This window comes from Pyrus communis, chromosome 8 (assembly GCF_963583255.1).
Source record: "Pyrus communis chromosome 8, drPyrComm1.1, whole genome shotgun sequence".
NCBI lineage: Eukaryota > Viridiplantae > Streptophyta > Magnoliopsida > Rosales > Rosaceae > Pyrus > Pyrus communis.
In genome coordinates this window covers 25953923-26026011 of record NC_084810.1, presented here as the reverse complement: position 1 = coordinate 26026011, position 72089 = coordinate 25953923, and the positions used below count along the sequence as shown (strand labels likewise).

General features: G+C 34.3%; 3 protein-coding genes, 1 long non-coding RNA gene and 2 pseudogenes across 5 annotated transcripts; 1 reads left to right on the top strand and 5 right to left on the bottom strand.

Moving 5' to 3' along the window:
- Positions 1–1398: 1398 nt before the first annotated feature.
- Positions 1399–6815, bottom strand: LOC137743524 (beta-glucosidase 13-like). The gene is made up of 12 exons (XM_068483437.1): positions 6624–6815; positions 6263–6332; positions 4940–4998; positions 4724–4799; positions 4418–4495; positions 4230–4317; positions 3890–4145; positions 3483–3816; positions 2761–2792; positions 2484–2580; positions 2067–2175; positions 1399–1567 (listed from the first exon to the last, which is right to left on the bottom strand). Exons 1-12 carry the CDS (start codon positions 6813–6815, stop codon positions 1399–1401), a joined length of 1560 nt encoding a protein of 519 aa, XP_068339538.1.
- A 5859-nt stretch (positions 6816–12674) lies between these two features.
- LOC137741962 (beta-glucosidase 12-like) lies at positions 12675–17014 on the bottom strand (annotated as a pseudogene).
- A 670-nt stretch (positions 17015–17684) lies between these two features.
- Positions 17685–21845, bottom strand: LOC137743236 (beta-glucosidase 12-like). Its single transcript, XM_068483113.1, has 13 exons — positions 21627–21845; positions 21454–21523; positions 20382–20440; positions 20151–20226; positions 19906–19983; positions 19714–19801; positions 19338–19593; positions 19053–19169; positions 18719–18946; positions 18585–18605; positions 18389–18491; positions 18180–18282; positions 17685–17895 (listed from the first exon to the last, which is right to left on the bottom strand). Exons 1-13 carry the CDS (start codon positions 21843–21845, stop codon positions 17685–17687), a joined length of 1629 nt encoding a protein of 542 aa, XP_068339214.1.
- Positions 21846–38813: 16968 nt separating this feature from the next.
- On the bottom strand, positions 38814–48001 carry LOC137742016 (beta-glucosidase 12-like). The gene is made up of 13 exons (XM_068481748.1): positions 47674–48001; positions 44030–44099; positions 42325–42383; positions 42135–42210; positions 41928–42005; positions 41719–41806; positions 41361–41616; positions 41070–41185; positions 40740–40957; positions 40624–40655; positions 40055–40157; positions 39310–39418; positions 38814–39224 (listed from the first exon to the last, which is right to left on the bottom strand). Exons 1-13 carry the CDS (start codon positions 47908–47910, stop codon positions 38984–38986), a joined length of 1683 nt encoding a protein of 560 aa, XP_068337849.1. The 5' UTR covers positions 47911–48001; the 3' UTR covers positions 38814–38983.
- On the top strand, positions 44679–47656 carry LOC137742017 (uncharacterized). Of its 2 annotated transcripts, XR_011069358.1 has the most exons (4): positions 44679–44943; positions 45111–45183; positions 45730–45910; positions 47272–47656. It is a non-coding gene; the product is annotated as an uncharacterized lncRNA (long non-coding RNA). The 2 variants fall into 2 exon arrangements; XR_011069357.1 differs by lacking the exon at positions 47272–47656 and having other exon boundaries at positions 45730–46405.
- Positions 48002–53523: 5522 nt separating the features above from the next.
- Positions 53524–58107, bottom strand: LOC137743235 (beta-glucosidase 12-like; annotated as a pseudogene).
- Positions 58108–72089: the final 13982 nt, after the last annotated feature.

The window sequence follows — 72089 nt, the reverse complement described above, 5'->3', positions numbered from 1 at the left end:
CCATTGCTACAATTGGGGTTCCTCAACTTATCCAAACGTGTAACTATGGTTATTTTCATCAACTTCCACTAGCAGAGGCACATGAGAACTAGGTCACTAGAGTAGTCCTAGGCCTACCCTAACTTTAAAAAACAAGATTAGTATTATACCTATCTGTTGCTTTGCAACCCTTTTCAACACTTAACACAAATTAAAATCCAATCATTTATCTATCTTTTCATTCAAATCTCATCCCAAAATTAAGTATAATATATCAAATGGTCATTATCACAAACCAATGAGATTAAATTAAAACCCATTATTCACTTTTAATTAAAAAAATCGTCTTTCACTCATGCACTGGCAAGCTATTCCCCCTATTCTTCTTGAATTTCATATATTTAGCCATTCCAAATCCCAAATTTATTGAATAAAGAACAATAAGGTTCGTGAAACTCTATTATTCTCTATAAAATATTTGTTTCTATTCTATCCTACCTCTTCCTTGAGTTTTAGGGTTTGCAAAATTTTTAGTAATGTTCTCTATTGAGTTTAATTATACTTCAAGTAGTATAGATGACATCATGCAATGGTTTCAAAATACGAAATTCGTCGAGAATAATTATAATTACTATAAATAGATAAAAATATCTATGCATATGTTAATTTTGACTATTTAATTATTGGGAAAACTAATGAAAATGGCTTGAAAACTTTGAGTTTTAACAAAAAGAATAAAATAAATGGTAAAGTGAATGGTACCAAGATTGACTTTTTAATGTAAAAATGTGGTTTTTCGTTAAAGTGAACAGTACCGGGAACTTTTCGTTAAAGTTCTCATAATTATTTGGAAATATGTTATGATATTTTGCATTTGTAAGTTTATAATCACTATTGGTTTAGTTTTCTTCTATACTTGTGTGAGGCCTCTCCTCACAATAAATCCTGGCTCCGCCACTGTCATCTTCGTCAAAATTTTGTCAAAATGAGTTATGTTAGAAGGACCATTACTACAATTGGGTTAAAGCTGATGGACCATTGCTCCAATTGAGTTAAAGTTAAGAGACCATTTCTCCAGTTGGATTAGGGTTGAGGGACCAATGGTAATGAATTTTTAGTGGAGGGACCATAGTTTCACGTTTTGATGAGTTAAGGTATCAATGGTAATAGATTTTTAGTTGAGGAACCGTTACTCCAATTGAGTTAAAATTAAGGAACCATTGCTACAATTTATTCTTTACAATTTATTCTTAGAAATAAAATATATAAAACATTTAGAACGTTCATCACTCGTTAAATATTTAGATCCCATTATCATGTATAAAACACTCCAACTATTGAAAGAACCTCTAAACATAGTGGAAAGAAATATCTGCTTTTTTTATTGTCGATATTTTGAGCCACTCATAAATTATGTCTTTACTTTTTGAGAAATTTTTTGAACCAATATGCTGAAAGCTTAGGGTATCTTTTCAACCCATCATTATAATCAACAAAGTTGATACCAAATCGAACAGTGTAACCCATAGTCCATTCGAAATTGTCCAATAGTGACCATGCAAAGTACCCTTTCACATTGACACCATCTCTGTAAAAAATAAGATAAAAAAATAAAATAGAAAATAAAGATTAGATATCTAATTTATATATCGATCTATAATGTACATACTATTATTAAGAAAACTGTCTTTTACAACTAAAATGGTAAATGCACTCATGTGCCCTCTTCAAGTTTAAACGTTGAATACTAGTATTGAACTTAGAGGCAATATAGTCATATCACTGCATATGCACTCTCTTATTATTTTCTCACACCTTTTAATTTCTCTTTATGCATAATACTCATTTTAACTCCTTCCACATGCATATTCTTCTCGGTGCGAACCCAACTAAGTATCATATTTTCCACTCAATGTGTAATGTAAGTGAGAAAATATGATAGGTGGGTGGAAATAATAACACCTACTATTGTACTATATACTGATCACCATATTATTAGAACAACTCTCTCACAAAAAGAGAAAGTCGAACAAAATCAGTGAATATGGTACGTAAAAGTTAAAAAGGGAAAAAATAATAATACTCACTTGATTGCTTCTCTAAGGTAATAAAGATGGCGAAAGTGATAGTCAACTCTTTGGTTGTCAAGAAGAGCGTCCTCAAGCGACAGATTAGGATCATTAAACTCATTCACGCCTACAATACAAGGGGGAAACAATTACAAAGCCTTAAACTCTATATATGAACTATTATAGCTTAACTACATCAATAAAAACAATTCCGTCATCTCAAAAAATATAAATGCTTTTAAAATGACTAAAAGTATTTTTGGTGAAATTTCTTTGGTATCAATTTTTAGCAAAAATGCAAGTGAATTGCAAGAAACACTAGGAAGCACTTCAAGTGCTTTTGAAACCCCAAAATATTTTTTCTAAAAACGGTTTCAGTCATTGTAAAAACACTTCCAAATGAGTCAAATATGTAGTCATGTAGAAAATAATTACCATTCTCAGTGATGTAAATAAGCGGATTATGATATTTTTTCTTCGTATAGAGCAAAACATCTCTAATGCCTTTCGGATAAATATAGAGTGAAGCAGCCTGCAAGATCATTTACTTGATGTAAATTGGGAGGTCGTGATAGTAATCATTCACTATATATAGGATTAAATTTCTAAATCCTCTAGCTATCATCCATTGGATCAGATTATTAATCATATTAATTATTACTTGAAGTATGTTTAAAAGGAAATTATAAGACTTTATCCATCTGATACTCACCTTTGGCCCAATGGGAATTCCATTACGCTCATCTGGCAAAACAAACGGTCAGGGTTACTCTAAGCTTAGGCAGCAATCTAACACATAAATATTGGGTACGTTTTATTAAATAAGGTCCAAGTCAGAAAAATAAGTTAGCGAGCTGTGAGGGAACAACTGAGTTTGCTAGGAGGTTAATGAGATAGCTTGAGAGCTAAGCAAGCTCAATTGTTACCAATCGAATATGCCGCAATACGAAAACCTTTTTCTCTCTACAGCTAGCTCTTCTTCCCTTCATTAATTATGTTTAAAGTTACAGGCTGCAGTTTTAATTTTCTTCAAATCCTCTGTTCGTTAAGATATTTTAGATACCAACTGATGTGCATGCATGGTTTCAAACATGCACATCAACTGGAGTACACGTGAAATCCACTTACTTTCATGGAGTGAGTTCGATCTTGAATTATAATGACACACTATTGTTAGCGTGAGTTTAATAGTTTTGTGGCTCATTATTATATAAGAATTAAACTCAAAAGGACCACATATTACACTCAGCAATTAAACTCAAATTTTTAGGCTCACTTTGTGAGTTTGATTCCAGTTTTATAAGAATCGAATTCAAATTTTCAGGTCCACCGAGAAAGGCCTTATACGTTCAAGTTTTTTAACCACCAACAGTAATTGTGTCAGAATACGAATAATATAACTAAATGATAACTTTAAGTTTATATCATTCGTACCTGACATCGAAGCGGGAAAGTCTGTTAAGTAGCTTGCATTGCTAACAGCTAGTTGGGGTGCATCAGATACATATTTGGAAAAATAATAGTTCAATCCGATAAAATCATATGATCCTTTTAGCAATTTAGACTGCTCCTTGCTGAATTTAGGCAATCTGTTTCCAACAATAGATCGCATGCTATAAGGGTAGTCACCATTTGACATTGGGTCCATAAACCATCCCAATGTAAAATCCAGGACTTTAACTGCAGCCTCTTTGTCTTTCTTTGACTCAGAAAATGGCACCACACCTAGGGAAACCAATGTCACCCCTATCAATCCCTTTTGAAATGTCTGCACATGTCACAACATTTTGTTAGTCTCGCGGTAACTATATCGAAAGTGATCTGAAACTCTTAGATATCACCTGATATTTTTCCTTGTATAATTTAACAGCAGCAGCATGAGCAAGAAGCTGGTTGTGTGTGACCAAATATGGCTCAACCCCTGAATCTCCACCTGTGCAGTTGCGTTTTAGCGAATCGGAACATCGTCCAGGTGCCAAATCTCCAGTGGCATAACCAGCCACACTATATGCCAATGGCTCATTCAAGGTGATCCAATGCTTTACTCGATCACCAAATTCTTTATAACAAAGCCCTGCATAGTCCTGAAAATGCTTCCTGCATTCATATGTAGTCATTCATGGATAAATATTGGATGCGAAAAGCAGAAGGTTGTATTGTAACATAACATTATTCACTTACACAATTTGAGGACTTAGGAAACCACCATATTCATCTTGCAAGGTTTGGGGAAGATCCCAATGGAAGAGTGTTACAAAGGGCTTTATATCTGCAGTCATTCGTTAATAGAAAAATAGTATTAAACTACCATTTACTTTTTTTGAGTATTCAACGATACCTGTAGTATTCAGTATTTAATTAAAAATTACCATTGGCAAGGAGTTCATTGATGAGATTGTTGTAGTATTCTATCCCCTTCTTGTTCACACCTCCACTTATTTTCCCATCTGAAAAATACAGAAAATCATCACTAATAGATTTAATTTAAGGGTGGTGTAATTTACATACCCTTTTTATCTTTCACACACTCAGTTAATTTTTATCCTTTAATATTATTCAATTATCGATCTGACAGCTGAAAATAGAAAGTCGAGTGTGGAAGATAAATAAAGATCTATGGTCCTATGGACATATAGCACAAATATAAGGGCCATGAGATATGGCATTAAACTTACGTGGTAGCACTCTGGACCATGAGATAGAAAATCTATAAGCATCCAAACCCATTTCCTTCATAATCCCCACATCTTCCTGAAAAAATATGGAATTAGGAATCAGAGAATGATGTCATACATTTTCCATTAAAATTATTGTCTCACAATTAATTATTGAAATACACCCACATATATCGCATATATATTTTTATTCAATTTAGTTATATGCTCTTGTACCTTGTAGCGATGATATGAATCTACTGCAACATCTCCATTGCTACCATCTTTTACCTTACCTGCAATTCACCATAATAACTTGCATATTCAAATATTATATTAAGAATACGTGCAAAATTATTTATCAGTTAAATTACAAGAATTTCACTCTTTTTAGGTTTACTGCTCATTGTCACTGGGAAAAATCTGTAACTAGAAAAAAAATCCAAATCATATTTTCTGGTCTATGTGTGTGGTGATTCTAATCTCTCTTACAGGTTTTTTTAATTTGTCTCTTATAGTTCAAAACTGAATGCAAGTATAGTTTTAAAATCATGCCGAGTAGAGTAGCCTATTCATAAAATATTTTATTCAATCAGGTTAGCAAAATACACAAACGTCAACGCCTGGTCTAGTAGTGCAAACCTTATAATTAAATAGGAGATTAATGTAATTTACTGCATAATAAAATTCTAAACTTTGAGAAGTTAACTAGAAGGAAAACCCTAACCATTGTTGAGAATTTTGTCACAATACTTACATGTGTTTAATTTAATCATCATCTCGACAGCTAAATAGTGATTGTATTAAATACATATATTCTATGAAACATATCTGGCTGTTAGATGATGATTGAATTAAATATATGTAAGTATTGTAGTTAATCCTCCGTCGTGGATAGGTAGGTTGCAAATCATATTGGAGCATGATCCCTTTTGATTCAAGACAACACTGACAGAAAGCAAGAAAAAATAATTTGGGTTACCTTAATTTGGGAGGGTAGGTTGCAAATCATATTGGAGCATGATCTATTTAGACCTTATGACTTGGGTTACCTTAATTTGTCACAACATATTGACAAAAAGCAAGAAAAAATAATTTGTTTAATGGGAGCTAGCCATTTGGACTACTCTTAAACAGAATACTATATGATTTAATATGCAATTCCAAAGTATTCGTCACTCGTCTATAAAACCGTGTCGGCCGGCAACAATGATAAGTATGGTTTGAGCTCTTCGGGGCATATTATTAAATCAATCATACCACAACAACTATGGATGCTAGCTACCAAACGACCTCTGATAATTTCGCCAATATTTCAAGTGTTATTGCATTTCTCTCATGAAATTTTAAAATTTGATTCCACTAAATTTGGTAAAAAGAATGTAAAAAAAGGATAATGTTAGGAAGACTAACTATTTAGACCAAATTTTGTAAATCATGACCTAATTAATGATGATTGGGTTAGTACTTAAATGTTGATTTTTTTTTTTTATAATTTTCTTTGCATCCCAGGGAGCCATTAAATTTGAGCTAAAAGAAGAACAAGAAATTAAAACTGACCTGGGTATTTATGAACGTATGTATCCCATATACTTGGACCTCTACCATCTTCACTCGCAGCACCTTCATACTGAAATTTACGCAGAGTTACATATACAGGTGGGTAAATGCATCACAAAATAAAAAGACAAAATCATATGTTAAGAATATTTAGTTGCAAGACTTACGTATGTTGCTACAAAAGCTTATATTGTAATATTAATCAAGACCATACATTCATTTAAAAATCATGTTGATCAGTCGTTGTGTGACAATATATCAGCATATTTACGACGACACACAATCTAAAATACATGGAGAACACACTATTTCCTTTAATTTACACGCAAAATTTGAAAATTTATGCAGCAAAGTACTTTACCTGGTAAGCGGCTGAAGCTGTTCCAAATAAGAAACCTGTAGGAAAACTGCTCCGGTTGAGGGAAGTAGTGTCGTACAGATCTGTACTTACTCTAGGTATTGTAACTCTACTACTCTTCACCATTGAGGCAAGGACAATTACCAATAAACCTATAAGCTGTATAAGAATAGAGCCTCTAGATCTGGATGCCATGATTGATTTTGGTTAACAATAAGCTATGCACCTTCAGCTACCAGGAGGCATTTATAGACAGCTCAAGCAAATATATATTGACAAGAATACAACGAAACAAAGACATAGAAAAAGACTGCAGGCTAATATATCAGTAGAAAAAAGAGCAACAGTGAGCAACTAGTGACGAGAATATTGTTAGAGTGGCAGTTGGTTTACTGATACAAAAACGTGACTAGGAATAACTTTTTCACAAGTCACATTTTCGGTGTCACCTAATCGAGATTTTTTTTAGTGTGATCAGTACACGGGTGGTACATCACGTATTACTATACAAATGTGAAGATTTGTGTGTTAAAAAGTTACTAACTTAAAAAATAAAATTTCTCATCATTTACATAAAAACATGTGATGTACCACCTAATCACCCCAGCAATAGCTTGTGACTACTTTTTTTTTTATTTTTATTTTTTAAACTGCTTCTTATGTTTCTCTTGTTTCCACTAGCGGTCTCTTCCATTACACACACACACACACACACATATATATATATATTGTTGATATTGGACTATATGTTGTAAGATATTATTGACATCGTTGATTATGTGAATTTACAACTGTTAACATTTGAATGATATGGTTGTTGATGTGTTGTTAATATTTTGTCCGCATGTACATTTAACTGCAACATATATGGAAGAACATTTCCAATGAAAGACCTTAAAATAAGGCCTCCACCACCACTTTTGATAACTTCTATAGGGTCTCAAAGAAAATATTTGGGTAAAGGAATATTGGTTCCAATTGAGATTCCTATGGTATGGTCCTTAAACTCAGGGACTAAAATGATGGCTAATTACAGAATCGTTGATCAAAACAAGAAGATATCTGATTGATACTTTGAGGTTTGTGGTTAACATTTTTGGGTTGCTTGTGATATTCTCCTTGTGTTCTATGGCGAGCGACCGAGTCACCGGCCGAAACATTGTGATTCCATAACAACGGCATGTGGTTTTCAACTTTCAAACAAATTTATTAATTGAGTGGGGAATCGCGGACGGCGAGCTATGACTAAGTGTGCCGGTTGCCGGCGACAACGGTCTAGCTGTTAGCAGTACCATGCGCATAGGTTTAATGCTCTAGATGATGACAGGTGTCACAATCCTAGGATGATGACACAGCTTTATATTTTGTATAAAGCTCATCTCTCCTCTCCTTTCTGTAGCCATTTTTTCATATCGTTTGATCGAATATAGTTTCTTCTTTATCTCTTTTTAAATATTAATGCCAGCCACTTATAAGCGTTTTTTGAAAAAATATTTTTATCATATGATTATTCATGGAAAATTTAAAACTAGTTTGGTATTATTGTATTTGAAAAACAAAAATTGCTTCTATTGTGCTAAATGAATAAACAGTTATAAAATAAAAATAGTTAATTATTTAGTAAACTCTTTTGTTAAAAGTGCTTTTATTAAATGCCACAATTCCAAACCAACCCTTAAACTTTTAATTAAAATGTAAACATGTTTTTAATTAAAGCTCTCTTTTGAGCAAAAGTACATCTTATGATAGCAAATCCTAAATGAAGCCTTAAAAACTTTGATGCCAAAAGGCAACCACTAAACAACAACGTTTTGCGAACTATTCTATAGGATATCCTTACGCTTGGCTGCTGCTAACATTTAAAAAGTTGATCGAAAGTTTATTTGTATTTAACTATAGTTGTAATCGTCACACAACTTTGTTTTTATTTATTTATTTATTTTTTTCAATTAATGAGAAGGAATTCGAGAGTTAGTTGATGTGTACGTACGTGTATGGCGGGTAGCATGTGTTTGTAGCATTAAGATGGGTGCTGATGAGTCAATTTCACATTATATATTTTACCCTATTCTTAGCATATTTTAGTTAATATTTTAAAAGAATTTTGATACTTTGAATTGTATTTTCAATATAGGATATTCGACTTCTTCTGGAGCAAAACATGGTTAAATGGACGAATTTTGGATCAATTCTAGTTGGAGGATGATCATGAGTCACTTAACTTGATCGTATCAAAATATTAGATTTTTCTACCAAGCGGTTATTTTCTGGCAATAAAATAAAGGAGTGATGCGCGGTGCTAGAATAGTGACGTTTTGGGCTTGACTTGCGTTTTTGGAGCCTAAGATGACCTCGGATTATGGTTCTTGGAGATTTTCTACTTTAAGGTGTTTTCATTCATTTTATTCTTAATAATATTTTCTATGATTTCAATTATGAATATGCATAACTAATTCCTTTTGCTAGGGCGAAGCCTTGAGCCTTAGCATGAATATGTGATTTTTATTTAATTGCTTATGATTGATTGCATGCGTACTTTGAATTATTAATCACCGTGATTAAAACTATCTAATTGTCTTAATGTCTGATCATCATTAGGATATTTAGAAAAGTAATTTGAAGCAGTTTTGGTCAAAAGGTTTCCTAATATCGACGTTGGCTTATTATGATTAATAATTGTAATTTCACTTAAGATGAACACCGCGTCTTAAGTGTTGGGGTTTTCATAAAGCATAATGAGTATTTCATGGTCAGATTTGATTCGAACGTCCGGACGAGTTGCATGTTAGATATACGTTCTATGTTGGAGGTTTCAAGTAGAATATAAAGTAGGAAAATCTAACCTTCAAAGTGGCATGTGTAGATTATAGGTAATTGGTAAAAGTACATAGGATTGCTAGGTGATGGTGGAACCCTAGTGCTTTCATAAATTGGTATTTAAAACTCTTTTCTTTTGTCATATTAGTTTTTAATTAAAAGTCGTTTTTAATATTACCCAGTTTCAGAATCTATTTTCTCAAATTTTAACTCTAAGTATTTAATTAGGAATTATTTCTACATAAATTATCCAAATAGTCTTTGAGGAGAATGACCTTACATGAGCATCTATGCTACAACATCCTTATATTCTTGCAAGTATTTCATGTGTTTTTATTCCTATTTTTGTAGGTGGTAAAATTCCTATCAGGTGCCATTTAAAAAGTTGATCGAAAGTTTATTTGTATATAACTATAGTTGTAATCGTCACACAACTTTTTTTTTTTTTTTTTTTTTTTCAAGTAATGGGAGGGAATTCGAAAGTTAGTTGATGTGTACGTACGTGTATGTCAGGTAGCTTGTGTTTGTAGCATTAAGATGGGTGCAAATGAATATTGCGTATGGTATTCTAGTCCGACAGAATCAAATTAACCTTAAACCATCTCTTGCTCTCAATCGATTTCTAACTAGAAAGTAGACAGACAGCATTTGTCAAGGTGTCCGTAAAACCTAGGCCAAAATCCAAGATTCCAAATATCAATAACTTCTTTCGTGATGTGGAGGTTAATATCAATTAACTTTTTTGAGATTACATGGATGAAGGTAGGGTTCTTTCATGGTTTTTTGATTAATATGACTACTTTCCATATAGCTAATTGATTTTTTAGTGAAACTTTCACTTTCTTCGTAGCAATTGTTCCATGTAGGAAGTCCAAAGGCCACATGTGCTCCACATCACTCGATGCGTGTGGCCATTCGACTTCACACGTGGGACAACCTGCTCTGATACCATGAAGAAAGTTGAGGTTCCACTATAAAATCAATTGACAATATGAGGAGTAGCCCAACCTCTTATAAGCCATGCAAGGTCCCTCCTCCCATCAATGTGGCACTCATTCTCAACAAAACAACTATAGGAAAAAAGATAGAATACTAGGAGAAAAATAAAAATAAACTTGATCCTCAAGATAAGCAGACAAAGTCTTGAGGAAATAACTTAGAAAATAATTCAAATCTAGTAAAGTTAATCAATAATCCTCAATACTCCCCATCATATTGGACCATGTCCTGTTATTGAATGACATCCATGTCAAGATCAAGCGATTGACATAAAGTAGTCACCGCGATCGATATCGAACAATCATAACGGTTGAAATCAAGTATTCACAAGTCACGACCATCGTTATCATCTTACAGGAATTCACAGTGCCAACAAGATGCTAAATAGCAGAATCAGAGTGCTTCATCACTATCTTCCTTGCTATGTAGAAAGGTACGCGCATATTTTTGGTATAATTACAAGTCTTTGCTTTTGTGTTGGGATCAATGCTCTTGCCTATGGATAGGGGCAAATTAGCTGCGAAGGCGAATTCACTGGCTCTTTTGATATAGGAAGTTCCTCAAGCATGCCGGGCAGCCTACAAGAAACGAAATATGATTGCAATAGATCAAAACACTAAAGTTGAGGTATAACAAAGGGCATTGATAGAATAACTCGAAGGAAGATAAACAAGGAGATCAATACAAAACGAAAAATCTTGTGCTACTACAAACTCAAGGCTTCACTCTGTTATCAATAGATTCAAGGAGCAAGTTATAGTATGGGATGCTGTGAATGAAAATTTACTTTTTAATTTCTTTGAACGTACTTGGGCTCAAAAGCGTCGGCCCTTTTTTTATATATAATATGGCCATTAGAGCTGATGGATTAACCACCACGTTCATTAATGAATTTAATACTATTGAGGACAGAAGAGATGGTTTATGTGCACCAGCTAAGTAACTTCAGAAGGTGAGGGAGATACAATTTTCCGGGTAACAGAAATACACGGTTAGGGATTCGGCTTGAGCCCCATTTCAGTATGGCTTCTAACCTTCCTTACATAAGATCTTTTATTGATACTCTTGCTGCTTCAAGATTGCACATTTGGATTACAGAATTAGACGTGCAACCACATGCGTTACATCTTTCCCCGAAAGGGAGTAAGCATTCTTCCATTTTCATATTGTTCATATTGTCAGTCATACATAAAATGACTTGATAATTCGTGCATTTAAAGTATTATACTATATTCATTTGTACAAAAAAAAAAAATAAATAAATAACCAATCTTGCAGCTGTAGTCTTACACAAAATGAACCGATCAATTCTCACATTCTGATTCATAAACTAAACAAATAGAAAAACATCTACGAATACTTTCTAAAAACGGAAACACCCTGCATGAATAAATCCACAAATTAACAATGATTCTAAAATTGCAGATACCATTGATTCTAGAATAACAAATTCCATTTCCAGCTTACCTTATATATTCCATATATTTATACACCCTTCTCCAGTACAACACTGTATATGTTACTCATTTATATGCTGTAACTCTCAATTACACTTCATATACAGATTCCTCATTTGCTTTATATGTTCCATATATGTTGCATTCTTTACAGAATATATAATTCTTTCATATATAGTTCTCTCATGAAATTAATTAAATTCTACAAAAGCAGCTAAGGGTATTGAATCAGTTAATGTAGATGGCGCTTATGGTTGATTCTAGAGGGGAATAGTAGAGGGACATGCTCCATAGAATAGTAATTGGAATGGATACAAGAGGCTTTTTCAGATGATGCGCGAGCTCAAGCTGAAGTGACAGGTCTGTTTGATATAAATATGTTTTTTTTCACTTGTAGAAGATTTTTCCTCTCAGTGCGCATATAAACATCATCTTTCTGGTCATTTTAAAATTTCCATGCATGTTCTTGGTCGCAATTTAACAACGGAATGTAGAAACTTGTCTTTATAAGTTGCTCTTTTAATAGTAGCGGTGCCATGCGTGCTCTTGGTTAAATTAATAGAGTACATCTGTGATTTGGAATGGTTCTTTTCTAAATTGGCAGGAATTTTTTTAGACGAGAAGATTGCCGGATACTTCTGCTAATTGGATCAATGGAAACGATAGCCAATGATTGGGGGTATCATTTGGCAGAATTACGAGGACTTTGTTGAGGATGGGATTCGAACAGAAACTTTCAACTTGAACAAGGAGAGGGAAGAAGGTTATTTTGATGTAGATGGAAATTTTATTGAATATATGTATATACACACTACGCTTTGGCACATATATTTTCAAGCCTTTCTACACCTTCGACAATGTTTCAAACTTCGCAGAAAAGCGCAGGTACATCTCTTATTTATTTCTATATATACATTTGTTATATATATATATATATACATTTATCATTGATTGTTGATTATTACCCAACACATGATGGATATAATCCCCCAGAAATTCACATTTTCACTATGTGCATTTCCTTTTGACTTATGACGTGCTAGGAAGAAAAATAATATACAATTTATCCACTTCAAATGACTTTATTTTTTAAGAAAATTCTTGAACCAGCAGGCTGAGAGTTTGGAATATCTTTTCATTCCATCTTTGAAATCCACATAGTTGATGCCAAACCTTACAGTATAACCCAATTCCCACTCAAAGTTGTCAAACAATGACCATGCAAAAAATCCCTTCACATTAACGCCATCCCTGCTCGAAAATATGAATATGAATCAGATACAACCATATATATCAGCGAAATTATTTAGTCATCAAGTAATAGAATGAAATCTTGTTTTTGTTATAAGCTTACTTGAATATCGCAGTATGAAGATAATCAAAATGACGATCATAATAGTCAATTCTTTGATTATCAACTAGAGCATCCTTAAGTGGTAATTTGGGATCGTTCGACTCATCAATTCCTACAATGATAGGTGGTATTGTTACGTAATTTCTAATATCTAGTAAGTCTAGTATATATTGGACAACATCTGATAACACAAAGTGACTTAATTAAAAGCCACAAATTACCATTTTCAGTGATGTAAATTAGTGGATCCTTATACGTTCTCTTGATGTAAAGCAATAGCTCTCGAATTCCTCTTGGATAAACATGAAGCCAATCTGAAGGAGTCTGCAATATCAGGAGGGTGAAACTTCAGCAATTTCACTATAAATAAATATCAAGAGGGTGAAACTTAGTGAAACTTGATCAACATAATTGCGGAAACTATGTATACTACTATACTAGTTTAAGGTATATATATACACTCAAGGCTCACACAGTACATACCTCTGGACCAATTGGAACCCCATTACGCTCAGCTGCAGCAATATACAAGTTCAAAGCCTTGTGAGTGTATATATAATAAAGAAAGAAAGCCAACATCGTCAGCCAAAGCTGTTAGTTTTCTACATACTTAAGAGATTGGCACGATAGTCCGTCGTGTAGTTTGGGTTTCTGGCATTAGGAGGAGGTGCATTGGCTGCATAATATGCTGTGTAGTAATTTACTCCAAGAAAATCAAATGAACCTTTTAGCATCTTGGATTGTTCTTTGGTGAACTTGGGTAATCGATTTTGGACGAGAGATCGCATACTATGCGGATAGTGACCATGCGTCACGGGATCCATAAACCTATATTTAAAAGAAAAGCTAATGAAAAGAGTTTGAAAATTTTAAGTTTTAACAATAAGAACAAAGTAAAGAGTAAAGTGAATAATACCAGAATTGACTTTTTAGTGTAAAAATGTGGTTTTTCGTTAAAGTGAACAATATCTGAAGTTTTTCGTTAAAGTTCTCTATTTTAAAAGGAAATTTGTAACCTACATTAATTATATAAACGAAAGATCTCAAATTTGAATCTCATTGACGATGAGTTCAAACCAATTTATTCCCCACTTCAGTATAATTTATCGTTGTATTTAAAATATATATTTATCCTTTACATGTACATACCATCCAAACATAAACTCCAATGCTCTTTGTGCGGCATCTTTGTCCTGCTTTGAGTTAGAAAATGGCACAAACCAATGTGATATTAACGTTATTCCTATTATGCCCTTCTGTGATGCCTGTACACGTTACAAATTATTATTTGAGCATTTGCAAATAATAAATATATTTTTGACATAAACATCTATATATATAATTAGATCACAGTAATGCCTTAGAGATTTCTATGAATGACCTGATACTTTTCTCTATACAACTTTACAGCAGCTGCATGAGATAGAAGTAGGTTGTGTGCCAATATGGCTCAGTCCCTGATTTTCTACTTGGTGGAAACTTTCCTTCCACATAACCATGAGTAGTATAGCTCCACGGCTCGTTTAGCGTGATCCAATGCTTAACTTTGTCACCAAATTCCCTAAAGCATAAGTCTGCAAAGTCCCGAAAATGTTCCCTGTATATTGTGTATTAGGAGGAGAATGAAAACAAAAAGAAAAACATAAAATTTGGAGCAAGCTTTTTGTTACATTCTTATACAAAAATTTTCTAGGGATATATTATTCGTATTCTTAACAACACGATCCACACACAGCACAACTTGTGAATCTCTAAGATGTATTATAGCAAGGCTTTATTGTCGAGCGTATATTTGCAAGTCTTATCAAAAAGTGATAATGTTTTGGTTCGATATGCAACGGGAATAGACTAACTTTCACTTACACAATTCGAGGGCTTACAAAACCACCATATTGATCCTGCAGTGCTTGGGGAGCATCCCAGTGAAAAATTGTGACAAAGGGCTTTAGACCTGCATTCACCAATTAATATATTGAAAAAAGAAAATGAACATCAATAGCTGATTTCTTTATTAATTTTTTCATTAAGGACGCATAACAGTAGAGTAATGTTAGGTAAATCAAATTTGCAAATCATATGATGTGTCATCAATAGAAAATAAGCACGTTAATCGATGCTTAAGTAATAATTCAATCATCAATACACATCATACGATTTACAAAATTTAGTTTAAAAAATTAATCTCCCTAACATTATCCTATCTATTAGTCATAGGAGTCGGGTGCATAACCATTGGCTTGAAGCTCTTTGATTAGGTTGTTGTAATATCTGATTCCTTCTTTGTTCACACCGCCACTTAACTTTCCATCTGATCATTGTGATCCAAGTTAAAGTATGGACAAACATGTTAAAGCATCAATTAAACACATGGCATAAAAAAATCATTCAACATGTATGATATGGAAAATCATTAAGCAAGGGATTGTAGTTGGAAAATCATCCAGCAACACGGTTCATATAGCAAGTGCCATAATATAAGTGATTGAACTCTTTTTAAGTATTCAACCATTTGTGTTATAACTCTTGGTGTATCGGTCATGTTCTCGGCACATTGAAAAAATCTCTTATAATACAAATCAATGAAAAATAAGGAAAAATATTAATAACCTATCTATATTATGTATGGGATCAACGATCCCCTCTCCCATAATCAATTTCATTTATAATTTTTCAGGTATTGAAAATTCAAGGCAATGTAGGAATTACAAAGAACTAATCAAAATTAAAAAAAAAAAAAAATATCTCACACATAGTTTTATGAATTGTCTTACTTGGTAACAACCTAGTCCATGAGATTGAGAATCTGTAAGCATCAAATCCCATTTCCTTCATAATCTGAACATCTTCCTATAACAACAAGGAAGTTAGAGAATCCAATAAAAAAAATAAGAAAGTATAGGCATATAAAAAAGAAACCTTCTTGTTCTTTGTACATGATTTCATATATATATGGTGTGGGCTTAATTAATTGTACCTTGTAACGATGATATTGATCAGTAGCCACATCACCATTGCTGCCATCTGCTATCCTACCTATTTTGTTTCCCATTAAAACATATAAGATATTTGAAATAGACCGTCAAAATGTAGAATTAAAAATAAATCAATAAATATATTGCCCTTTTGAAATATTATTGTAGTTTTTCAACTAACACGGTATTTACTGATAATTTTGTTTAAGCTATTTTAGTATGTCTAACGTCAATGTTTAATTTGTTTGTATATCGCATTTCTTTATCCGTGCGAACGTTGTGGATACGAGCTAAGAGCTAGCAACCAAGAACCAAATTAAGCTTATTGACCATCAATTACCTAATCACAAGATTTGGATTTAAAGTCTTCAACAGCGCTAAATGAAATTCAATATCCTTTTGATAATTGAAGAAAGAAGAAAACCTGGATATTTGTGAGTGAATGCATCCCATATACTTGGTCCTCTACCATCTTCATTTGCTGCACCTTCATACTAAATTCAACACACGTGCGCGCACACAAAATATAAATCAAAACCATGCTTGTCATCTGACCATAACCTTAGCGAAAAAGCCAAAGTCAAGTACTACCTGGTAGGCCGCTGAAGCTGCCCCGAAAATGAAACCGGCTGGAAAACTGCTTCGTTTCAGGACACCAGTGTCACATGTAGTACCAAAATGGCTTTGATTGATAGCTCTACTACTTGTCACTGCACAGCCAAGAACTAGTAGCAAGCTGAAGAGGATAGTACTGCATTGGAGTGCCATTGTTAAGTTCGTATTTTTGTTTTGGGCATTTATATAAATCATGTAGAAACCATGAAATAACAAAAGGACTGAGGAATTAGTGATATTAATTTGAAAGCTATGCCATCTGATTCGATTCTTATAAACGCTTCCATGCATATTAACCTAAAATGTTGGACAATAAAGAAGGGGATATACTTGGAAAGCTTTCCCTGGCCCTATATTTCAATAAGAAGCGGTCAATGCGCTATACGTTCTTTAAGTTGTGAATGGATTACATTCAAATCTTAAAATTGAGCCCTTGTGAGCTATATTCGGAGAAATAGGAGCTTTCGTGTACACAACTAGGACGTAGGGTTGTGAGTATGCTACGTGGAGTTTTTTCATACAAACATATGTACATTATAAGTAAGTCGGTGAATGAGCGCATCCCTTAAGGAAGAATCCAAGCATTATTCTATTTATGATCTAAATCTGACTTTCATGCTACTTTTCTTTGGATTTTGAATGTCATAGGTTGAAATAATTATCTCATATTTGTATTATACACAGACTGATAAGTTTACTGCAAGGAAGTTAAAATTTTGATCACCAATAGACATTTATTATTGATCTTTTGGTACAAAACATACATTTATTTTTGTCCGTAGACAAAAATAAAATTCATATTATTGAAGGAATACAAATATTAAAAGGGGGAAATGATGTGCTTAAATGTCTATGTCACGAACAATAATTGCAATCGGACTTCTTTCCACGCTTTCAAGAAATTTTTGAACCATCGTGCTGACAGTTTTGAATACCTTTTTTGCCCGTCATTGAAATCCACAAAGATCAAACCAAACCGTACTGTGTATCCAGCAGACCATTTAAAATTGTCTAGTAACGACCATGAAAAGTATCCTTTCACATTGACACCACCCCCGCAAACAAAAGAGAGGAAAATTAAATACAATGATAACTAGTTTAATGATTAAATAACCAAAATGTAACAAGGCTAGACCATATATATAAATAACCTTAGTAATAACTAGTGAAAAGAATTTTTTTGTTGTCATTTAGTCCTACGGTTTAATGGTATTCTTCTTCATTTGTAAATAAGAGGTCTTAGGTTTAATTCTCGTTAAAGGCGAATTTGAATCACATTATTGCTAACCCAATCCCTCATCCCTTTAGCATAAATAATATCGCTTGTTAAAAAAAAAACTTACTTGCTCTGTTAAGGTAATCGAGATGCTGATAGATGTAATCAATTCTATGGGTGTCATTGAGAGATTTCTCAAGTGATAATGTGGGATCATTCCACTCATCAATGCCTGCAAACATAATTTGTTATCGCGTACGATCTTTAAGTTTAGATCACTTTATAGAACTTAACTGAAACATTGATGATTTAATTAATCAAGGTTTAAAAATAATTACCGTTCTTAGTAATGTAAATGAGAGGATTTTGATAATTTTTCTTTGTGTAAACTAAAAGTTCTTGAAGTCCTTTAGGATAAACATATAGCCAGCTTGAAGCACCCTGCAACTCAATATTTGAAGATAATTGAGCTAATTACATGAAAACAATTATCCTTCGAATACTAATAACATAAGCTAATAATTTGATGCGTACCGGTGGACCAATATAGGGACCCCATTATGCAATGCTGCCACAAAATTAATGAATATTAGAATTTCATTATTCTACGAAACTTGAATTGATCAAAGTAAGTTTTTCAATTAGTGAAATAAGACTTTATTGTTGTTGTTGTACTCATGTGATTGAAAAACACGAGCATCAGTCAAGTAACTTGCATTTAGAGAATTATTGTGAGGTGCATAGCTTGAATAATGAGTAGTATAGTAATTTATTCCAATGAAGTCATATGACCCCTTTATTAACTTGGATTGTTCTGCCGTGAATACAGGTAATCGTTTTCCAACAAGAACTTTCATGGTGTGTGGATAACTACCACTTGTCAATGGCTCCATAAATCTATATAAACAAGAAAAATTAAAGAGTAAAGTCAATATTATACATGTAAAGTATTGGTGGCCACTTAAGGTAGTTGTGTTAAAATATAAATTATTAATATAGTTGCCATCCAAGCATAAAATCCAAAGATCGTAATGCAGCATTTTGATGGCGCGTGCTGTTAGAAACAGGCACAAACCAGTGTACCCCTAGTGCCATCCCTATTACGCCCCTCTGAATTTTCTGCACATTATCACGCAAATTTGGTTTTTTCAGAGCAAGAAAAAGGTACAACCCTTGTCTATTTAACTAAATAAACTATTCAATGTTGTATTAATTATAACTTAATAGCGTGTCACATAGAGTTTTGAATGAGGAACCAATAGTATGACCATAAAAAATAATTAATACCTGATATTTGTATCTGTACAGCTTTACTGCAGCTGCATGAGCAAGGAGGAAGTTGTGTGCCACCAAATATGGTTCAGTACCAGAATCTCCACCAGTACAGTTTCGCTCCATCCAAGCTGAACATCTTCCTGGTGCGAAAGCTCCTTCTGCATAAGCATTAACTGCATAGGTCCATGGCTCGTTCAAGGTCATCCAATGCTTCACTCGGTCACCAAATGCCTTATAACAAATTTCAGCGAAATCTCGAAAATGATTGCTACATATTGGAAGATTTAAAATCAATTATTTTGTGCTGATTTTGAAGCTTATGCATTAATTATAGCAGTACGCATTTAAATAAACGATCATTATGCAGAGGATATAAGCGTTCACTCACACAATTTTTGGGCTTAAGAAACCCCCGTATTCTTCTTCTAATGCTTGGGGAAGATCCCAATGGAAGATTGTCACGAATGGCTTTTGACCTATATATAACATGACCATTAAAAGTAAAAAATTCGGTTATAAGGTATTCTTATTAGATATTTTGTACCGTGGGAGGACATATGATACTGGGCAGCTATATCACCTCTGCTTAGGAGTGCATTGATGAGATTATTGTAGTATTTGATTCCTTCTTGGTTCACACCCCCACTTAACTTTCCATCTAATTGTAATTAGAAGAAACAAATAATCAAATTCCTTCAAAGGGCGTAAAACAGGACAGTCTCATGTAACAAAAAGAAAAGATATTAATTGAAAGAATGTTGTCTGCAATATATTGAGGATTTGTTGGAAACAATACTTGAACGTGGAGTACAACCACCCACTTACTTGGTATTACTCTGGACCATGAGATAGATAACCTATAAGCATCCAACCCCATATTCTTCATAATCCCTACATCTTCCTACATATGATAACACAAAAGATACTATAAGAATAAATCTCATCTGCGAATTAAATCCTGGATTTTCTTATGGTCGCAAACTTTAGTCTCCCGATGTGCTTATTGAATCAAGATTCAAGAAGGTATGGAGAATAAATTTGATGTGCTTTTTGAACCTTATAACGGTGATATTGATCAGCAGCTACATCTCCAGTGGTGCTACCATTGATCCTTTCTGCATTTAACCAAAGCAATTTTTATTTTTTAGAGAAAGATGATCGCAGAAATTAGTATACTTATGTGTGTGTACTGCAACTCACAATTTATTCATCTATAAGGAAAAATCGCTTCTTTTATATGTGTTAGAAGATTTCTGCACCGGACCAGGTTCAGTTAAATATCAACTGAAATAAATAAACATGCAACTTGTAATTGTTGTTAGGTAACAACATAATGAAGTCGCCGTTTTTGTCTATAAAAAATAGATTGAACTACAAATTAATGTATAAAGAGGATATGTTAATTATCACACACACACACATATATATTATGTTTGAACTTTCAGTCGGTTTCTTTTTTCCTCATTTTTTATAGCCGGAAATACAGGTATCCCGTCTGGGCAGAAAAAGAAAACAACCAAAGAAATTTTACTTGATTGCACCCTGGCCATGATGAATGTCCACGAGGCTATTTTATTACACTTATATAAAGCAGAACAAGTCAAGAATAACTAAATTTCATGAAGTCGACACTAGCACTACAATCTGAAGGTAATTTTCTCCACTTTGTAAATGAGAGATTTAAGTTCCACTGTCAAAAAGGGCGAATTCAATAACTAATTACAGTTGGCGCACTATGTGACTTAACCAAAATATCCAATTACAATGCATCGTTGTATAAACAGAATTTCATGAAGTGGTTCCAAATGAAAGATTACGCTTGGTTTTGAAAGATAAAAAAGGCATGCATGCAGCAGGCCGGCGAAGAGATAAATTAAATTTGGCTTAATTGGAGAAACCTATAGAACAAAAGAACGACACCAGAGATTTAGAAAAAGTTATTTAAAAAAGAAACAATGTGGTTTTGGTTGCAGACGTGGGCGTGACCACATTAGCTAGAGCAAAATTTGTGCTCCCCCTCATGCATCCTAGTCCAAATCTCCTTCTTTGGCATTTAAATTGGTTAAAAGTAAAATGTCGCTGGCATAGAAAACATGTAATTTGATTCGGGATGCATCTGTGGAGGTACCTGGATACTGGTGGGTGTAGTTATCCCAAATGCTTGGTTTTCTACCACCTTGATTCCATGCACCTTCATACTGTAGTACAGAATAATGACATCAGTATATATGTTAAAGATGCTAATTGGTGATCTGGCATTACAAGAAAGCATAAAACACAGAAAAAAGGCATATGACTGACTTGGTAAGCTGATGAAGCTGAGCCAAATATGAACCCTTTAGGAAAACTGGTCCTGTTGAGGCTGGTAGTGCTATAACGACTAGGTATAACAGGAGATTTTTTAGCGTTTGTCAATGCAATGCCAATTATAAATAGCACAGCCAACAGCAAAGAATCAAGTTTCATTGCCAAAAATAAGGGTTTCTGGTGATCCAGACTGGTTTTTGCTCTTCTTGGCATGGCGTTTATATAGAGGAAGTACACTTGAGAAAAACAAATGAAGGATGATATTGAACCAGAAAACGTGGGAGGAGACGTATTGTAGAAATTTTCAGGTCGACGGGCCGAGGGCCCACTCCAACAACACCGATACTGTCCCCACTTAACCACCTGCACAATCCTCAGGTGTGGGGTTTTATCACAAAAGGCCTCGGTGTTAATTAGAGAGGGGTATTTCTATTTAAAGCACTCTTCTCTTCTCCCTCTGTCCGATGTGGGACTGGGGGTTCCAACACTCCCTCGCACGTGAGACCCCACTTATGGGTCACACGTGAATTTCCACACATCGGCAACCACGTGGAGCCACGTCGGGACTCACCCAATCACGCGGGGCCAATGGGGACCCACCCAAACACGTGGCATCTTTGGCCTACGTGGACAATCACGCGGGGCCAATGGGGACCCACCCAATCACGTGGCAGTACGGGCCCGTCCCCTGGCTCTGATACCATGTAGAAATTTTCAGGTCGACGGGCCGAGGGCCCACTCCAACAACACCGATACTGTCCCCCACTTAACCACCTGCACAATCCTCAGGTGTGGGGTTTTATCACAAAAGGCCTCGGTGTTAATTAGAGAGGGGTATTTCTATTTAAAGCACTCTTCTCTTCTCCCTCTGTCCGATGTGGGACTGGGGGTTCCAACACGTATAATAATATATGATAACTGCTATTAGTCTTCGCCAATTTAGGTAAGTTTTCAATATAAGACTATGTATTACGGGAAGTTACAAAGTGAAGGCACGCCAACATTCAAAAGTCAATTAATCGTTTATTGACACTAATTAATAACTGTAATCTGATGTGAGAAGAGTATCAATATATCCCACGTCATAATTAATTTTGTGTGATATATATAATATATAATTAATGGCTAGTATGGGATTGTTCGAGTAAGAAACATTTTTGTTCATAAGTGATTTTAATAGAAACATAACAAACTGTCTATTAAAAATATTTATTAACAACTCCTAAAATAACATGATAGTTGCTTTTTAGAAAGCACTTTTGGTTGTTTTTTGCCAAGTAATGTCATCCGTACTTCTAGCTATCGGAAAAGTACCTTGATCATTCGAAAAACACTTCTAAACTGAGCTAATTAGGTAAGAGGGGAAAATGAGAGGTGGGTGTGTATATGTGGGGTGAAAGTCTATTTTTAAGGTTCTGAAACGTGAACGATATACATACAACTTTCTCTTCTTGATTTGAAATAGTCTTCAGCTACTTGAATTTTTTAATAAGGAAAAAAATTGCCATGGGATCATAAGAAGCATGAATTGTAGGGATAATTTTCATATATTGATATCAACAAGACTTACAGCTTTATACAAAGTCTTACATGATTTGTTTCCTATTCTATCTCCTACAAATAAGGCTAATTAATAACCTAACAGGCAAGTAAATATAATGTTGACAAATCAATTTGAGATTCCTTTCTTAACACTCCCCCTCAAGTTGGAGTGTATGTTAATGACACCCAACTTGTTAAGTAATGTTTCAAATTGTGTCGAGCTTAATGGCTTGGTGAATATGTCTGCTAGTTGATCACCTGTTCGTATATATGACGTGCGTATCATTCCCTTTTGAATCTTCTCTCGTACTAGATGACAATCAATCTCTATGTGCTTTGTTCGTTCATGAAAAACGGGATTTGAAGCAATGTGTATAGCTGCTTGATTATCACAAAACAAGGACACTGGTTGATGATGATTCACTTCCAAATCCTTTAGAATATTCCGCAGCCATGTTATCTCACAACATGTAGTGGCCATAGACCGGTATTCGGCTTCGGCACTGGAGCGAGATACGGTAGTTTGCTTCTTAGTCTTCCATGAAATCGGTGCTTGGCCAAGCAACACGCAGTAACCAGTTATCGACCGCCTAGTGTCTCGGCATCTAGCCCAATCAGCATCACAAAATGCTTGTAACCGCAATGAACCTGTGGAAGGAAAGAAAATGCCTTGCCCAGGCGCTTGTTTGATGTATTTAAGTACCTTGTGTGCAGCATCTAAATGTGGCTGCCGAGGCTTCTCCATGAACTGGCTCAACACATGTACCGCATAAGCCAAATCTGGTCTTGTGATGGTCAAATATATCAATCTACCCACAAGTCTTCGATATGAAGAAGGATCATCCAACAGTTTTCCTTCCAATTGCGTGAGAGCCAAATTTTGGTCTAAAGGAAACCTGGAAGGTTTTACTCCTAGAAAACCGACATCATTCAGTATCTCCAGTGCATATTTACGTTGGCATAGAGTGATTCCATGCTTCGATCTTGCAACTTCTATTCCCAAGAAGTACTTGAGCACTCCCAAGTCTTTCAGTTTAAAGCGATAGGAGAGAAATTGTTTGACTTTGTTAATCTCACATAAGTCATTCCCTGCCAGTATGACATCGTCAACATAAACCAATATAACAATGAATGTACCTTGATGCCGTCTAGTGAAGAGCGAGTAATCAGACAAGGATTGTTGAAATCCAGCAGCCTTGAGAGCATTGGATAATTTGATGAACCATTGTCTCGAAGCTTGCTTTAAACCGTAGAGAGATTTATGCAACTTGCACACTCTTGTCTCCCCCTTGCGTCCGAAACCAGGAGGCAAAGACATGTAAACATCCTCTTCCAAGTCACCATGTAAAAAAGCATTGTTCACATCGAGCTGATGAAGGTGCCAGCCTTGCGAGGCTGCAACACTGAGAAGGACACGAACAGTAGTCAATTTAGCGACGGGAGCAAAAGTGTCACGGTAATCAATCCCTTCGACCTGATTGTATCCTTTGGCAACAAGACGGGCTTTGTACCGTTCGATGGCGCCATCGGGTTTGAGCTTCACCTTATAGACCCATTTGCAACCAATGGGGCGTTTGCCCGAAGGAAGATGCACAAGCGTCCAGGTATGATTGGCATGGAGGGCTGCAAGTTCATGTTGCATGGCAGCACGCCAATGAGGATCCTTGACAGCCTGGGAGTAGCTAGTAGGTTCCTTATGGAGGGTGAGAAGAGCAACAAAGGTTTTATAGAGGGGTGAGAGACGAGTATAGGATAAGTGAGAAGAAAGTGGATGAGGGGTACCTGAGGACGCGCGAACCACGTTCGTGGAAGATGAGGTGGGAGCCGGCCGGGAAGGGAGAGACGCTTCGACGTGAAAGTCCTGCAAAAGGGAAGAAGGCTTGGTGGGGCGTGTGCTGCGTCGGGATGGAGGTGGGGGTGGGGTGGGTGTAGGCGTGGAAGCAGATAAGGGTAAAGGTGTATCGGGAGCAGCTAAAGGAAGGGGCCGAGGGGAAGAGGGTGGTGGATTGGAGGGAGAAGGGTCATCAGAGGATGGGTCAGTGGGAGTGTGAGTGGGTGTGAAGGAAGGTTCCATGTCAAAAGAGAGCAAGGGCGCGGAAGGTGTGGTGTGAAGGGAGGAGGTAGGTGAGGTTTCTATCTGGGAGTAAGGAAATTGATCTTCAAAGAAAATCACATCCCGGGAGAGAAAGACCTTTTGAAGTTGAAGATCAAAAAGTTTATATCCTTTTGTGCCATAAGGGTATCCTAAAAAAATGCAACGACGAGCACGGGGATCAAACTTGGAGGGTTTGTGTGCATGAGTGGAGGCAAAACAAAGACACCCAAAGACCCGTAAGTGAGAATATGTGGGGGGTTTGTGAAACAGTTTTTAATATGGAGTTTGCCCATGAAGAAGTGGAGTGGGGGTTCGATTAATAAGATATGCGGAAGCAAGGATGGCATCCCCCCAAAATCTTTTAGGTAAGTGAGCTTGAAAAAGCAATGCACGAGCAACATTAAGTAAATGACGGTGCTTGCGTTCAGCGACACCATTTTGCTGGGGTGTGTGGACACAACTAGTTTGGTGAATAATGCCTTGGGAAGCATAAAATGCATCAAGTTTAAATTCGAGACCATTATCACTTCGAATCATTTTAACTTTAGTGTTAAATTGTGTGGCAACCATATGAATGAATCGAATGAGGAGGTCTTTGGTATCAGATTTATGTTTCATTAAATAGATCCATGTGCACCTAGTGTGATCATCAACAATAGTAAGAAAGTACTTTGCACCAGAAAGAGAAGAAACTTGGTAACCACCCCAAATGTCAACATGAATTAATTCAAAACAAGAAGTAGCAGACATGGAACGTAAAGGAAAAGGCAACCTTGTTTGTTTAGCCAAGGGGCAAATTAAACATGGAGTGGGATCACATGGTTTATTGGAGGAAAAGGGAAATAACATGGTAACTTTAGGCGACGGATGACCAAGGCGTTGGTGCCAAAGGTTGGGAGGAATGATTTGGATGGCATTGCATGTTCCTTTCTTCGGTGTGTCGAGATAGTAGAGTCCCTCCCGTTCAATTCCGTCCCAATCATCTTCCCCGAGCGTAGGTCCTGAAGGACACAAAAATTGTTTAAGAAAAGAGTAATAGCAAGAGAAGTATGAGCCAATTGACTAATGGAAATTAAATTTAACGTGAATATTGGAACACAAAGAACATTGTCAAGGATAAAGTCAGGGGAAAAAATGACTCGGCCAACGTGAGTGACCGTGGCAAGGGATCCATTGGGTAATTCAACAGTGTGATTTTGAACAGGCCTGGAGGATGTAAGGGACTCGGGGCTGCAAAATATGTGATCTGAGGCACCACTATCCAGGATCCAAACATTGTGCTTGCCATGACGCATGAATGAGAAAGCCTTACCTGAGAGGTCTTCGTGACTGGAAGAATTACCAACATGGTTGGCAAAAGAGGATTTGTTTTGATGCAACATCTTGAGGATTTGCTTGCAATCGTCTGGAGAGAATGGGAAGGTGGAAGTCCCCTTGTTGGTCACGGCAACTTGATTGCCTTTGGCAGAATGGCTTGGTTCGCTGTCTATGGCTGCTTTCCTTTTGCGGCAGTACTCGTACGAGTGACCCTTCCAACCACAGAAAGTACATTTAATATGTGCTCGGCAGTTTTTGGTGCTATGATTCGTCTTATTGCACTTGTCGCATCGTAAACCACCATCCTCATTTTTAGGTTCTCGGCTTCCACCCTTGACAGCGAATACAGCAGCTTCGGGTTGGGCGGTGCTCCTTCCACTTGAAACTTCGACTTGCCTTTCATGACGAAGAACAAGTGAGTAAGCCTTGTTTACGGTGGGCAAAGGCTCGAGAAGGAGGGTGTTGCTGCGAACGGTAGAGTAAGATTCGTTCAAACCCATGAGGAACTTCATCGTCTTCTGTGTTTCAATGTAGGAGGTGATCTTCTTCCTTGTGTCACAACCACATGTGGGGATAGAGCATAACGCATCGCGTTCGTCCCAAAGACTTTTAAGTTTGGTGAAGTAGGAGCTCACGGTCATGGTGCCTTGTATGCAGTCGTGAATCTCGTTTTCAATGTGAAACAGTTGGACAATATTCACATGAGAAAATCTTTCGTGCAGATCAAGCCACATATGCCGTGCATCATTGCAGTGAATGACGCTCCCAGAAATTTCCTTGGACATGGAACCGAGCAACCATGTCTTCACCAGATTGTTGCATCGATTCCATTGTTGTAATTCTTCAAATTGGTCTTCACGGGGCTGTTTGATTGTTCCATCAACAAGCCCTAATTTATTCTTGACCGTCACGGCCATGGTCATGGATTGAACCCATGTACCATAGTTATCTTCCGCGAGAGGTTGAGGCACGAGAACCGCACCAGGTTGATCCGAGTGATGAAGAAAGAGTGGGTGATTAGGGTTTTCCCACTTTGGATGTGAAGTCATGCCTGAAGAGGTTGACTTTTCTGATTTGTCACCCATGGCTATGGTGGCTAGGGTTTGTGTTTGTTTCTTTGCTTTTTATTTGCCCAGAAATCGTTTCACTCTGGTACCATCATAAGAAGCATGAATTGTAGGGATAATTTTCATATATTGATATCAACAAGACTTACAGCTTTATACAAAGTCTTACATGATTTGTTTCCTATTCTATCTCCTACAAATAAGGCTAATTAATAACCTAACAGGCAAGTAAATATAATGTTGACAAATCAATCTGAGATTCCTTTCTTAACATGGGACTTGTCTGGATCGCATGTTTATCTTCCTTTTGTTCTGGAAGGCGTATGATTTTTTTCTTACGTTAAATATCTCAGGATAAGCATTCCATGGTAGTATGAGAAAGGTCTAAATCACATTCTTCCTTCCTCCAAACCAATTGAAGAATTCCACTTTGAAATTTTCTTCTTGTTATATCCTAACAATTTTACCTTGAATCTGCGCCTCTAATTTGAATTGCATATGTAGCTTACAAGTTATGAAATTTTGTGTATATACTAACACTAACCATTGTATCGGAACTATATAAACGAAAGTGGCCACCGTGTTGATTAAAATGTGAACATAAAACTCCAAATTAAGTTTGGAGACGAGGGAATATCCTTCTCCACACACCTTCACATGTGATCTCTTTCTACTTAACACTTATTCAACTTGAATTTCGATGTTGTGTGAGGTGGAAACTCGAATAACACATATCTTAGAATTTGAGTGCTCAACCTAAAATCTAAGGCCCGAGATATTTCAAACAATAACAAAAATTTTGATTCAATGTACTATACAACAACATAGACTTATCTTATTAAGTGGGGTTGACTGTATGAATCTTATAACGTTATTGCACTCGGTTTCATTTAGGGTTTGTTATATAGAGATTTGACGTGAAAACGGAATGTCAGCTGTCGACTACCTAACACCCTTTCTCTCCTCCTTTATCTAGATTTGAGACCGCCAACAGAGTATAAAATTACACAGATGAAGTTTTTATTAAATGTAATACATATGGAATACATCACATGATATCTTTTATATTCTTTTAGAATCTCCACAATGCATATAAAATGACACGAGGAGCAAACGTACAACCGCACAAGGAGTATTTTCGCTAATCACCATTTAGTGTGGTCTATACTCACCACCTTATTTATCACTTTTAGATGAGTTTGAATTTCGAAATTCGTGTAGTGGATAGGCACAAATCTCAAAATCTAGACTCGTCTAACAGTGATAAATAAAATAATGAGCATATACCACACTAAATGGTGGTGAACAAAAATGCAGTCTTTAATTAATTCTTTAATTTGTTTTTGTGCCAACTAGTCACTAAATTAAGCCTACTTTGACACTGGCTCCCTGTACGTCAAGACCAATTGCCTGCCAAACGAACTCTCAGTTTCCATGCATGGCTAGAGAGCCGCAGAACAGCACTAGACCAACCTTATATAGAATGCCCCTCAAAAGTTACTCACACAACATAGAAACAAAGAGAGACTAGAGCCTTCTTCGACTGATTTAAATCGAAAAAACTAGCGGAATTAGCCAAGAAAACCAAGGGTTTAGGAGCAAATCCTAGCCGCAAAACACTGTCCTTGTAATAGACGAGAGGCAACTGGTCAATTAAAGCCCACCCAATACAATGATGCTTATCTAAAGTTCATATTTTGAGGACATGTGAGAACCTCTTTTACCTCTTTTTCTGTTTTATCTTGTGATATTGTTACGATGGTTCTATGACTTGCAAGGTTGTTATCTTTTTTATTAGTTAAATATGGGTTTTAGTAGTGGTTGAGAAATTGTATTGTATTCATTATGAGTTTGTAATTAGGAATTTGTGTAGTGTTTTTTTGGCGTGTTTGATTTCTTGGTTACGTTTGATATGTCTGTTCTATGTACGTTTTTGATGGTTTTTCTTAACAAATCTTTTTTACTTTAAAAAGGACACAAGGCTAAGTATTAGTTAACTTGATGAGCACTGGCTTCATTTTTTATTTTTTTTTTCAAGAGCCCTGACTTCATTTATGAACAAAGTGTTATAGTAATTTAATTAGCATGCCGAACTTAGTTAAGTTGGTAACAATGCTGGATGGAACGTTGTATGTGAGACCATTGTACAACATATTCAAAAAACATGCAAACAACATACAAAACACATGAAATAAACGGCAATCCCTTTCAATAAATTTAGCAAAGAAGTCCCAGTGAATATTTGGGAATTCTAAACTCAGTCAGCACAAGGCTAAATATTAGTTAACTTAATTAGCATGTGGCTTCATTTATATACGAAGTGTGAATTACACACTTTCAGAGCTTTATTTTTCTCATATTCTAATTTTTTTTTATAAGTCGTCTTCTAATTTTGTCCAGATCTCATGTGGAGGAATGCTAGCTCCTTCCTTACCATTTTTTTTTTCCAGATCCTACGATATTACTTGATGATGCAACCTATTTATTTTCTAAGTTACTTTGTAAAAGTCATTCTACGAAACACTACACTAAATCCAAATTTATTTAGTCATCAAACTTGTGATCCAACAATAGACGAATTATGACTTCAATTAATGAAATTATGACACTATTAATCGAATAGTCAAACGATTTCTGTTTTTTTTTTTTTTTTTTTTTTTTTTTTTTTTTTTTTCGGGGTAGAGTTCATCTTTGTGGGTAGTCTACAAATTAACTATTTCGATCATCAAGCAACATTGTACTTTAACAAAGGTATAGAAGAAATTAAAAAAAGAATGTAAAAATGAAAAGAGATATAGCATTCCTCATGTAATACTTATAAATTTATTTTTAAGATATAATAAATTAGCTTGGTCTTTTCTTTTGGGTAGGAATCGTTCTAGGTGGCTTATAACATTTTTTTTTTTTTTTTGAAACAACTGGCTTGTAAGCTTAAAACACTGAGAAAAATAAAAGATAGTGTTATTCACACACTTGTTTTTACTTCTCACACACCCTTACTAATTTTAGATCATATTGATCTTTCTTCAAATCATTCGAGGCTGAAAACTAAGAAGAGTGTGAGAAGTAAAATTGACTGTGTGGATAATACTACCCAAAATAAAAATTTGAGCTTACCCAAAATTCAGAAACTTACTCAGCTTGGAGAAAAGAAATTAAAATATGAGCATATCAGCCAGGATAGTACTACGTACTACTATGTGATATGAGCAACCCACTAATAGAAAATGTTATAAGTATTCCCCATGATCTTCCTCAGTTTAATTAATGAAATCTATCTTCTCTTTTTGTTGGAAAACGAAATTTATCTTCGAACGTGTTTATTAGATATTACGTACTATTAAAGACAAAGTCAGCTAGCGCACCGCAGAGTTTTAATTTTTCAATTTTGTAGTATTTATCGTGACTCATGCATGTGTCCAGTTGTTCTTCTTTTTTTCAACCATTGATTCCAATATAGAAATATACACTGTGTAGAATATAAAATCTGAAGAATACCTTGTTGTGAATTAAGAATACCTAGTTGAAAATTGGAAGTTGGATCTATTATACACACACTTACGAAATCCAATCTAGTTAGTTTTCTTAACTCCTATTTGTTTATTGTCATGACTTACTGGAATTGGATACAATGAACGGGATTCGCGTGATTCGTTATGTGAGTGAGGGTGAGAGATATGACTATCTATTGTATTGACCTTGGAAATTTAGAGTAGAGAAAGTTTTGCTTGTGAGTGCTTTAAGACTTGTTTGAAAATGCTTTTATAATGACTAAAACACTTATAGTGAAGATATTTTTGTGTTCTAAAAGCACTTGAAGTGTTTCCTACTAGAGGCGGCAATTATATGCTTCTTGCATGAAGCATTCAAGTTTTTTTTTTTTTTTTATTTATTTATTTTTTTTTTTAGGATTCACTTACATTTTTTTTTTCACTAAGGATTGATTCCAAAAACATTTTCACAAAAACCATTTTCAACCATTTTAAAAACACTTTCAAGTGAGCTCTTAATAAATGAGTATGAGCTGACGAAGTTGCAATTGAGTAACAATCAGAAGGGGAATGCTAGCAAGACTCGCTCAAAATGCTAGTACGGCCAAACTTTCCATTCACGTATATTTTCAGTACTTCCTCAAATAAGAGATTTTTCAATGTTTTCGGAACACGAGTTGATATACTATGCGCCATAATAAGAGTTTTTTTTTTTTTTTTTTTTTTTTCAAGTGTCCATTCACTTATATCACGACACATGATGTATTAGCCTATGTTCTAGGAACATTGAAAATTTTCTCATCAACATTTTAGCTGGGTCCCACATTAATATTATTCAAAATAAAAGTTTTTTTTTTTTTCAATTAATATCTTCCATCAGCCCATATAAAGGTCCTACCCTCACCCTGTCATCAATTTAATGAGGGATTGAACAGTTAGCCAATCAAAAGCATAACTTAATATTACAATTTTAAGTCACATAGTACTACGGTGTAGTGGTATTCCTCTTTACTTTTAAGTAAGAGGTCTTAGGTTCGATTCTCGCGAAATGCGAATTTGAGTCATATTATTGCTAGCTCATTGTGAGGCTAATCTCACTCCCTTAGTATAGATAATATCGTTTGTTAAAAAAAAAAAATATTACAATTTCAAAATTCTACAGTGCAATATGAGAAAATTAAAACTTCATAGTTTATCTTAAAAATCACGCCAAAAAAAGAATTTTTTTTTTCGACGGTATGAGGAGAATTTTATTGATATCAAAAAAAAGAATACACCTAGTCAGGGAGGGATATAAACCTAACCCCATAACGCAAGAAAAAAGGATGAAAACAATACATGAAAAAAAGGGGGACATAAACCTTACCCCTCTAGAAACAAAATCAACAAAGATACAGGGAAAATAGGGGGACATGAAACCTAACCCCTCTAAAGCCAAACCTAAAGGTCTAAACCTACAAAACATAATAACATCACAAGGTTAAGGGGAAAAAAAATCAAGAAAGTAAGACAAACCTATATGTTGAAATGCACATTAATTTGAGAAGTGGAAGCCATGAAATCCAATATAGTCTGAAAACAAAGCAGCATGAATTGTTCGTAAAATTGTTCGCAACCACATTTCCTTCACGATATATGTGAGAGGAATAGAAAGTCATCTTCCAGATGCGGTCTAAACAAATAGACCATTGCGTACAAAGATGCCAAGGAGGATCAAAATTAGTTGATTGGAGAGTAGAAATAACACTAGAAGAGTCACTTTCCAGTCAAAGACAATGCCAACCCCACTAAAATGTGAACTCTGCACCAATTATAACTGCTGATAATTCTACATAAAAAGAGTTGTGATGACCAATCTCTTGGCAGAAACCACTAAAAAAGTGACCATGGGAATCTCGGAAAACTCCTCCACAAGGAGCAGGACCAGGATTTCCTTTAGACAAACCATCTGTATTAAATTTAATCCAAGAGAACCAAGGAGAAAACCAAACAACAATAGTTATCCAACACCAGTTGATGAATGGTATATTAAATATATTTTTTCTTGTTTGATACGACTATATTACACTCAACGCTGAGTCTCAAGTTGTATGTTAAGGGTGTGAATTTAAGGCCTAATTTGAGCTATTCAAGTTGAAGTCGGACATTATGAGTTATCAAAGCTTTGAGTATAGATCTTCCTCCATAGACTTCGGATAAGGTTGTTATATAAGTTTAACCCATGCTCAGCCAATTCAAGTCCTAAAAGATTGTTAGATATTATTGAGGAATAATTTGACCTTTAAAAGCAACGAAGAAAATGAAGTCATAATCACTTTAATAGTAGGCTTCTTCTCTTTTACATAAATAATATGCTCGACTTTAATAGGTAAGCTTAGTTCTCTTATAGAAAAAATATGCTCGACTTACAATAGGCACATCTAAGTCCAATAATGAGCTAGTTTTTCCATGAGAGCAATGACCACTATTTATTAGACAAACAATCCATACGATTCTCCTATTAGAATTCACACAGAATACCAAAATAGTCTCCTAACCAAATTATAAGCAGTAAAAATCAGTTTACATACTAAGTCCAATTTCATGTAAATTAGTAAAAACTAATCCTCTTTTCATAAGACTTTTCTACACCAATTTGAATCAACCAGCTATAAACCACTTTCATACTCATATTCTTAAATTCCCACTTGAATGTGAATCAAGTTTCTAGCACAACTTTCAAATTATAACATAAGTGAACACTAAGGCCATCTCTAATCGAAGGGGCTATGTTTAGCCTTGTTCAGAGTTATAACCCTACAAGAAATTATTTTTAAATGAACAGTGTCAAACCACATTTATATATCCTTTCCAACCGAATGGGCTATTTTTTAGCCCCTTTATTATTTTTAAGTTTGTTCTTTAACTTTATTAGTTAATTGAATTAAGCTACCATATTAAAATAAGGTTATCTAAACATATTTTGAGTGCCACTTGTCGCTAAATAAATAAGCCTCCGGATTTCTTATTTTTATATAATCCCAACAACTTAGACATTAATTCAAAGATCACAATTCAATTGAAATACATCTTAAATATTAAAACTACATCAACTTAATTAATATTAAAACTACAACAATTTAGATATTAAGGATTACAACAAATTAGGAGTTTAAAGAGTATGAAGAATTAAAACAAAATGATGTAAGATAGTATGGAAGGGTGAAATGATGTGAGAAATGACTTAGGTATTTATATATATTTTTTAATTTCGTCATAATTTTTTTTCTTCAAAATATGACGTCAGCTAGCAAGTTGGCTGCTAACAGCTTGGGCCCCTCAAACGAGCTGGCTGGCTAGACTTGCCCAGCCCAATGGCCAAAGGGCTTGAGTTTGGCTTCGGGGGTCCCTTTTTCTTTTGGTCCAGACCTCCATTGAAGATTTTTTTTTTTCTCATTTCAGGCTATAACACAACCCATAGCCCTATGGTCTGATCCATTGGAGATGGCCTAAGTCTTTACATTGAAAGAGTTTATCATCACAAACATTCTGCCAATACATTTCAAAATATAGAATCAAAGAACCACTGTTACAAACATAATACAAAACGGATTCCAAGATTGCTATATCCAATTTGCATAATCAATGTTGTGATCAAACCAATAAAGCAAACTCAATATAATTTGCTTCAACTTATCTGGTCAAACTTAACAACTATAATGTTAAACTTCAGTCAACGGCAAATTTTATAAACTTTCACATTACTTTAACACAATGAGTAATAAAGTAATGATTCAACCAATTGGTTAATCAAACTACAACTTGATTCATAAGCATCAAAAGGAATTATAACTTCACAATATTAAGTGTTAGTTAATAGCAAGTTTGTTAACCAATAGTCATTTTAACACTATGAACAACTTATCCATAATTCAACAAATTGCTTCAATAAAACCACCACCTGGTTTCCAAGCATCCAAATGAATCATGATACCAAAATTAATAGTCGGTCTAAATACCCTTAGATTTATGCTCACATTTGAACATATGATTCTCCCACTTGAGCATAAGTTGAAGTATCATGCTGCCGATAAAGAAATCAGAGCTATGAACCAATTGGTTCTCGATTTCTCACCAAAACAGATAATGCATAATCTCAATTTAATCATATAAACTTAACACCATTATGCAACCAGTTTATGTATCAAATTAAAGATAGTCTCAATCATAGGATTAACTCATCTCACATAAACCCAAAATTACCAGTTTCAACAACGACCAAAATTAGAATAATAATCACAACATTTTTTACATTTAATTTGATTCTAACTGGTTCATTATACATCAAACAAATCAACCAAAACTTTAATAATGTCTAGACATCGTAATAATATATCTTGATTAAAATGAGATTAACAAGATCTCTTATCTTTTGAAGGAACTTAAGATGATCATCCAACAAATATTAGTATACATAATAAATTAAAATCAAATCACTTGCACTAGACAATAGCATATATACTTTTGCCTATTATAACTTTGGTCTAAAACTTTTCTTATGGTGAAGTGACCCAAACTAGTAAGGCAAGTAAATTTGATAGTAGCCAATTGCATGATTACATTATGCCATATAACAATCTTAACGGTGGAAAAATCCACAAACACTTCCCATATATTCCATCCATACAATTACATGAGTTACAACACATACTGAATCCTTTCCCTAAACACTGATTGTGGATGATCCCCGCAGCCATGAAAGCCTTAAAAGCATACTCTACCAAATCATCAAAAAATATAATAGCATTTGGCAAAATTTATTTGAACCCATATAACTTCTTTTTATACCCAATTTAAACTTTAAACTTGAATTGTCTTTCTTACCCTATAACATAATTATCACTAAGTACAAAATAAAATTAACAATAAAACTAAAATTTATTAATAAACCCACACCCAATTTAAGAGCAAGAAGAGCAACCTGGTATGTGCTCAAGTTGGCTTGTGCTGCTACTGAATATATTTTTAAAATAGGTATATGTATATACAAGAGTATTGGACTAGTAGCAACAACGTTGTCAACTAGGGGAAACGAGTTCACCATTGTTGTGTGCTGTGAACCAAGAAATCAGAAGAAATAGGAACTCAAAGGTAGTCTTTAATCTATTGGGCAAATGAATCTTTGGCGGCAATTACATATTGTCAACCTGGTAAGTTTAAAATGTAATGAATTTTACATGGTTTTTAATTGTTTTGAATGAGTGTAAAGATAAATTTACATATTGAATTGAGTTGGGAGGGTAATTTAGCTAGTAAATTTGGGTTTAAAGAGATATCAATAGTTTAATTAAAAATAATATGAGTTTAGAGAGTAAATTGGGTGTAGAAAGAAGTTATATTTGTGCAAATAAAATTCCCCAAAGCCTTTAGATGTTAATCGATTAATGTAAAACATACTATATTTTTACGAGCAATCCTACTTGAAAATCAAAAGGAAAACAAAAGGGACTGGTAGATTCATAATTTCTCATCCAAACAGGTTCAATGATCGAAATAGAGAGAAGCCAAAGAACCCATACAATACTTTAATTTGAATGACATCTAAATTGAGTAAACTAATAGTATACAACCATAAAGTATGGTAGCCAAAAGTACAACAGTTGAGTCCAAAGCCTTCTAAAAATTTAAGTCTTTGCCATGAATCAAACTTCACCAAAAACTCTAAAATTAATAGCACGCAAATTTGGAAAAAAAAAAAAAAAAGAGAGAGAGAGAAATAAAGAACTGACCTGGGACTGGGAGACTTCTATATGGAGGAGGCCCAAAGGAAACCATCAACAATTTAGATCAATGCGGTCCTTTATCTACAGCCCAAACAAATTAAAGATAGAAAAAAATGTTGTGGAAAATAAAAAGGATTAGGTACCTTAAATCTCCTAACTTTTTAATGTCATTCCAAATTAGTTTTAATCTTTTTTAACATTCTAAAAAGTACCTAACCTTTTGGTAATGTCACATCAATTAAGCCCTAGTTAAATTTCTGTTAGATTAACTAGGCGTTACTTTGTCTGCAAAATCAATAGAAGGTCATTGAAGCATAGCCTCCACCAACTAACAGTCACCGCCACCCCCATCAGGCCATCACCTCCAAATCCAACGCACAACCACCAACTTCACACTACAACTCAAGCCACCAACATCGAGAAAAAGATCATGGAGGTTGCTATAATGGTATGGACTCCCATGATGCAACAACCATCATCTTCACCGCCCACAAAGAAGAACTGGAAGCTTTACGAACCGAGAATCATAAAGTGAGGAAATTAAATGAGTAGAAACAAGCTCATCGGTACCCTATCTGAATTATTAACCATCTTCTTTGTTAGGAGATTTCCCTCATAATATAATTTCAATTTGGGTTCATTTTCGATCTAATTCAATGCCCATTTAATCATTGGGTGTCATATTATATAATCTCAATTGAAAATTTATATTTTGAGACAACTAATATTACTGTTGACCATGATATACCCAGTTGGTGATTTCTAAATATAAAAGTTGTGATGAGGTTTCGGTGGCCATAGGTTGAGCTTTGATATTTCCAATTTTCTTTTTCTTTTTTTTCCATTTTATTTGTGAATTTATTTATTTATTTTTTATTTTTTCATCTTCATGTCTTTTATGAGGTTATTTAATTATTATATTAGTGTCCAAGTAAGCTAAAAAGTGAGATCCATTGTTGTCACATGTACATTTAACGGAAAAATAAAATAGACCTTAATGGATGTGGCATTTTCAATAGGTTTGGTACTTATTTGAAATGTTTAAAAATGTTGAGATCAATTTAAAATGACACTGAAAGGTTGGGAAACTTTAGGTACTTAGTCAAAATAAAAATAAAAGTGCTCTTCAAAAAATCAAAGCAAAATTACCTTTTTAAATAGATGAATTGTGCTTATGCAAACTGAATGCTAGTTATATATGTTCCTATAGTTCTAACAGCAGTCCTCCATGGAAGCACCACCTGATGCAAGGAGGAAATCTGATACATTTTCGTTTTCTAAGCTGATTAAACCCAGGATGCAAGGAGGAAATCTGATACATTTCCTTTCTTGCTAAGCTGATTAAACCGAGGACCACTTACCGATCCCATGTGGTTGCAATAAATCAGTGATACACAACTGAGAGAAAGGAAAATACCTTGACTAACCAATTATTTGTTCAGAATTCGATCCCTAATTACTCATGAAAAACAACTCAGCTAATAACTTCACTATTTTCCTCTAATGGTTGAAGCTCAGAGCCATATCATATACAAAATGCATTTTGTTAAACAGAACGAGATTCAAAGTTAACAAATAAACGTAATTACTCTCAAGATTGAGGAGACAACGCTTAAAGATGGAAAATTGTGCTCACATATCCAGTCCATAAAGAGAGAAATTATCGCATGATATATTTATACTAAGAGATGAGAAAAATAAACTGGTTTCAAACTCATCATTCACGATATTCAAACTTAAGATTTATGACCTATAAGTAAAAGAAGAATATCATTATATAATACTGGCATGGTACATGCATTGTTGTATCTTCTACTTCATGTATACATTTATATAGGATTCATCTGTCACATTTATCTAGCATTCATGTACACTTAAGGGCGGCAGAACTTTTGGTTTCTCGATCAATTCTCAAATTTTATTTAGAAATATATGTAAGGCTCTCTCATTAAGAATGCTCTTTTCCACACAAATTCAAGGCATTCTTAGATGAATACAGAGTTATTCTTCAAGTATTTATACTTGAATTATACGTACTAATTATTCTAGTTGCCTTATGTCCTGCGCCATCATGAGATCAACTTTGATACACAAATTCGGTGTTCCCAACACTACCATCCACAAATGATTTGATTTCTTCCGTATTGTTTGAGGACTTCTTGAGGAAACTTTGGAACCAGTACGTTGAGGATTTTGAGGATCTTTGTAGACTTTCGTAATCTACATAAATGATACCAAATCGAACAGTGTATCCATCGCCCCATTCAAAATTATCTAGCACTAACCATGCAAAGTATCCCTTCACATTAGTACCATTTCTGCACACACGCAGAAACATATAAAATGCATTGATGCAAAAATCAAGTTTAAATAACCATACTCAGTTTTTCAACAAAAACTTACTTGATTGCTGCTTGAACGTAACATAGGTGGCGATTGTAATAGTCAATTCTATTGGTATCATTAAGGGCTTCGGGTAGTGGTAATGTAGGATCATTGAACTCATCAACCCCTACAATGTAATGCATTATCATATGTATTTAGTTTTTTTATTAAGCGATATAAAATTATTTTTAAATTTAGACTTTACAACACTTATTGTATTTTAAACCATTACATTATATATAAAAAGGGAGAAGTGCTGATTTAGTATTTAAACTATCATCTCAGTGAAAATTAGGTCATTGAATTATTTTTTTGGCAAAATAAGTCTCCAAATTCATCAAAAATTGCTAATTTCATCCCTAATATTATATTCAAAGCTATTTTATCTAATTTTTCGTTAATTTAAATCACTTGACACACTTTAGAGTGTAATACCATCATTTTCTCGCCTATAAGCCCTTAATATTCATATTGGTTGTGAATCTAACACCTAATTTACTTTCCAAAGTTAACTTCATACACTATTTCTTTTAAAAAATTACTAATCTACCCTCCAATGTGTATCACATGCAAGTAACGTGACTTAAATTGATGGAAAATTGATAGATTTTTATAATTTAAGGACTGATTATCTAGAAAAAAAAAATAGTTGAGGGACCTAATTTTCACTCAAGTGATAATCCAGGAACTAAATTTGCACTTCACCCTATAAAATATGAAATATTAATGATGCAAATAATTTAGGTTTCAAAGTATTAATTACCATTCTCTGTAATGTAAATCAATGGGTCATTATACTTTTCTTTCGTGTAGATTAAAAAATCTTGAATTCCTTTTGGATAAACATATAACCAGTCAGAAGCAGCCTGCACCTCATTAAAAGATGATTGAAATGTTAATTGAGGGGTTAGGTTTGTATGTGGATAACAATAATAAAAAAAAAAAAAATCTTAGGTGCTCTGGAATGCTCTGGAGTACTCTGTACTCCGTGCGTTTTGATCCTTAGATCTTAATTTTTATATAAAGATTAATGGTTAAAACACTTGAAATATCAAATACTCTGGAACACCTAAAAAAATTCTTTTTATTTTATTTTAAACAAACGGTATTATCCACACTAAAGAGATGGGATGGGCTTAGCCTTATAATAAGCTAGCAATAATGTAATTCTAATTCGTCTTTGGCGAGAACCGAACCTAAAACCTATCACTTACAAGTGAAGAAGAATATTATTAGACCATATCACTAAGTGGTAACACCCAATAAAGTCTTGGATCACATTATATTACACATCCATATATTAATAGCTCCGACTAATAATTTGATATGTACCTGTGGACCGATGGGGACTCCATCAAGCTCAGCTGCCACAATATGTATGAATACAATTAATATTTATTCTACATACATCATTAATGGCTCCAAATAAGTTTGTAATTCGTACTTACTTGTAACATTAACGCGAGGATCTGTTACATAGCTTGGATTATCAGAACAATTGTAAGATGCATCGCTTGCATATCTAGCAGAGTAGTAATTTAGTCCAATAAAATCATATGAGCCACTTAGTAACTCGGATTGTTCTTCCGTAAAACTTGGTAATCGCTCTCCAACAATAGCTCGCATGGTTTGAGGATAGTCACCATGTGTTAGTGGGTCCATGAACCTGAAGAAATATGAAAATTCCAAGTTCAAGATAATACTAGCTAGCTAGTCAATATTTCAATTTAGCTAAAAGCATTAAATTTTGTTGATCAATTGATTACAGATATACTTGCCATCCAAACATAAAGTCTAAAGCTCGAAGTGCAGCATCTCTATCCCACTGTGTCTCTGAAGCTGGCTCAAACCAGTATGACACCACTGTTATTCCTATTGTTCCATTTTGACATGCCTGCATAAGAAAACTCAAGAATTCGTTTATTTACAGCAAGACAAAAGAATAATCTTTGTTTATCTCATTAGACAAACTATTCCCTGCAATGTTAATTATAATTAAAACTAGTGACTGATATAAAATTCTCAACTAGAACCCCAAAGATTTTGAAAAAGAAATTAGTTAACTAAACCTGGTATTTATCCTTGTACAACTTTACAGCGGTCGCATGAGCAAGGAGTTGGTTATGTGTCACAATGTATGGTTCAGTACTTGAATCTCCACCGGTGCAGTTTGGGTTATACCAAGCAGAGCATCGTCCCGGTGCATGGATTCCGATTGCATAACCATGATTACTCACGGTACGTGGTTCATTCAACGTGATCCAATGTTTTACTCGATCTCCAAACTGGTCAAAACAAAGGTCTGCAAAGTCTTGAAAATCATTGCTGTAGTACGCATTTCCAAACATGTTTGTTATCAATCAATACATAATCGTATTTCTTTACTTACAGGATCAACAATGTGCAAAGGTAAATTTATTCACTTACACAATTCGAGCACTTAAAAACCCACCATATTCGTCTACTAAAGCTTGGGGAACGTCCCAATGAAAGAGCGTCACAAATGGCTTTATACCTATATGTAGTATAATCAGTAGAAGCAACTTAAAAGTTTGATATAAGTGCTTGCATGTAGATCTTATCGTATATTACAGTAATGGGATGATATATGAGATAAAATAAGCAGCTGTATCAACCCTTGCTTAGGAGTTCATTAGTGAGATTGTTGTAGTACTCGATGCCTTCCTTGTTAATGCCCCCACTTAGCGTTCCACCTAGTAATTGGAAAAAAATTTAAAGTGAATACTTATCTATAAAGAGAAATTAAACTGAGAAAAATATGTTAAACAATAAAGTGATGATTTGTCCCAATCCAATATATGTATCCGGATCATCAACGTTACTTGGTAACAATCTTGACCATGAGATTGAGAACCTATAAGCATCCATCGACATGTTCTTCATAATTTTCACATCATCCTATAATGACACAAAAGATATAAATAATTATAAGAAAGGACCTAAAAGCTATCGCCTTCAATGTCTTCTGTTGTTGTAAGGTTAAAAAAATTAGTCAGTATATGATTTTGTAACCTGATAAAGGTGATACTGATCAATAGCAACATCTCCATTGCTGTGATCACTGATTTTTTCTGCAATTGTCCATATATAGAGAATACATATCGCAAAAACCATATCATGCAAACTATATACAGTAAAACCTTTATAAAGTTATAAAGTTGAGACCGAATCAATTTTATAACTTTAGGAAGGTTATTACTTAATAGAGGTGTAGTTAAAATATTATTATATTAACCTATTTATCCTTAATAAATATTAAAAAGTACTTAATGAATGTTACATTCCAAAATGTTTCCAACTTCTCAAGAAACCGTAAACATGTTTGGGAAGTTAGAAGCATTTTGCCCTCAACCAAGAAGTTGTCAATGTTGACGAAGTATTACATACCTGCAAGTTAAAAAACGTGACATCAACTCTAAAAACTAGAGCATTGTCCCAAGCAACTATAGAGAAATATTTTAGTTCATCTTAAACTTTTATTTGTGACATGACATACTCATTGACAATTACTACTACATGGAGGCATGTTTCCTTAAGATGGGAATAAGAAAAATTAAAACATATTATTACAATGTAGAGTTGATTCCTACACATAACTAGTCCCAAGTTGGGACCAAAATTTTAATGACTTTACAAAGGTTATTCCTTTGTAGAGTATTACTTATATAGGTTTTATCTAATAGAGATGAGACTCACATGTGTTGACGGACTCCATCTATATTAGAGAGATAGTACATATGTGATATGAATAGTAAGTGTAGCATTATTCATTTCCCAATATGCCTCGTCTATAATATTATCTAAGTGAAATACCGGTGCAATGTATACCAAAAGGTCGTATTATAGAATGGAGGATTCCGTTGGCATGAATAGCAAACATTTTCTCTGTGAACTGCGATGGAGAGGGATTCGAATTTGTATATATTCCACATTTGGAAAAGAAAAAAAATCTACCGTATAAGGGATGGCTAACTTCATGAGTTATTGGCTTGTTTAGAATTAAAAGACGTGAATCTAATGACCGTGCTCCCATGAGAAAAGGCCATGAAAGGATTTGGAAATAAACAAATATCAGGGGAAAGAATGACACCTGCAGAGATACAGAGACAGAAAAATTTAATTAAAAAAAAAACAAATTGAATAGAATTCTCTTCCCTTTCTTTTTTCTCTCCCCTTCCCTCCCTTTCTATTTGAATGGTCATGATTAAGCCACGTCAACATTTTATATTAATTTTTTATAGAAAGAAAAAGACAAAATAAAGAATGTGAGATCCCACATCGCCCAGAGGAGAGGAGGTGATGTGCTTTATATATGCCCACCTTCCTATAGTAGGACGCATTTTGAGTGGAAACCCAAGAACAAAACCTTGAGGGCGTGGCCCAAAACAGACAATATCTTATTATGTGGATTAGGATGTGACAATTTGGTATCAGAGCCACTCCCCTGCCAGAAGTGTGCCGACGAGGGCGTCGGCCCCTAAAGGGGGGTGGATTGTGAGATCCCACATCGTCCGGGGGAGAGGAGGTGATGTGCCTTATATGTACATGCGCACCTTCCTACAGTAGGGCGCGTTTTGGGTGGAAACCCAAGAAAAAGACTGTGAAAGCTTGGCTCAAAGCAGACAATATCTTACTATACAGACTGGGATATGATAGAGAATGTGAGCCATTAGCTTAATTTCAATAATTTAACTAACTGTTTATTTGATTAGACAACCTGGATATTGGTGGGTGAAGTTATCCCACACGCTCGGTCCTCTACCACTTTCATTCCAAGCACCTTCTACCTGAAATGTATATACATACATATATAGGTAAGATGTCTATATTATTGCATGGTAAGATGTCTATATTATTGCATGGGTGCTAATTGATCTGACATTATCTATTCTAAAATTGAGGAAGGATTACAGTCAAATTTTTGCCCCTTGATTTTGCTTTATTTACACATTGCTGCCACCAAATCTGTGTTGGGCTGGGGTAATTACTAAAAGTTAGGAGGGTAATATTGTCCGTAGGTTTGGGTGCCCTATGCCTGATTTGGGCCTATTTTGGGTTTGTTGGTTTTGGGCCAGGTGTGGGCTTCAGAAGTGGATTGTCCAATGTGTTGGGCTGGGTTACACAGAAGGAGTCGAAATGACTCTTTTGCCCGCTTCAATCCAGATCCAACGGACAGGATCTGGAGGCACTTTTGTCATTTTGCGTTTAGAGTGTGGTTGCCGTCCGAAAGAAATTTTTAATTGTGATGGGAACACACACCACATATTTTAATAAAAATGATGAAAATTTTTATTTTTTAAGTTATTCTACTATTTATACAATAAAACGTGATGTACCAACTGTGTGTACCGATCACTTTTGAAAAATCTCTGATCATCAGAAGCGTGGTTCGCAGAGGGGTTGATGGGTTGCAGGTAGAGAGAGGGTCGACGGCAGGGGTTCCAGTTGGACAGAGTGGGGTTTGGGTACGGGATTACAGGGAGAGAAGGTGAGAGGGTGTTTGAACCCTTCAATCCCTGCTTTGCAATCTCCGTTGTTCACCCCGCCTTCTCATCTAGAATGGTATTTCCACCAACCAATGAAGTGCCCGGAGTTTGAACATGAAATGCCCAAGAGGCCGCCCAGTGCAAGGTAACTTTTCTTTTTCTACTTTTCTGGGTGAAATGTCAATGTGGGTTTGACCTAATTACTGCAGTTGATAAATTATTGGTTTTGGTTGATGGTTTACCTTGCGCTGGGTTTTAGTTGATGAGTTTTTCTTATGGGTTTTGCTTGCATCTGGTTTTGGTTGATGGCAGGTATATTTGATCTCCGTTGCACACCTCTGCCTTCTCATCGCCGTCGCACACCTTACCAGAACTTGAATCAATGGTAATGTATAAATTGTATGGATTTCGCGCCTATTTTAATCTTCGTTAACGAAATTAGCGTTTAAGTTGAATAATTCATACTCTTTTGATATTGGAAATTAGGCTCTGATTTCTCAGTCCTATGCTTCTTTGCTGTATAAGATGACTTTGGGTTATATTACTCAGAAACGGGAATTTATTTATTTATCTTCAGTAAGAGAGTGAAAATCCTTAGCCTTTAGATTTTCAAGTATTTTGCCGGCAATAATAATTTGTTTTTGCAGCTTTATATGTGTCTGTCTCCAAATATGAGGATCTCTTAATTTGCTTATGTAGCTTTTGTAATATGAGGTTCTCTTAATTTGCTTTTGCATATCTTCTTTGCTTCCTCTGCTAGCTCTATGTGTGATTCTATCTCCAAATAATTATTCCATATCATTGAATACACATGGAAAATTAAAAGGGTTTTAGTTTTTGGATTGGTTTAAATTTTTTTATTGTTATTGGTTGTATTGCTATCAAATATTTGATGGGAAGTTTGAAATGAAGAACTTGTTGATTGGGACAGAGAGAATCCTACAGCTGCAGACTCTAATTTATTGGCTTCGAAATGAAGAAGTTATTTCTCGGTTCACTTCCGCAGTGTAAAACAACTTCTCAGCTCAGTTCTCAGATATGAGGTTTCTCAGCTACCTCTTTTTTGTAATAAAACTTTTGAATAGTACTCGCTGGGACATCCAATTAATCAGGTCAGTTTTTGTTTAATTGAGATTCTTAAATTTGATATTAGGGATTTTAATTTGATTGGGTTTTGAATTGCATTGTACACTGTTTCGGGTATCTGTAGCAAAATAGAATCTTTTTTTAGGGATTCTAGAAGTTTAGTTGAACGCTAATTTTAAATTTCTAACCCCTGTGGTGCCTCTCTCTATTTGAGTTTGAGTTGGGGATGGTGAACAATGAGCAATTCGGAGATTTATCGCAGTGCAATTTGTCATTTCCACGGACCACCATAATACTGGCTTACATTTTTCTTCTTTTTTCTTTGCCTATAGTAATATTATTGTTTATTTCCAAGGGTCCTGAGTTTGTCATTCAGAAGAGATGCTTCATTCAAAAAATTGAAATTTCCCAAATTCTTTGTTAATAGTTGTATCCCTTGAACAAGCATTTAATTTTCTTGGATGTATACTTTTGAGCTTTAAGTTTTCATGTATGTAGCATTACTAGACCAAAAAAAGCAGAGTGTCGTGGAGAAATTAGGACTGTTTCTGTTCTTTTTTTTTTTTTTTTTAATTTTATTTATGTTGAATTGACAAGTGGTTAAAAAAACAAAAACTAATTAAAATGGCTTGAAAATTTTGAGTTTTAACTATAAGGACAAAATAAAGGGTAAAGTGAATAGTATCAAGATTTACTTTTTAGTGTAAAAATGTGATTTTTCGTTAAAGTAAACAGTACCAGGAGCTTTTTGTTAAAGTTTTTTTACTGGGTTTAGTTTATGTGTTTGGTTTGAGAGTAAATTCAGAGAGCTAAAAGGCAGTAAAGTTTGGATTTGGATCATCTTCTGAGCTAATGGAGAGGATCCTCATGACCAATCATCGTGGGCCGTTGGATTTTTATCCAACGGCTACAAACAGGGGGTCTCTTTAAAGTTATAATGATTGTAGCCGTTGGATAAAAATCCAACAGCCCATGATAATTGGTCAGGAGGATCCTCTCTATTAGCTCATGAGAGGATCCAAATCCGTAAAGTTTGACTATTTACGTTTAATGTTGTTTTGGGTTTGGATTAATTTTGTTTGTTTGATATTAGAAATTGAGTGAGAGGGAATTCGCACTTTTCTCCCTTTGAATAGCGTTTAACTCATTTCTCATTTTCTGTTTGGTTTCCGTTTGGTTTCCGAGAAAATCGAGGGAAAAAAGGATAGAAGATTAATGAATTCACTGGATTGAGTGCTTTAAGTCTATTTATGATTGAAGTTTTTCCCTTTGCTTTCATTTCTGTTTTTGTTCTTTTGGGTTTCGAGCACGTTGAGGCGAAGATCATTGATCATACTTTCTTTCCTTATCAATTATTTTGATTTTGGAAGTCTACTTTGTTTTTCAGCTTTAGTGCTTGGGAGAAGCGAAAATGTGATTTCATGGTGGTTGTATTTATCTATCATTTGAAAGGAATTCAAACAGAGAGAGAAAGGAGAAGGTAGGTTTGTTGTCAGTGAGATTGAAGGATGGTCTGATGTAACCTTGCAGGTGAACTATATGCTCACACACCCTCATCCAATGGAACCTGTAATTGATATCTGTATTGTGACTCCGTTCGCACCGTCTTTGTAGTGCATCTTTCTGTGTAAATTATTCATGCATGTTGTGGACAAAGGTTTCAAAACCCGCAGCAAAGCGCGGGCAATTTTTTTAGTTAAAACTAAAGTAAACCTAAGTATAATTACATGAGACAGAAATTAAAACAAATTAGAGGGTAAGTAGTTAAGCCGTAGAAGGAACTAATAACCTGATAAGCAGCTGAAGATGTGCCAAATATGAACCCTGGTACAAGAGAATCAAAGCTGCTTCTGTTAAGAGAGTCACAGATAATGGGTGGATCTGTGTTAGCTGCTTTGCTATTTGGCAGTGCAAAGTCAGTGAGTAGCACAACAAATAAGAACAAAGAGCCCAATTTCATAGCCATAAGTAACTGGAAGGTATTTGGTGATGTAGAGTAGGTCTGCCGGTTCCCTGCATATTGCATGGGGTTTATATAGAGGGGACGTTCGTGCTACACTTGAAAAACTGGATTTATAAATAAACCTATAAAATATGAAGAAAAACAAAAAACATAGTCAAATCACAACAAAATCCTTTAAATCAGGTTTATGGGTTTATAAATAAACCTATAAAATATGAAGAAAAAAAAAAGTGTATTGAAAAAAGGATTGGAATAAAGGATGAGCATAAAAAAAAGGTTATTAGGCATTGAATTCTCAGCCTATGTCAGACTAAATTACCATAAAAGATTTTTTATTTATCACAAAGTCTTGACGTAAGAAATTTGTCTATACATAACAATAAATGCCAATAAGACAAAAATATGCAATATCACAATAAAAATTCAAATATAAAATAAAATATTTTTCTAAAATTGTCTGAGATAATAGTTTCTTCATTAGAATAGTTGTCATGTCTTTAAGCTTGCTAGTACTTAATAACTCATTAAAATGAACACTATGTTTATGAAGTCAAAATGTTTCTAACTTCTCGATCATGTTTACAGCTTCTTGACATGAAACTTTTGATATTTCTTAATATCTACATCTTTGACACACTCCACTATTAATGCAGGAGTTTGTATCGATAGATTTTCATTAAGAATAATTAAGTGAAATAAGTTAAGTAAAAACACAATAACTACACAGCTAATCAATTTAATTGGATTCCAACATTACCATACAAAAATTTAGTACCAAAAAGCTGTGCAAAATTCAAATAGAATTATATTATTTTTTTAATGCTTCAATCCGCCAAACGTTGCTTGCTTTACATTTTATTTCTCTTCTATTAAATAAGAAAGGGAAAGGGATCCTCTCCGGATCCCTTCCTCCTAATCCACATAATCAGGGAATTTGTGCCGTTGAAATTTGATCCAACGGTTGAAATTATTATAACTTTTAAAGTGGGCCCCTGTGTATAGCCGTTGGATCAATTTTCAACGGCACGAATTGCCTGATTTGGTGGATTAGGAGGAAGGGATCCAGAGAGGATCCCTTTTCCATAAGAAAGCATCCAAACCCCAATAGCGACAGCTACACTCGCATCCCATTCCCACCCCTCCATCATTACCCTAAGCCACATACGCCCTAAATAAAAATAGAGAATATAATTCCACCTCCATGACTTCTTTGGTGAGGAATTTCTTTGCCAATAAATTAAAGGAAAAAAAAGAAGATGAAACAGAAAAAAGGAAAAGGAGTGCTGGTTCTGATTCCTTATGCATTTTCCTCCTTTTCATGAGGTTTTTTACGCTGGACCCGGAGAAAATTACTTTATTTATGCTGGACGGACCGGATGCTTTGATACACGTTTTACACGACGTGATATATACTGATCCTGCTTAGAGCTTTTGAAAAATTTCATTGATGGCAAGCACTTCCATTGCTCTTTCCTGACGGGAACTTGTGGCCTTGGGTGAAAAACCTACTTGTTCAATTGTCTAGTAGCTAGCCATACAAGCCAACTTGAAACCAGCGTGAGATTCTAATTAATCAACGTTTTCAGGCCAGTACAAGTAAAGTACGATAACTATAATCCGTCTCTTCAGTATTTTTTGAGGTTCCACCAAAACTAAAAAACAATAGAGGGAGTAATTAAACTCTTTACAACCACATGGAAGATCCCTTAATTCCTTGACGTGAAATTTACACTAACAACAAAGTTAACTTTTGAATTGGAGTGCCGTCACCATGCGCAAGGTATACTTTGTTGGAATTAAACTCTAAAGTCCAACTCTAATTGGATTGTATAATTGTATCCGAGATAAATTAGGGTTAGGGTTGTATTTGGTAGCTATTTCTTGTGCCACAAGTAATAGTGATATCCGGTTTTATAATTACTAAGGCAATAAGGGATTCTTGTAAAAGAAATAATCCTATGGACTTTAGTTTTCTAGTTATAGGCTCATTAGAGTTTCTTGAATCCTAGAAGCATTGATCACTATATAAGGTAGAGGTCTCATGCATAGTTTTTTCACAATCATAAACCCTAGAACTCCCATCATGACTAATTAAAGAGCAGGAGTGCAGAAGAGCCTTCACCTACCCTAGTCCTTGTGTTCGTGTTTTCTCTGCTAAGGTCAATATGTCTTCTTTTTAAGTAATTATGGTGTTTTGATAAGCATGAAACATATTAGAGCTTACATACTTCACACGACTCTTATGTCTGTGAACCATTCGTTGATTGTTCACATACACCCTTCTGCAGCGTTACATTCCTCCTTTGAGGAAATTAGCTGAACTGCTAATTGTGAGTGACTCTAAAATAAAATTAGCCAAGAAGCATCCACAGCAAACTCAATACCGACTAGATCGCATAGCCTAGACGGAAATCAAGGTTGGAGCTCGGGTTGCAACCACTCCACTGATCACTCACCTGGATGATGATGAACCACTAGATCAGCTTCTCAAATTCCTCCATTATAATTTATCGACCTATCTACCGACTTCCATTAGAAGGCAAAGAAGCCCTTCTAATGGAGCAAAAAGATGCCTTGCACTGCGTATCATATATCCTCTTCAAAAAGAAATAATATGGCTTTTTAATTACCACATCAACCAGCAATACATTTTAAGGGAAGTGCAATTTTTATATTTCACCGTTGCGGACAGTAGCTACGTCCTACAACAATGGAAGAGAGCGAGTAGCGCCGAAGAATACCTCAATTTTGGCTGTATTGAGAATTGTCCCATATTGAAAAATGAAGCTTGGCCTAGCTGTCCCTCTGCAAAATATTAAACTGAAATCATAAGAGCTACAATAAGACATTAGGATCACGAATGTAATAACTAAATTGACATGAAAAGGAAATAAACTTATCTGTAGAAGAGGAAAACATGATCATAGGGTTTCAAGAGAGTCTTCTCCACTCAAAGCAGTAGTAAGTCCTTGTGCTAAGGGTTTAACACAAAACAAGGAGGATTATTGTAAGTGCAGGGACCTTCTAATATACTGATAATTATCCCTATATTCTAGCCTATTAACTGATTACATGGGATATTCCATATCAATTAGGATATCATAATAGTCCTAAATGGTAATGAATTCTTTGTCAACTCCTAAACCTAACTAGATAAGGCTCATAATTTTTTCAACTATTAACTCGGATTGACCAAGTTACTTGTATGTCAAGAAACAGTGAGCATATGTTATTTGACACTCACAACTTACACCCTCTACTTATATTTGGACATAGACACTGAAAAATCTCTCCCATCATATTGTACATGCCAATCAATTCGTAAATTTAAAAAATAAATGAGATAGCAATAACTCCCACCAAATATGTTAAAAAATAATGAGGGGAATAAAGAAAAGTATATAATGCGAGTCATAAAGTAGTAAAAAGAAAATTGCTTAGTTGGATGTCACCATCTCATTGATTACAGTTAGATAAGTCTCCCTAGCTAGCATTAACCTTTGATTTAATCTAGGGTTTTTTAAATATAGATTCTTGCAACTCTTATTTTCTAAACAAAAATCCACCTAGTTATAAACTTCCAAATAAAACCCAATGTGAAAATGACTACCAAGAAGAAAAATAATTGACTTATTATTACAAGATATTTATAACTTATATCACAATATTCAAAATAAAGCAATAAATATAATTACTCACCTTAATTACAATGAACAAATAATTATTACACATATTATTACCCCTAATATATATATATATATATATACACGCATTCAAATGTATATAGTACTACCATAGGCTCAATATATATATATATATATATATATATATATGCACAGTACTACATATATGTTCAAACATATTATACTAATTAATCTACATGTATGTAAATTTATGATAAGCAACTAACATATAGTTTGTAGGTAAATTGATGTTGAATCAAATAACATTATTTTATTTAGTAGGTAATATATTTTCCATGTATTATTACATATATTTGGCACATTTTATTATTATAAGATATATGTACAAATAATAGGTAAATTAATTTTGAATCAAATAAAATTTCTTTATTGTGTAAGTAAATTAATTTTGAATCAAATAACATTCTTCTCATATATTGGGTACATTTTATTATTATATGTATAAATAATAGGTAAACTAGTATTGAATAAAAAAATATTATTTTTTTATGTAGGTACATTATTTTGCATCTATCATGGGTTTGCTTTATTATGTAGGTAAATTATTTTGCTTTTTTTAAGCATTTTAGAATTTGAATAGTAGGTGCACTAAATCAAATAACATTTTTTTTGTACGTAAATTATTTTGCATGAATTTTTACCATATCAGGTATGTTTTTTTTTTTTTTTTGTTATATATGTGTGTGTGTGTGTGAGTGTGTGTGAAATTTACCTACATTTATATGTAAAATATAATTTGATTGACTAAACAAAGCACGTAGTATTACACATATTAGGCATGTCTTATTGTTATTATATGTTAGGCAATTAATTTTTTATTTTTTATTTTTGTAAAATCATTAAATCTTCCTTACAATCCGTATAGAATTAATTGTGTACATCAAACCTTCAAATAGGGGTATTTTAGGCATAAATTTTTTTTTAAATGTGTAAAGTCGAAATAGAATTAATGAATTTTGCTAGTGTGGAATCTAGTCAATGAGTTTTATTGGAGTAAAAAACTTATGTTGGGTTTTATGTGGAGAAAATTAAGTTTTAGGGATTAAAATCATATTTTCAGTTTAATCTATATATATAAAGTGAGAAGGATTAAAAGGTGAAACATTCAAAATACCAAAAATTGTCCTTCAAGAATTCTTAAAATTACAATTGAACCATAAGAATTTAAAGTAATTCACCATATTTTAATTTTGAATGAATTTTAAATTTAAAACTTTAATTAAAAAAAAACTCCCATGTTAGTGGGCGGTTTCATGGTTTTGCTTCATTTTTTTTTTATGAATAATTTTTTAATAAAAATATAAAATAGTTATTTAAAAAAAAAAATTAAAAGACATAATCTAATATAAAAAGGCCAATTGCCACACGCGTATGCGTGTGGCAAGAGGTTAGTATATATATTACATGAGTCTTGAAACTTAACCTTATCTAATAGTGATTTTTTGTTTTAATCTACCTATTACACGAGTCTCAAAACTTAACCTTATCTATCAGTAATTAAAAGAAGTGTGGGCTATTGGGATTCGAAATTATAATCAATGTTTTGGTGAGCAATAATATTTCCTAGAAAAAAAATTAGCTTCAAGGGAGTAACTCAAAGTTGCTATTAGTTTTGTTATAACTGATAAGAAATTGCTTTCATAAACAACTGGCCAGCCAAAAGCCACAAAGGCAATACAAATACAGGAGGGAGTATATAAACAACATCTAAATTATAAGGTAGTTTCCAACCAAATTCACAAAGGACGAAGATACCTTTGTCATAAATTCAACAGGCCCGGATACACCACCAACATAAAGCAAAACTCAAATAAAAAACCACATGAAGAGACAACAAACTCATAGTTAGTTGTTGCTGCAACTTATTCTTACTCGCATAATGAATCAAACAGAAAACAGAAAACTAAAACTTGAAAAACAACTTGCACAACAACTCTGGTGGATTCGTTGTACTTTATTCATTATTTGGGATTCAAACTTGATAGACAAGGATGATGTCCTCAGCTTTATCATCCAAAGAAATTTTTATCTTTTTCGTATTTCTTTGGCTCTTCTTCAAGAAAGTTTTGAACCAATTCGCCGAGCGTTTTGGGTACCTTGTCAGTCCATCTTCATAGTCCACATAGTTGAGACCAAACCGACTGCGATATCCCTCTGCCCATTCAAAGTATCCCTTTACTTTAGCACCCGATCTGCGCACACGCATAGAAAACAAAGAAACCAATGCATTGATATATATGGATAATTAAATTTAAGAAAAAGTAAGAAAGCATATATGTGTATTATACATATGGCCTTATTTAATTCCTTGACAATTACTAACCAAATTGCTGCTTGAAGATGACAAGGTGGTCACGATAGTAGTTGACTCTTATGGGATCATTAAGTGCTTGCTCAAGTGATAAGCTGCTATTGGTAAACTCATCGACGCCTGCAACATAATGAATTATCATATGCGTTGAGTGTTTTCTCCAAATAGAAATTTGCATTTAGTTTTGAGTTTAGACTTTAAAGCACCTAATTATACATATATACATCTATGAAATGTTGATAATGCAATTAAGGCTTGAAAGCATCTCGCTTACCATTTTCAGTAATATAAATGGCTGGGTCATTATACTTTCTCTTGGTATAAAGCATAAGATCGTGAATTCCTTTTGGATAAATATATAACCAATCTGAAGCAGCCTACAACACCATTTGAACATAATTGAAATTCTTACGAGTTATACAAAAAAAAAAAAAGTAGATATTAATCGTCCAAATGCTAAAAATTTTAAGTTCAAATTAAATGTGTACCCGTGGACCAATGGGTTTTCCATTAAGCGCAGCTGTCATAAGAACATATAAATATATATTAGAATCTCATTATTGTAACAACTTAAATAATTGCTTGAAACAAGTGGTCCTCTACCACAGTGATGGAGAGAAGTGTTGCCCTTGCACCATGATGTGGGTTTAAATCCTGTCAACTCCCTAATTTAACATCTAATCTAATAAATCTATCGTTTGACAAAAAAAATAATTGCTTGAAATAAGTTTTTAATTTGTACTCACTTGTCTCATTAACATGAGGATCATTTAAGTAGCTTTCAGGGTCAGATGAATTCCTTAGTGGATTGCTTGCATATCTAGCAGAGTAGTAATTGATTCCTATAAAATCATATGACCCGTTTAGAGAATCGGATTGTTCTTTCGTGAAATCAGGTAATCGTGCACCAACATATGTTCGCATGCTCTTTGGATAGTCACCGGTTGTGATCGGGTCCATAAACCTGCAAAATATGCAAATATTCCAAGAATGAACTCATGATAGCATATATGGCTCATCTACTTATCCATAATGGAAATAAAAAGAAAGGGATTACTCCGCGATTACTTGCATGTATGAAATTAAAATTAATAAAATAACTCAATTTCAAGAATTTGATTAACTAGGGGTAGTTAATTCAATTCTCTGTCTTCCAAAAAATACCCTCACTATTTTATACTAATCCAAAAATACCTTACACTTTTTATTCTTTAAGAAAATAGGAAAAGAAAATATAAAAATTTAAACAAGAGCAACATCTTATGATCCTCACCATCAGATTATATGGAACTTTTCTTATACATCGGTGGCTTTCAACTTTATATATTGTCAATTTCAATATATATTTTTATCTTTATGATTGGACATGAATATTTTCATCTTTATATTTGATACTCTTGTTGCGTACGAAAGAGCTCTTTATTCCATTTTCAAAACTCATATAATTTGCAAAACATGGTTTTATCATAACTTCTATAGAAATTTGCAAACTGATGTGGTGGGTCACAATGTTAATGCTTTATTTATGCAAGGAATTAGTAATGATGATGTTTTCATTCCGATTCATTAGTGGAACTATTTCATTTTGGATCTGATTCCTTGGTTAGCAAACAATTTAATGGGAATAAGTTCTTCCCATACAAATTACATATTCTCATTCTTAATTTATCTGATTCCTTACTTTCCCAATAACGGTAAGTAAACGAGCCCATAATGTATTGCTAACTATATATTGTATTTGTTATATATATATATATATCAATAATATACTTACCATCCAAACATACAATCCAAAGCTCGATTTGCAGCATCTATATCATGTAAGAGTATGAGTATGAGACAAACATTTAGAGCCAGATTGTATAAATCTTTGTTTGGAAAAGTCCTGTTGATAAGCTTTTGGTAAATCCTATTTGTTATAGAATTATGAGAGAGTGTGGTATACCAATTCTATATGGGATTTGACTCAATATCAGGAGTCTAGTTAATTCATATTATGATATGGTTTAGCTGTTTGAGTTCCATATGAATTCTAATAGGAGAATACTTGCAACACTGCTATATATATGTTTAGCCACTGCTCTTGCAAAGGTCTGCTCATTTTGATATTTGTTCCGAATACCTATTGTTCGGTGAGTACTTGTGCTTTGTTAAAGAGGAGAAGGTTAAACCTATTCGAAGAGCTGCAATGGCGTCGTCTTCGATCTCGGGTTCTGCAGGTTAGTTGTTATGCAAATTTTCAGTGTTTCTCATGAGCATGTTTGGTCTAGATATATATCTTGTTCTTAGTTTCTGATAATTCAATTGGTTAACTTATGATTTGTGGTATTAAGACATACATATGTTTATATATGTCTTACATATCATGCTTTGCCTTCGAAGCTGGCTCAAACCAGTGTGTCACAACTGCTAATCCTATTGCACCATTTTGACATGCCTACATAAGAAAATTCAAGATTTTTTTATTAAGAAGTAGACAAAAAATATCAACTTTGTTTATCTCGATATACCAAGTATTCCTGCTTTGTTGTAACTTGATACTAGTGACCCAAATATAGTTTTTGATTAAGAACCAATTATTCAGTCTCAAGGATAATAATTAATTAAACCTGATATTTAGTCTTGTACAACTTTACAGTGGATGCATGAGCAAGGAGTTGGTGATGTGTCACCAAATATGGTTCAACAGCGGAATTTCCACCAGTGCAGTTTAATTTTTGCCAAGCAGAGCATCGTCCTGGTGCATGTGTCCCGATTGCATAACCTTGATTACTTACGGTAAATGGCTCATTCAAAGTGAGCCAGTGCTTTACTCGATCACCAAAATGCATAAAACAAAGCTTTGCATAGTCTTTAAAGTGATCCCTGTGTTTACACATTTCAAAATGCATTTGTTAGTAGTATTTACTTAAGTGAATAATCAATATTATTGAGAGGATAAAATTTGTTCACTTACACAATACGAGGACTTAAGAAACCACCATACTCGTCCACTAAAGCTTGGGGAACATCCCAGTGAAAAAGTGTCACAAATGGTGTTAGACCTATATATAGCAGGATCAGTAAATTAAAATTGTATATGTTTACTGGTTAAATGATATTTTATGAGTGCACGTGTAGATCTTATGATACATTAATGTAATGATGTTAAATATGTGATAAGATAAAAACATCACCATTGCGTAGGAGTTCATCGATTAGATTGTTGTAGTATTCGATTCCTTCCATGTTAACTCCGCCGCATAGCTTTCCATCTAATAATTAGAGCAAAACTATTAAATAAGTGAATGCCTATCTACAAGTAGAAATTAATTAAGTAGAACATGTTAAACTATAAGGTGATTGGTCCCAATCAAGTATATGGAGGTGAATCATCAACATTACTTGGTAACAATCTCGCCCTTGAGATAGAGAACCTATAAGAATCCATCCCCATATTCTTCATGATATCCACATCTTCCTATATAACGATACAAAAGGCATACATTATTATAAGAAAGAAGCTGAAAGTAAAGGTCTTCTCTTCAATATATCTCTCATGTTTTCTCAAGGATCCAGAATTTAGTATATACAATATTGTGGCCATCAACTTCAAAAACAAAGGATGTATGTAATAAGATTATGTCATTTTGGAACCTTGTAACGGTGATATTGATCAATAGCGATGTCTCCATTGCTTCGATTAACAATTCTTTCTGCAATTAACCATATTAATTTTATTATCTACAACATAAGTCAAAATCCTTGAGAAATATGTGTGCATATAATGGTTTTTCGCTTTACTTTTGAGTGAGTAGCATTATATTCGGTGATTCCATTAAACTTCGTCATTGTATTAAAAGAAAGTTAAAAGCTTCCATTGAAAAACAAAGGAATGGTTTAGCCAAGCATCAATAACACATTTTAGCTAAGTGATATGATTAGACAGACGTGGATATTGGTGGGTGTAGTTATCCCATATGCTTGGTCCTCTGCCATGTTGATTCCAAGCACCTTCTACCTGTAATGTACACAACATATTTAAGAGTACGCATTCAGAATGAAGATGTGTAAATTATCCATGCAGGAATGCTAATAGATTTGACGTTGAAATTAAACTAAACCTAAATTATATGAAACACAGATTAAAAACAAATTAAAGTGTATTTAGTAGTTAAGCCCTAGAAGGAGACTGGCCTGGTAAGATGAGGAAACTGCGCCAAATAAAAACCCTAGTTGAAGAGAATCAAAGCTTCCAAACCACATTTAACTGGTCGATGATGATCAGTATCTGCAGCTTTGCTTTTTGTCAATGCAAAACCAATGAGTAGAACCACACACAAAAGCAAAGAACGATATTTCATTGCCATATGTTAACTGTGAGTGTTTTTGCGTGCTCTTGCTGCCGTGTTGCACGGCTTTATATAGAGGGAGTACGTACGTACTACAAGTGAGAACAATAAACAACAATTTTTTTATTAAAAAAAAATAATTGCAAACGGGCTTTAAATATACAGATTTGGATCCCATTAGGATTTAAATTGTGAGGATCCTAGGGATTCTCATATCCTAGCCCGTTTATCGTGCAGTCAAAAATTATTTTAAATATATTTATTTAAAATTAAACATGAACAGTACTTAATTAAAACTGACTGTACGATGTACGATGAACAGTCACGATGTGAGAATCCCTTGAATCCCCACAAAAATGATTCAGAGAGGATCTTCATCCTAAGAGCAGTTCCACCGGAGGTGGAATAGCCCAGCACCCAGTCAAAAAACCAGGTTGGCACCCTATCAATTCACTCCAGCCCAGCAACTTGCCTGGCACCCAACCCAAGCTGGTCTTTAGGCCAGCCCAAAATTGACTGACCAAGGAGCCTGGCTATTTGCCTGGCGCGTGCAGCTCACTCGCGAGTGGGTGCGAGTAGGGGACAAGGGTGCATGCAGTGGGGCCCGCTGTCAGCCCACTTGTGCTTCACCAGGAAGGAGGCGATGTGGCCCTCTCAATGTCGTTGGATTTTCAACGGCTAGTTTTTGTAGATTGTTGGATTTCCAACGATAAAAAAAATTTAAATTTGACTTTTAAAATGGACTGTCCGATCACAGATCAACGGTCCACGTTTTTTTCACCAAAAATAAAAATAAAATAAATAAAAAAAGGCCCAACGGTCAAAATTATGACCGTTGGCCACGTGGCAGCACCTTGGCTCTTGGATTTGAATATTTTTCAAATCCAACGGTCCAGATTAATTAACTATATTAAACATTATTAAAAATTATGAAAAAATATTGAAAAATTATTAAAAAATACAGAAAATTTAAAAAAAAAGTTATTTTTTTTTTCTATAAATACCTAACCCTCATCTTCCACCTTACACCACATTTCAATATTTTCTACACTTTCTACCAAAGCTTTCATATACTTTTTGTGTGAAAAAAAATACCAAAAAGCTCATCCTTAAATTTTTTTTGTCCATATAAACCATACATCCCTACATTCATCTTCATCATGAGTTTTTTTTTACAATGTCTTCTTGAAGAAGAGTGCATAAACAATTTGTGGAGCAACATAAAAGATTGTTGGCACAACAAGAAGAATTGATCAATCTCAAGGAAGGTGGATGTAGAGATGAGGCTTTCGCAATGGAGGAGGACTCAGATGATGACCATAGAAGGCAGATGGCCTCACATTCCCGCCGTGTCATGGAAGCTGTGGGCCAGATAGCCAAACCCAGACGTATCGCAAACTTCGATAGAAAAAGGGAAAGACAAGGTAAAGATCTCTTGGAAGATTATTTTATTCCCAACAGCGTATTCCTTGATCATGTTTTTAGACGTCGTTTTAGAATGCAACGAAGTTTGTTTAATAAAATCATGAGTGTTATTTGCAACCATGATCCATATTTTGTGCAAAAAGAGGATGTTTTTTGTGTTCTAGGTCTTCTTCCAAAGGAAAAAATTACGGCTGCCTTGCAAATGCTTGCATATGGAGCATCTGCAGATCAAGTGGATGAGATCGCGAGGATGGGAAAAACAACTGTTATGGAGTCCTTGATACAGTTTTGCTCTGCAATTGAAGCCCTGTACACCAATGAGTACCTCCGGACACCCACGCCAAAGGACATGCGAAGGTTTCTGAGGAAGGGTGAGATGCGAGGCTTCCTTAGCATGATTAGAAGCATCGGTTGCATGCACTGGACTTGGAAAAATTGTCTAAGTACGTGGCAAGGAGCTTATGGTGACAGAAAATGAGTCAAAAGTATCATTTTGGAAGCGGTGGCTTCATTTGATACATGTATTTGGCATGCTTTTTTTGGTGTTCCAGGAGCTCAAAATGACCTAAATGTCCTTGCTTAATCTCCAGTGTTCAACGATTAGCTGCAAGGAAAATCGCCGAGATGCACATATTGGGTTAATGGCACTAAATACGATGGAGCATACTACCTTGTAGACGGCATTTACCCAAGGTGGTCTACGTTTGTCAAAACAGTGTCACATCCACAGACTGAAAAAGAAAAACACTTCGCAAAATGTCAAGATGGGTGTAGGAAGGATGTGGAGCGTTGTTTTGGTATCCTGCAAGCTCGTTGGGCGATTGTCAGGTCTGCTGCTAGAATGTTTGATGTCGAGGCTCTTCGGTCCATCATGATGACGTGTATTATTCTCCACAACATGATTGTGAAAGATGAGTATGATTATGATGCCATTGATGAATATGAGCCGGATCCGATGAATAACTCAAGAACATGTATCTACTGTGCTCATGACCGGACCGAAGAGCCCGTGCAACACAAGTTGTTGGAACGGGATGGGCGTTACAATGAATTGATTGTTTAGTGGTACACTGATGTGCAAGAGCCATACTGGCACGTAACCCGCCAGAATGACTTGATTGAGCACCAGTGGGGATTGCAAGAAGGTGAAGATAGTTTAAATAAGCTTGTGGTTGAAGAATAAAGTGTATTTGATGAGTTTATGTAATTTTATTTTAGTGTGTTTTTTTTTTAGTTTATTTGACGAGTTTATGTAATTTTATTTTAGTGTGTTTTTTTTTAAGTTTATTTGATGAGTGTGTAATTTTATTTTAGTGTGTTTTTTTTTTTTTAAAGTTTATTTGAAATTTTATCCGAAATTGGTTAAAAATCTTATCCGAAAATAAAACTATTTTTTTTATTTATTCTTCTTAAAAAATATAAAATATTTTAAATGGGCTGGGTGCCAGCGCATTTTGTAGGGGTGGAGATCGTTTGTGTCAGCGTATTTTTTTAGGGGTAGAGATGCTTTGACCTATTACTGTTCACTAAGGTCTATTACTGTTTATTTGAGTGGATAAATGCGCTGAGTGTTAGCACAAAATCTTTAGAAGTGGAACTACTCTAAACATACCGCTTCATTGAACGTGCCACTCCTCGTGGTATACATTTAAAGATCGAGTAAATTTTCTGTAACCAAAACATACAAAAAGCAATGGGTAATATTTAATCTGAAAACATTGGTAAACTAAAAATATTATTAAATTTAAGCATAGTGTTCGGATAACTCAATACTACCATCTACCCACACTCACACGCTCTTTCACGGGTACTTCCTTGTACGGGTTCTTTCACGGGTATTCACCCACCCATTCACATTCACGGGTATCCACCCACCCGTTCTTTCACGGGTATCTACCCACCCATTCACATTCACTCTTTCACGGGTAACTCAATACTACCATCTACCCACACTCACACGTCCCTTCGCGGGTATTTCCCCATCCCAAGCCACACCCAACCCCAAGAAATTAGTCATTCATTGAGCAATAATGTTATTTGGACATACAAAAACTCTATGAGGGAAGTGAGTTCTATCTTGTATATAGGTTGGACCATCTATATTAGAAATTGTGTTTAAATAGCATTACTTTCCATTATTATAATTTTTTAATACAAACGATATTACTACTTTAGCTTACACTAAAGGAAAGAGGAAATGTTTAAACCTCATGACCTAGTGACTTAAGCATAAATACTTCAATGATTATTAGGAAATCCACCATTTGCCTCTTCATTAAATGTTAAATGTGAATGGGAGTGACCAATTTTTTTCAATCCTTATTTGACTGCTTGGACAAAAATTTAACAGAGTACTTTAAATAAAGATAATTTACAAATGTCTCTAGCTCGGGGGAATTCTGGTTGTCATTTGATCATATTTCTACTAGGATTTGCTTAGCTAGCTAGACAGTACGTATATATTACTAACCCTTGTTTGAAGGCAGTAATATAATATCGTCGACTGTATGCACCAGTCTATGCCGTTGATTAGTAATTAAGGGTTTTCTCTCTCATATCTTGTAAAAAGGATTTGCCATATGCACACACAACTATGAACTATATCTTCTTAATTTCCTCTGCTTCTTCATCGATTGAAGCAAGCATGCATGCATGCATGCATTGACTTACTATTCGTTCAAACCAGGCCTAAACCCTAGGACGAGTAAAAAATTATAGGATGTACAGTACGTCGATCATATATATATATATATATATATATATATATCCCCCCCCCCTCTCTCTCTCTCTCTCTCTCTCCCCCTCCCCTAAACCACATCTTCCTCCTGAAACAAAACAGATCACTCAAGAGTCAAGACAGCCCAACGAATCCCAGTCGCTGAACCACTCTCGCATGCCACTGCCGACCAATGTCGGAGCCAGAATTTCTTATGAGGAGGGACCTCACAAGTATAGAAGAAAACTAAATCAATAGTGATTGTAAACTTACTAATGCTAAACATCATAACATATATTCAAATAATTAACTAGTCAAAATTAACATATGCATGGATAATTTTATCTATTTATAGTAATTATAATTATTCTCGATGAATTTCATATTTTGAAACCATTGCATGATGTCATCTATACTGTTGAAGATAGTGCCACATCAGATGTCATCTCAGCAATTCTATTATGCCACCTCAGATATATTATTAGTTAGTTAGTAACTGTCAGCTAGCTTAAGGACTAAGAGTCTATATAAGAAGATTGTAAGGCTACTGTATTGATTAATTCTGAACAAATACAAAGATAATCTTTTCCTCTCTCTCTCTCTCTCTTTCTCTATCTCATTCATTTCTTCGATCATAAGGTTCTGTGATATCTGTGTTTCTTGCCTTCATCAATGGCAGAACCATTGATATGTTAACATGGTATCAGAGCCACCAGGCTCACGCCATGGATTCTGGTGGTTTGGTTTTTCATTAGATTTCGTCGTTTTCATCGTTTTTCATTAGATTTTCTTCGGTGCTTCCGCAATGGTACTGTAACTTTTTGGTTGATCTTTCATCTGGTCCTCTTCTCTACCTCGATGGAGATCACGAGTCTATGGCGTCTTGAAGTTCTAACCTTAATAGTCTGATTGCTTGCTGGAATTTGACTATTTTCCCTCTAGAGCACTTTGCCATTCTCCAGATTCCCCAAATTTATTTCCCCTTGCAAAGACAATGAAAAACGACTTTGTAGAAATGGAACGAGTTTCATCCAAAGTAAGGCACAAAATCTTTTCACTTTTGATAATCTTTTCTGGGTTTGAATAATTGTTTCAATCTTCAGGGCTGTTCTTCCGTTATGATCGTTGAGGGTTTCTTTCTGTTCGTCGGGGTTTTTTTGGTAGCTAGTGGTTTGGTGGAGGTTCTCCAATTGGGTTTTCCTATCATGAGCTCGAGTCTTAGGTTTTGCTACTAAATTATGCACTCTATCTGTTTGCTTAAATGCCGCAGTGAAAATTTGTTTTCTTTGATAGGATTTCTTGTATGCAAGTTTATCTGTTAAGGCCGATAGCCATTTTCTGCGATATCGTTTAAGGAATACAAAGGCCGATAGCCATTTTTTGCGATATCGTTGAAGGAATACAAAGGCCGATAGCCATTCCTTTCTGTTGTGTGATTAGTTCTTGGTTGTTTGAGATTTGTGCACTCGAAAAACGGCGATTGCCAAGAGTGTGTTGAATGCAATTTGTTTCCTCCAGAAGGCCGATAGCCGGAGTGAAAAGTTCTGTCTCAAATATTGTGTGTTACTCCTTAAAGGCCGATAGCCGGAGTAATGTTCTTGAAAAGTTTTGTTTGTTGGTATTGTGTGCAACAGTCTGGCAAAAGCATTCAGTCCAGGACTCTCAACCGGATATTAGGTAACATTGATTGCTTTGATGTACAACCATATGAAGTCTTTGTGGAAGAAGAACAGAAGAAGTTGCATCAGCATTGGTTGCAATTAGCAATTAAAGATATCCCGGCAACTTATGCAAACTGGATTGAAATGCATTTACAGAGACGACAAATGACAAACTCTTTGAAGAAGGACATGAGGAGCAAAAGAAAGCTCAATTGCTGCAATTTTCAGTGTTTTCCATTTGTCCATATTTCACTGCTGAAGCTAGAATGACAAAGGAAATTTCCACGGCTTACAAAGAATGGGTTAAAACTGAAGATCAAACTGTTACAATCTTCAACTTGGGAAACCCAGTTGAGATTGCGGGGGAATGTTGAAGATAGTGCCACATCAGATGCCATCTCAACAATTCTGTTATGCCACCTCAGATATATTATTAGTTAGTTAGTAACTGTTAGCTAGCTTAAGGACTAAGAGTCTATATAAGAAGATTGTAAGGCTACTGTATTGATTAATTCTGAACAAATACAAAGATAATCTTTTTCCTCTCTCTCTCTATCTCTCTCTCTCTCTCTCTCTCTCTCTCTCTCTTTATCTCATTCATTTCTTCGATCATAAGGTTTTGTGATATCTGTGTTTCTTGCCTTCATCAATGACAGAACCATTGATATGTTAACATATACTACTTGAAGTATTATTAAACTCAATAGAGAAAATTACTAAAAATTTTGCAAACCCTAAAACTCAAGGAAGAGGTAGGATAGAATATAAACAAATATTTTATAGAGAATAATAGTGTCACAAACCTTATTGTTCTTTATTCAATACATTTAGGATTTGGAATGGCTAAATATATGAAATTCAAGAAGAATAGGGGGAATAGCTTTGCTAGTGCATGAGTGAAAAACAATTTTTTTAATTAAAAGTGAATAATGGGTTTTAATTTAATATTATTGGTTTGTGATAATGACCATTTGAAATATGATACTTAATTTTGGGATGAGATTTAGATGAAAAGATAGATAAATGATTGGATTTTTGTGTGAAGTGTTAAGAAGGGTTGCAAAGCAATAGATATAGGTATAATACTAATCTTGTTTTTTCAAGTTAGGATAGAGCTAGGACTACTCTAGTTCTCATGTGCCACCGCCAGTGCTGCCGACAGAGTGACTTAGTAGTCTTGTGCCACCACCAGCTATCCAGAAAAGCATGCAGGTCATTTGTCGACGGAATGATGACATGTGTTTTAGCGTTTTTATCATGCTATCGAGAAAGCCGAAGTGAGTCTAAGGAGTAACGACTCCTCGTGCACCGATCCCCAACCCCTATGGCATGCTAAATTTTTGGTAAGTCCAGACAAGTTTACAATGTTCAGGTCAAGTCTGACTACTATAAACTTCATCAGTTAACCCATTTTGATGAACTTTACGTCAATGGAATGTGTTATATATGGTAGAGCATCTCCAAGAGACTATGCAAATGTAATTAATCCTTTTATTAAGAGTTAATTAGATTTAAACGCTCAAATTTTGAATTTCTTTTATTAAACATTCATGTCTTTTAGAATAATTGTATTTTTTAAATTAAAAATAATAATTGTATTTTTTTAATTAAAATTTTACATATTGATTTCTAAATTTGTCCCTTTAATTAGTTGAGAGAATTTTTTTTTATCTGGCCTTTTTATTAATTCATGTATTTTAGGAGTTGTGGACTCTTTTTTAGGAGATAATTTTGGTTTTTTTGCTCAACATATTTATCCAATTATCTCTTTTAATTTTTATTTTCGTTCAAAACATTTTTTAATCCTAAAATTGAAAAAATAATTGAAATGATGGACACTTAGATTTTTTTTTGTTTGTTTATTATTCAGTATACTATTTGTTAGATAATTATTTTGAATACATATGAATTTGTACATATTGTTGATTAGTGATAATGGTACATTTATTGTTGGTTATCATATATTGGTTTTGCATATATTGATTGGTACGTTTATTTTTAATTTTTGGGTGTACATATCGTTGATTGGTACGTTTAGTTTTAGCTTTTGGTACGTTTTATTTTAGCTTTCAGTACATTTTGTTTTAGCTTCCGGTACATTTAGTTTTGTTCTCGTTGATTGATAGGTTTTTTTCACGATTTTGTTACGATTGTTTTTGTATACATTATGGATTTTACCATTTAGTATCATATGGGTATGATTAATATTATACATATTGTTGATTGGTACATTTACTTTTGTTCTTCAACGTTGTTTACTAGTACGTTTATTTCCGGTTTTAGTAGGTTTGTTTTCATACATATATTTTTTATTGGTACGTTTTTATTATTCTTGATGTTATTTTCTTATATGAATTACTACAAAAATTTATATATGGATTACTATAAATATCTTAAATGGTATTTTATTTCTTCATTGAAAGGAAAAAAAAAAAAAATCAAACGGCAGGGTATTTTATTCCTTAATAAATTGTAGATAATCAATTTTTTTTTGTATAATTATCTTTAGAGGGAATCAAAGGAGCTAGATTGTAGGAAATTTGTTTCAATATCTCTGCATTTTTTTCCTCACGTGAAGAATTTAGGCAGTGGTAAGATCTGTAATTTTGGTACAAATAAAGGATAGTTGTGATAGATGATACTCCAAATTTGTAGGAAAAATGTTTAATTAGATCTCTAAAACCAACAAATGTTTAGTCTATAGAGTTGAAAATTTAGGCACTTATAACAAAACACTCCTTTTATTAAATACAAGTTTATTGACTTATGGGCGCAAAAGACTAAAAGTTTTCCCTATTTTGCAGTCCAACATCCTCTACAAAGCCTCTTCAAATTTCCTTTTTTTTATTGTTATTCACTTATTACAAAAGTTTTGAATTTCTTTTCTAGTTAATTAGGTGTTGTTCCTTTTTATTTTAATTTTAAAGAAACATCTTAGAGTGAGAAAGTCGCTCTACATATTTGTACGTAGAGAGAGGATTGAGCCTTAAATTTGATGAGTGATTTTGTAGAGTCTTTTTAATTAAGTTTTGATGGTGTGGCTCTACATATTAAGTTGGAAAATGGATTTATGGAGTTTGTTGGAGATGCACTTAAGTCCATGCATGCCAACCCACATTACACAAAATCAATCAAGATCGAAAACCAGCATATATCAATTAATGAAAAGATAAAACCAAATGAAAAGATAGGATTGGTAGAGAACTATCTTGTACGTAGGTACACTACCCAAACCCTACGTGAGTTTTCAGTTTTATTAAAAAAAGAAAATTGAGAGATTACACATTTACTATTTATTCCAAAAATATTAAGGTTTTTTTGGTACATCGATCTATTATATTATTTGGACTAAGTCATGCAATGATATAGGTTTTGAGGGTTTTTTTTTTCCCAAAGATAGCGTTCTGACATATATATGCTAGTGTTGAATAAAAAGACTTTATATATCCTACCAATTACACACATGCATACTTATATTTTAATATTTTAAATATGCAAACTACTAATTTATCCTTATTATGTTTATTGCAAATAAGGATAAAAAAATTGGGGACATAATTAATTAGTATTTGTAAAAGACGGTCGACAAGACCTTTTATCTTAATAATAGTATCAATAAAGATATAATATATATATATATGTTACAGGACACTAATTTTTTGACATACATTTTGTAGGTTCACTATGTAATGATTTTTGACGTGAGAATATACACAGTTTGTGTAAAATGCTAGTATGTTAAAGCACATCAACTACCATACGAGGAGTCAAAGTTCAAAACAAAGAATCATTAGAACTAGTTCACTATGATGTGTGCGGGTCCATCAAGCAACCATCGATAACTGGGATGCGTTACATGGTAACATTCATTGACGACTTCCCCAAATACGTGTGAATTTTCTTCATGAAAGAAAAATTTGACACATTTTTAAAATGTAAAGAGTTTAGAGATACAATCGAAGGAGAAGTGGGGAAGAAGATCAATTGCCTACTCACATATATAACACCTTAAATGAATGTAGAATACATCACCATTTCACCTGACTACGACATAATGGTGTAATGGAAAGAAAGAACCAACATCTTGCAGAAATCTATATGGTACATACGAAGATGTACTAAGAAGGTTTTGTGTTGAAGCCATGAGAACTGCAACTAATGTGATTAGAGGCTTCCTCAACTAAGTTTAGAATTTGTTTCACCTTTTGAGACATTGTGGGATATGAAACATACAGTTAACTACTTTTGAGTATTTGGCCGTGTGTGCTACTTATTTGTTCCAAGTCATCTACATAGCAAGTTTGCTAAGAGGCAACTAGATCTATCTTTGTGGGATACAGCATCCAGAGAATAGGATAGATATGTTGTGATATTATGACTAGAAGGTGTTACACATTACAAGATGTGGTGTTTAATGAAGCATCTTCTCGATGATCCTTAGAAAATGATGTGTTGCCTGACTCGAAAGACATTGGAGATACTTTGCAGCAGAAGATGGGGGATCAAACAGCCCGAGTCCAGATGAGTTTGAGGATTCGTTTGATGGTGACGATGTTAAACCAGATGAGCTTCATAATCCTTAGCAAACTAGTGTGCATCAACCAAGAAAATTAGACCTGGTGAAATGGAAGTATCAACCCCACAATTACAACTATGGAGGTTACAAGAATATAAAAGCCAAATCCTAAATACGCCAATGCATCCATAGTAAGTTGAACCTGAGATGTGTGAAGAGACATCACATCTTAAAGCTATGGGAAAAGAGATTGCACTGGAGCATCAAACTTGGGATCTAGTGCCATAGCCAAAAGATATAAACCCATATCATATCAATGTGTGTACAAGTTGAGGGGGGAGTGTTGAAGATCAACACCAACCCATGAAAATTAATTAAAATTTGAGCTAGGAAAAGTCAAAGAATGGTGAAGTTTCCACCAACTTGCAACATTAATTAGTGCAGTTAATTCTAGCGAAGAAAGTGAAATTAGCTAGATATTTCTAACAGGGTGTTTCTGTGCTTCTCTAATGTCGCATCTGTGCCTATCAAAGAAGAAGGCGTCTACCCCATTTGAACGAACCAAGAAGTGAGAGTGAGATATAAAGTCTTTGTGAGGAGTGTGATTGTTATAGAGTTTATCTCTAGAAAGTGAAAAACGAATCAACAACTAGTTGCACAGGGTCACAATCAGTAATACTCACAGTCAGTAATACTCCCAACTTGATAAAGAAAGAAAAAAAAAGGAAGTCAACTTCCAAACTAAAATGAAATGTATATAAATAGAGACAATTGTTATTAATACTCCAAAAATCTCATTTGTCACTCCAAACTTTCCATAATTAGAAAGAAAAATACATTGAAGTGTGGCTAAAAAGTATATCACATTTGCACGTTTTAAAGGCGAACTCATAGCTAAGTAGTTTTTATTGTGGAGCAGAACTTCGGGAATTGATCTAAACTGGATGTGTAATTGAGTTTATGCCTTTTAATGATTAAACTGATAAATATTTCAACTACATATGGATTTAATATCGTAGTATCTTTTAGCCTCTATATGCCACAAAAGTTGCGGACAAAAATTCACAACACATAGAATTGTGGTAAAAAAGTATATCGTCTTTGCACGTTTTATAGGTGAACTCATAGGTAAGCAATTTTTATTGTTGACCAAAACTTCGGGAATTGATCTAACTTGAATGTATAATTGAGTTTATGCATTTTAATGATTAAATTCATAAATATCTCAACCGCATATGAATTTAATATCGTAGTGTCATTTGGCTTGTATATTTGTATCTGTGGCAAAAAAAATGGGTACCTCCATGAGAAAATTTTGTAGATCGATGAATATTTTCAATCTAAATATTTATTAGATGTATTTTTCTTTCTAATTATGGAAAGTTTGGAGTGCCAAATGAGATTTTTGGAGTGTTAATAACAATTTTCTATATTTATATACATTTTATTTTAGTTTGGAAGTCGACTTCCCATTTTTTTCTTTTTTTTATCAAGTTGGAAGTATCACTGACTGTGACCCTATGTAACTAGTTGTTGATTCGTTTTGAACTAAGAAATAAGTTCTAATTAAGTGTGAGAGTGAGATATAAGGTCTTTGTGAGGAGTGTGATTGTTATAGAGTTTGTCTTTAAAAAGTGAAAAAGTGTCATAACTTTTAAAATTGTTTACTTATTTTCTCTCTTTAATACTTAAATATTAGAGTTGTGTACTCAAATATTCTCAACAGTGTTTTCGACCAAAAAGCTCCAACTCAATCTGAATACATGGCCTAATGGGCTTGGATCTGATTGGTTTTCAAGTTCCAAGTCACACTCACCCAACTCAGAATGTCATATTCGAAATAACAGATAGAAATTAGTAAACTTTGGAAGATCTGGAAGAAATCGAAGGATACAACGCCGTTTCTTGGCGCAGTGTTAACCTGACCACCATTCTGCTTATCAGAATTTGGCAGCTCAACCCTTCTCTTGCTCACAGACCCAACTCAAAATCAGATGGGACGAAGAAACGGTTGAAGGAATTCGCAAATGCCCAGACGACTGGAAGGAGGAAGGAATTCACGAAAATCTTTTCATCAATATTTTATCGTGTGACGTGATGAGAGGGTTACTAATGATAAACTTTATATGCCCGGTATGGTCCACCAGTAACATTATCAATATTGTCCAAACTTAATCACCAATACCAAATGTGTCTATAGATATAGGAAATTTTTAAGGGTAGAGACCCCCATTTTTTTATGAAAATGGGAATTAGTTGTGGGGTCCACACTACATCAAATTTTAACGATCTGAACCATATATTTTTCAAGTTACATCTCATAGATCATTCTTGCAAAATATTAAACAAATCAGAAATGTTTAAGAAATCTAATTAGATTCAAAGAAATTAACGAATACTTTGTTATATAAGAAAGAATGAACTTTTATCTTGATAATTAAATAAGCATATGGTTTCGGATTGAATTGAATTTTTACAAAGATAATCTATGAATCGAGACTTATAAAATAAACGGTTCAGATCGTTAAAATTCGATAGAAAGTGAACCCCACACTTGATCTCTATTTTTTTTTTAAATGAAAATCCCTTTGCATAAAAGACATGTATATTTTTTCCTATTCTCCAACAACTAAGGGGATATACCATAATATATTTTCACGTTACACTAGTCATTCTCCTTGTTTTTTTATTTCTTTTCCTCCCTTCCTGGGTTCACACGTTATTCTTCACCCAAGAGTACTTCACTTGAATCACAAGATTCACAACCACTAGAACCAGTACACCGGCAGTACAACATGTAAATTTCACTAATTAAAATCTTCGAGTGAAAAATTCACCTCTTCAAGTGCCGGAGAAGCCGTACAAGACAACTTGAAAACCAATGTGATGTCCTAATCGACATTTTCAAGCCAGTACAAAACCTTTAACTGGGATTCTGAGAGCACACCTTAACTATATCACATAATATCGAATTTAATAGCATAAAACTTCACAATCATATCAGTCAAAACACCCAGCTAGTATCCGCAAGTATGGCCTAGTAACCCATATATGATCCCAGGAATATTATGTTTCCATTAAAATACACCAAGTACGGATAAAACATGTCCTGCTAACAAACACACATACTACTGGAAAGTGGAAATTACAGAACTTAACCACAAGCGTAATAATTAGAGAGACTGACCGAACACAGGTCCTCCTCGAAGCTAAAACAAAGTCTAAACAACCTTGACTTTCGTTAGTTACTCACTCAAGACTCAACCCTCCATACATTCTAAAACAAAGTCTAAACAACCTTGACTTCGGTTGGTTACTCACTCAACCCTCCATGCATTCTTAGTTTTTAACGTTCGGAAAAAGCTTTGGCTTCAAGAACACAGAATTTGTCACAACCATTCTAAACCAGATACTAACCACCATACTTTAGCTGTAGCCTCATCTCAAGGCTCAGGAATAAGCATATAGCCCAAAGGTCTGGCCCTAACTAGCTGGTGGAAACTCAAAGCTAATCGTCACCAAATGCGAACTGATCCAGTATAAATCTAGAAAATGTGTGCTGACTATGAACACAATTC

Coding starts and splice junctions, on each gene's coding strand:
- LOC137743524 (XM_068483437.1), bottom strand. CDS start 6,815: ATGGCATCCAGATCTAGAGGCTCTATTCTTATACAGCTTATAGGTTTA. Junction 4,146..4,229: donor TTCCTAAGTCCTCAAATTGT/GTAAGTGAATAA, acceptor ATATGAATGCAG/GAAGCATTTTCAGGACTATG. Junction 2,176..2,483: donor TATTTACATCACTGAGAATG/GTAATTATTTTC, acceptor CTTGTATTGTAG/GCGTGAATGAGTTTAATGAT.
- LOC137743236 (XM_068483113.1), bottom strand. CDS start 21,845: ATGCCAAGAAGAGCAAAAACCAGTCTGGATCACCAGAAACCCTTATTT. Junction 20,227..20,381: donor ATCAATATCACCGTTATAAG/GTTCAAAAAGCA, acceptor TATCATATGTAG/GAAGATGTAGGGATTATGAA. Junction 19,802..19,905: donor CAATGCACTCCTAAGCAGAG/GTGATATAGCTG, acceptor TGTTATATATAG/GTCAAAAGCCATTCGTGACA.
- LOC137742016 (XM_068481748.1), bottom strand. CDS start 47,910: ATGCAATATGCAGGGAACCGGCAGACCTACTCTACATCACCAAATACC. Junction 44,100..47,673: donor CATCTTCAGCTGCTTATCAG/GTTATTAGTTCC, acceptor TATACATTTCAG/GTAGAAGGTGCTTGGAATGA. Junction 41,617..41,718: donor TTTTTAAGTGCTCGAATTGT/GTAAGTGAATAA, acceptor TGCGTACTACAG/CAATGATTTTCAAGACTTTG.